At 44.2% G+C, this 72,089-nt stretch overlaps 1 protein-coding gene and 1 long non-coding RNA gene across 2 annotated transcripts; one reads left to right on the top strand and one right to left on the bottom strand.

Annotated features, from left to right (window-relative positions):
* Window positions 1-36,289: 36,289 nt before the first annotated feature.
* Window positions 36,290-39,584, bottom strand: LOC143186465 (uncharacterized). The gene is made up of 12 exons (XM_076390141.1): window positions 39,221-39,584; window positions 38,783-39,124; window positions 38,351-38,432; window positions 38,230-38,315; window positions 37,823-37,903; window positions 37,444-37,480; window positions 37,228-37,390; window positions 36,874-37,153; window positions 36,693-36,833; window positions 36,538-36,641; window positions 36,407-36,490; window positions 36,290-36,361 (listed from the first exon to the last, which is right to left on the bottom strand). The coding sequence occupies exons 1-12, from the start codon at window positions 39,582-39,584 to the stop codon at window positions 36,290-36,292; spliced, it is 1,836 nt and encodes a 611-aa protein (XP_076246256.1).
* A 19,708-nt stretch (window positions 39,585-59,292) lies between these two features.
* On the top strand, window positions 59,293-64,007 carry LOC143186531 (uncharacterized). Its single transcript, XR_013003069.1, has 2 exons — window positions 59,293-59,379; window positions 63,176-64,007. It is a non-coding gene; the product is annotated as an uncharacterized LOC143186531 (long non-coding RNA).
* Window positions 64,008-72,089: the final 8,082 nt, after the last annotated feature.

The raw sequence follows: 72,089 nt of genomic DNA, 5'->3' as shown, positions 1-72,089 counted from the left end.
TTCCATTTTCCTTTCTTCGACTATTTCTACTATTTCTACGTATCTCTCCAATTTGTCGTTCTTGGATTCCTTCTCATTTGCACTTCCTGTTGCTCCTTTAGCTCCACCTAGTATCTAATGTATTTATAATCAGAGAAAGGTATTTCTCCACTGACTTATGACTTATCCACTGAGTTATGAGCCTATTCGCTGCAACAAGCTCCATTAGTTCCTCACCTTTTATATCTGTCAGAGTACTACCCCATCTTTTGTACTTTGCGTTCATGTCTCCTCCAATTATTTCCATTCCCTTGTCCTATGTATGATCCACCAATCTCTGCATCACTGCTCCAGGCCTCTTTTCCCTCGCGTTCCATGGAACGTATAGAGAAGCTATGAGTACTCCTCTTCGCTTCCCGTTTTCCTTATCCGTCTGAATGCTAACTACCGCTAAATCCCTAGTGCTGAACTCTTGCAAAAACGCTATTTCCAACTCTTTTCTCGTTAATACGCATGCTCCCGTTTCCTTATTATTTCTTGTTCACACTATTCCCACAAATCCCAATCCCGTGCCCCCCCCCCCCCCCCCCCCCCCCCGCCTCATGTACCACCCATGGCTCTTGTACCAACGCCACATCAATCCCATCCCTTGCCATAATCCTAGCGAGGTCTGCCAACGCTGTCTCGCTATGGTGCAAGCTTGTCTACATGACTTTAACACGTTGAGCGCCATGTCAGCCATCGGTGGCTGACACTAGACTTTCCGTTTAGGCCGCGTCACCCATCGGTGGCTGACAGCGTGTAACATGAGAACTATAAAATTTTACACTATTTTACGGAATTACAGAAAATTTATTTAAAATTTACTTAATTTGGTATCATTACAGGATTAATGGGATTCATTGTAACATGGCAAACATAAAAATGGTTTTCCTTCACAAGTATCACAAAATGTTACAACACGCTTGGTCTTTCTCCTTGCCATCACTCTACCATCTTTTCTTACATTTTTGTCATAACATAATTTACAGTACTTTCGAACTTGTTGAATCAATGACTATAGGTATCACGTTCCAAACGTACACTATGTTCTACTGCGATCGGAAACACCGGTCCTTCAATACCAGCTCTTCAATCGAAGCGGCGCGCGTGGCCTGAACGGGATTGTCTTAGAAATACGCGTAGCGCTCAACGTGTTAAGGGACATAATTGATGGTATCTACAACAAATTAAGTAATTAATATTAATGGTTACATATGCATCCCTGATCAAAAATACGCAACCTACACGATTAACTTATTATTTAATTCGACCATAATTTCATTTTAATTTTACAATTTTTTAATTTTATAATCCCGCCCTCCCGCTGTTCCCTCTTCTATACCTACCCTTCCTCCTCATTTTCCTTCCCACTACTTACTCAACTTCCTTCACTTGACATCCCAATCCACCTTCTTTCTCCTAGTCCTATTCCCTCCTATCTTCCTATGCTTAACTACATGTGCCCCCTATTCATGGTTACTTCCTGTTGCTCTCATTTTGTTCTTTATTTTTGTTTTATGCTTATTAGTTTTATCCTTTATCTTCTCTCTTTCATTTGTCTCTTTCCCCTTCTTCCCCTTTCCATTTTTCCCTTCTCTTCCCTTTTCCTTTATACTTTTTCATTGTTTCATAACTATTACTATTATTATTTATTATTTTTTATTCATTTATTTATTATTATCATATTCTTCTGCATTTTCTTTCCTTTTTTCCGTTTTTCCTTCTGTTTTTTCTATCATACGTAATGTTTAAGTTTCCGAAATGACAACTATCAGCATGTTTTCACCCAGGCTTTTATTGTGACATTTAATTCCCCCGTTTCTATTGCCGCTTAGACTTACATTGTTTTGTTATCGCTTATTAATTAATTCCCTTTCTTACCCCTATTCTCCTTACTTACTTCAGTAGAGTAAACGTAACTTTCGACCCCCCCCCCCCCCCCCCCCCCCCCCCTCCTTCTTCAGTCTCATCTCATGTTGCAGCGTTCTATATGTTCTCGGTCCCACCTCAAAGCAGCTGTCCCTCCCCCTGCGTAGAGGTGGGCCTTCTTTTATTAAAACCCCCTTCGTTAAGTTCCATACATTTCAATGATAGAATTCATAAGATGGAATTCATCTCATTCCTCGTCATTTTCCTCCCCGGATAGTCCTTTTGAACGACACAAAACTTTATTCCTCTATCCTTCCCTGTTTTTTGTCTCCCCTGCTGTGTTCCTCTGGTCCGCTCCTTTTTCTTCCTCCTGTCTTCTACTTTCCCCTCTTCTTTCTTAATTTTTGTTTTAGTTTATTTCTTCTCCATTTCCCCTGAACCATCTCCCTTCTTCAGTATTATTTTCACCTTCTCCCTATCTTCCCTTTCCTTTCTTCTAGTTGATTCTGTCTGTCCTTCTTTTTCTTTCCCCATGATCCCACTCCTTTCTTCTTCTGTAACTTTCCTTGTTTCCCCATCTTAGTGTTCCGTTCTGTTTCACTTTCCTTTTGAATTCCTCTTATCCGTCATGTTGCTTATCCTACTTCACCTCTTTTAGAGCTCGATGCGCCTTCATTCACCTTCTTCTTTTTGTTTTCAATCTTTTCTTCTATAATTTTTGCCTCCTTGCCCATTTTCTCCTAACCTACAAAGTCTAATATTTCGATCATCCTCATCGATCATCGATCATCCACATCCTCCTTTCTTGGTTTCCTTTTGCCTTTCCTCTATCGAATTTTGCCCTGACAAAAGCATCTCCTTTCCGTCCATGTTCATCCCTCCCTCGAAGATTTCCTCCTCTACAACCTGCAGTATACAGTCATTCATTTCATAGTCCATCCTTAAATAAGATAAAATAAAAGATAAAAATAAATGATAAAATAATATGATACAATAAGATAAAATAAGATAAAGTAAGATAAAATACGACAAAATAGGAATAAAATAGTCAGCATATAATAATGTTGGATTAACAAATTACAAAATTATCTGCTGAACAGTGGTTCACTTAACCAACTCAAAACTAGCTTGAAATATATTATAAACTGCGCACTACGACAATCGACCTGATAATAATCTAAAATCGGCACGATCTTGACGGCTCACAGGTACTATTCCCACCCAAGGTCCGATTTGTACCATATCCCCGCTAAGCACGACATCGTGCTTTGACCCATCTCCATTTAAGAAAGGATAAGTGAGCTTATACATGTACTAGACTTAATAACAGGTTAAGATTCACTCGCTCCTCATTTCATCCTGCTTTTACGTTATTCTATATTATTCGTTCACCCCATTTTCCTTTATTTTTGTTGTTGTTGTTGTCGTTGTTTTGGTCTTTTTCTCTTTTTTTCCCTTGTCCCTGCTCCTTTTCCTTTTCCCCTCTACTGCCCCCGTTCAAACCTAGTCCTGACCTATTTTATCCTCCCAATTTCACCTACATTTTACCTTTCCTAATCCCTTCAGATGTTCTTCCTTTCCTCCCTCCCTCCTCTTTTTTTCCTTTTTCCTCCTCCTTCTTCTTTCAGACTACTTCAGTGAACAACACAGAGTTACGTACTACTTACTACTAGTATTACAAATAGAAAGATTTTTCTTAATGCTGTTCTTATTTTCTATATTCCTATTTCCTAATCTAATTTCCCGCCCCTCATTATCCTTCTCTCTTCTCTTTTTCTCGTCTAAAAGCGAGGGAGACGAGTGAGATTCTTTCTCCTTTTCCTCCTTCCCCTCCTTCTCCTCTGGTTTCCTCCTCTTCATCCGTCGATATGACCCCGAACAGTTCCTCTTCTAGTTTCTTCCTCTTATCTTTCCTGCTTTTCTCCCTTCTTTTTGCATATCTTGTATTCCTCTCCTTAGCCTCATTCCTTGTCCTTTCACTTCCGTTTTCTTTCATTTCTTCAGCTTTCCTCTTCTTACTCTCATCACTTGTTTTCCTCTCCCTCTTTCCTGTTTCCTTCTTTGCCCCTTTTCCTTCTTTTCCTTCTACCATCTTGTTCCCTCCTAACTTCGCACTACCGCATCTCGTCGCTAAAATTTTAACCTCTCTGATTTTTGGTTCCACCTTTCTGTACAACGTTCCTTCCTCCTTCTTCCTCTCCTGTTTACCCCATTCAAAATATATGTTGGGGTATAGCTTCCTCAATCTCTCTAAAGTATTCTTCTTTTCCTTGTCCGCTCCGCTTCCTGCTATCATATCCTTCTCCTTCCTTCTTTCCCAACCATTCTTTTACTTTTTCTTCCCTTTCTCCCTTTGTAGTTCCTACCTGTATAATTTCATTCTTGCCTTTCTTTTATCGGTACTTACGATACTGTCCATTTCCCTTCATACCCTGTCCTCAACCGATCCAATTGAGGCTGCTTCCTCTTCTGAGAACGTAAGGTCAATTATTTCACGAACCGTTGCCCAGTTCTCCTTTTCAGGGCTCCGTTTGTCTCCAATTTGCTTTCATCCATCTTTTCCATAGATTTTTCCATTTTTTGCTGAAAAGAACAAGATATATTCCCATTTTCCTCTATCAATCCTATCCTATATTTAACTATATGTTAATATCATGCTTCAACTGCTGTTTAAATTGTGGCGTTCGTCTGCATGAACAAATGAAACATTTGGCGTGCAGATGGTGACAAGGTTTATGACGCTGGCAAAGTCGGAAAAGCCAATTTTTGTAAATGGTAGGTTTGGTTTTTTTTGTAAGTCTAGGCTAGTTTAGTATAAATCTCGTTTGCACTGGCGAGGGGGTAATGTGGCGTTCGTCTGCATGAACAAATGAAACATTTGGCGTGCAGATGGTGACAAGGTTTATGACGCTGGCAAAGTCGGAAAAGCTATTTTTGAGAAAGCCAAGTAAATTTTTATTAACTTCTCTTTTGTATCCATGTTTTCGTCGAGTTTTGTTTCGGGCCTCAATAGCAATGCAGGCATCATAAACCCGGAATTTCTAAAGGGCCTCACGGCGATGGGTCCGCACGTGCGCGACCATCGGTGGACCTCGCGGTCAACTTCGTCGGCAAGCGTGGGCCCGGCGGAAATTCCGATGAGTCACCAAAGTTTCCACGAGGAACTTACCCCCACCAGTCGGGCGCGTTTTCTTAGTTTTAAGCTTAGCGTGTAAGAAAATAGAGGGTGCAAATGTCGGAATCAAAGCAAGCCGATTGGCCAGCACCCACGCGCGAAAAAGAAAAAGAGGGCGCACGTTTTCGGCGTGCGGGTTAGCTCGAGGCTTGTTGTCCGATGGAGAGAGTTGGGACATGACTCTCGAGTTTAATACTTTTGCTGAATAAAAAGTGAATTCCGGTGAAAACGCTTGTAATCACTACCATCCCCTTCAAAATCTATTAATCTTGGACTTCCTTCTTTCGTCTTATGATGTCTTCCATTATCCTATATTACCCTCATTTCCATCTCTATCTTCTTTCTATATTTTGTTTTTATCCTCTATACCTCTATTCCCTTGCTTCTCCTGATCCTTCAGCTGCTTTTCCTTCCCTTTGATCATTCTCCAACGTATCTTATACAACGATATCAAAATATCGCTTTTCTAGAGTTACTACCATTTTCTTAACTTTTCCCTCCCATTACTCTACTTCTTCATCTCGCCTTCCTTTCCCAATTCCTATTCCCTCTCTCCTATGCTTTCTCATCCCTTGACCTCTTCTTTTAATTAACTTCCCCTCCCTCACATACTCTTTCATGCCTTTCCCTTTCCTTCCGTTATTCATTTCTTCATTATTAGTTTCTACTCCCTCTCCCATTAACCTATCAGTTGAGATGTGCCATTCCCACCCCCCTTCCTTCGTATTGGTTATTCTTACACTTATCGGATTTTCGCTTATTTTTCAGCCTTCCCCGCCCTAACTTCCCTATCCACGTCTTTAATACAGTTTACCACCACATGCCCTTTCTCATCTCTCAAAACTTGTTACCTCCCATTCTCTCAACTACTTTATTCATATTATGTACAAATCTATATGTCTTTTCTCTTTCTTCGTATATACTTATATTCTAGATTGTTTAGTAAATTGCCCCCCAATCTAAGCTTATCCCCTGAAGCTATCATCCCTAAGTGTCTTATGTCTAAACTTCAAGAAGGTAAAAAAATCACGCTAAGTACATTAAAAGGTCGGTACTGTGTCATAAAAAGATGTGCAATCGAAATGAGCTACAAGTACGTAAAGGTGCTTTCCAGCAATGTGCAAAGGCGACACTATGTAATGTAATGTAAGATTTGGTGCTTTCCAACTACGCTTAAGATGACACAACTATGCACAGTTAAAATGCTGTGTTCATCTTGGCGTGGCTAGGTAAGGTATTCCCAGATCATCAATACCATACCTTCTCTCGCAGGCTTTCAGATAATTTGTGCATTTAAAACTCTGACAATGTTACATTCCGGGTAAATCATTTCGAAACAAAAACGCGCTGAAGTCGAATGCCCCGGTAACCTGGTATTTTGACAACCTCAGCAGTGCAATAACCCGGGAAGGTGTCAAATGTGAGCCGGCGACTGACCTAGTATAATTCGCGTTAGAATAAGATAGGAAATAGACAGCGAGAAGATTAGAAACTGTGACCTCGTTAGTATACATTACTTGAGGAATATCGTAGTCCAAAATTAATAAAAATTATAGATGGTAACCTCGCGACTACAGATCACGTGCTGTAGATTTCGCTGAGGTAAGCATCAATTGCGACAGGACTTTCGGCCCCCTCCATTTGAACAAATTCCAGTCAACCCTTTAAAACCTGTCGGAATTTTCAACTCTTGCTTTTTCCGTCCACTAAACTCAAGTAAGGAATACGTCCGGAGGTCACAGTTTGTAATCTGTGTAGTGTAACGCGACAATAAACCGGGAAGCGAAACTTGTAAGTCTCCTGGAAGCCAAGCCATTGGTTCCTCCCGACTTCGTATCTCCGAAATTAAGGTAATAAGACATTGTAATTTATATTCAAATTATAATAACGTTTCAGTCTCCGAAACGAGAACTCTAAATAAACTAATTCTACATGCATACGTGAGAAGTTAAGTAAACCCAATCCTAAATTTCCGAACGATCCCGAGGAAGGCAATCGAAGCCTAAACCTCACAAATACTGTACTATCCCCGGTAGCGCACCCGGGACGTAACAGACAATATGAGTAGACTTTCATTAAGTTGCATTTTAAAATGTTTCTAAGGTCATTTATTGACATGAATACCTTACCTTTCACAGACGTGCAACTGACTCATCAATTTAAATAAAGTTTTAACACATTGCATACACTTCCATTAGTTTCCAATTTCTAAATAGTTCTTATTCATCGACACCTTAACCTTACCTGGCCACGCCAAGTTGAACACAGCATTTTAGCTGTGCATAGTTGTGTCATCTTAAGAATAGTTGGAAAACACCGAATCTTACATTACCTTACATAGTGTAGCTTTTGTACATTGCTGGAAATCACCTTTATGTACTTGCCGTTCATTCCGATTTCACATCCTTTTGTGACACAGTACCGAGTAATTTTTTTATTTTTTCGAAGTTTTCTGTTAGGATCTCACTTCTTTTTACAAAAATAATTTGCATAGGGAATGACCTCAGATAATTTTTAATATTTTACTTTATACAGTAAAATATACAAAATGCTATTTGTATATTTATCGTGCATAAACATCCACAGTTTAATAATAAGAACCACAATTAATACCTTTCGAAGTAAAATATGTATGCATTTTTAGCATTTCATGGCCAAGCTTGCTTTTCTACTCGTAAAGAATCAACAGATACCCACGTTGTGCGTTTACCCCTTACCATATTCGTGTAATGGCCATTGGCAATACTTTTATCATGGTGGAAAATCGCTGCCTTAAGTTTATAACAGTGATTTCCCATTTGTAATGTAGTAGTAGGTAAAACTTTGATGTAGAAATTTTCCACTTTTGTTGTTTCACTTGTAACGAGTAAGAGGGAGACCGCGAACTCCCCACTCGAGACCGCCTCAGGCGGACAGAGTTCAGACTGCAGCCGCGAGGCAACCACCGCGGAATCTCGCGATTCCGCGAGTAAAATCGTAACACCGCGGAAATATAAAGCGGGCAAACCGTACCGGGAGACAGAGCGTTCCAGTCACCGAGCGTGTACACAGCGAGCGATCCCGTGATAGCGCACAAGCTGGTTCTCTCTTTTTGTAACCGATTTTTCCTCAGTCCTCCAACGGACCCTTGGAGGTGTTGTGTCTTAACCGCTCCTTGTGGTAATAAGGCCAAGCTCATCGCGTGGCGTAGCCGCCGTGACCTGTAACACCACTCACAGACTCCGATGCCGATGACGCTACTCCCCTGCGTAATGTAGATACCGAGTGGAGCAGCGGTTCCCGACACCGCCGTTGGGGACACACGATTCCCCTACCGCGTACCGAGGGGAGCAGCGGCTCCCAACCGACAGCGACCGTCTAGCCGGGGATCCTGTGAAATTATGTTTTATTATGTCTTCAAATTCAAATGATTTTTCTAACATCTTGGGGCCAGTGCAAGGTGTACCACACAATTTATACTGATAGTAGTACTTGTATAATTATATTTGTTGCAATAAACATACATTTCTATCGTAATTTTTCTTCGAATATTTATTATATCAATATTTGAAATTTCTGTTCCATTAGAGAAGAGAGATTTATGAACTAGTTAATTACAATCTGAAAGAAGTTAAAACAATGAAGTGATGTTTTAAATGAGAATTCTGGCTACAATTTGTTAGAACATATTTCGTACAAGAATGGCACAAATTTTGAGGAACGTCTGCGAATGAAGATGCTTCTCCGTTCTATAACTTTCTATTACAGATAACCTCCCTGCCGGTGCGTCCGAAATGTCATTCCACACTTGGCAGGTTCTCTTGCCAATGACGGCCGCCGAGCCCTGCCGAATGATCCAGAGAGTCGACGAACGAAACATGTGTTACTTCCTTTTGGCTGAATGTGAGCGTGTAACGCATATATGTATTAGGTTGACGAAAATTTGCCTGAAGAATAAAAATCATAAGAAGAATCAGAAGAAAAATCATACAATTTTCGAGTGATCCATGACATGATATTACGATATCACTGTCAGAGGTTGACCGATTTTATTGAATTTGGTCTTATTGGAAAGCTCAGTTGCGGTTTATATAAGAAAAATGCTTTTAAATTTAAAAAATATTGTCCGTGCGATGAGATATTAATGAAATAAGTTTCAGGTAAGGTTGGAATAGCCGATTCTCGAGTAAAGATACATAGCAGCGACAGTCGACATATATAGATCGTATCGTTGCAGAAGTGCCAACCACAAAGCCGAACTCTTCCCGGTGCAAGAGAGACCTTTCGTGCGCACTATCGGGAATCTAACGCGTTACTAACACCTCTTTTACACTCGAGATACAATGGTTATCTCGGCGGCCTAGATGCGAGCATTAGCAGGAAACAGGTGCAAGACAACAAAGGAGCCACCGACACGGTCTCTTGCGGCGGATTATCGGAATCGGTGAGCGGCCAGGTTACGCCTAATTTGGGAGGCTGTCGTAACCCATCGTGTCACTTAGGAAGGACACACGATGGGAGGGCTGCCCGACGGTTGTACGAGGACGCACCGGTGCATGGGGACCAGCCGACGCAAGCGAGGTTGGTCACCTCGCTCCGTGGTTCGAGGAGAAGTCCTTATCGGAGAGGCGCAGGGACGTTGCCACGGGAGCAATCTCGCGGGCAGATGATGGCAGCGGACGCCAGAAGTGCGATATCTAACACTGCGTCTCGGATCCTCGCCGCAAGAAGAGTTCCAGGCGGACTCAGGGAGTCCCTGCCAATCAACAAGCGTCATTCCAACAGCGCCAATAATTATTGGTCGCGAGGTCGCGCGACATGAGGGAGCCAATCGGGGTACGATGGGGGAAACGTCGCGTGCCGAGGTTCTGCTGCACGCAGCGATCTCGGTCTTTTTCTTGTACGGGACGCTGACCAGGTCGCAGGTGGTAAGTCTTCCCCCATTGTTCTGCCTGCTTAACTCGGAATAGCTTGGTTCGAACGCGAAATCTTGAGAGGGCCGACCCCTGGTGGTCGTGTAGGCTGTGTAACGGGAAGCAAGCCTTCGCATGCGGGTTTCTCGAAGCCTGCAGGCTCGATCGAACAGCGAGCTCGCAGCTTAGCGGCGCAATAGCGAACAGTTGTCGCGTGCAGGTACATCGTCGGCTTGCTGGTGTAACCTCGTTGTAACAGCAGCCACGCGGACTGGTTTCTTACGCGTGCGAACGTCCGTTTCAGCCTCGTCGCCACCCGAAAACCATTGTAACCTGATCGCTGTAGCGGGAAACGGGTAACAGCCCGCGACCACGTGTCGCGGAACTACGCGTGTAAGTATCTCGACTAACGTTTGTACGTTTCTCGCTAAAATACATCTTTTATTACCTCAGAAAACCGTGTTTTGACTGGCGTTCTTGCCGTAAAAACCCGAGATCCCAGATACGTTCGTCACACTACGGCTGAAAGAATCTCGCCTCTCTCCGCGTAAAGAGCTAGCCTGGGTCGCGATTCGGAAAACGGGAGGCGCGTTCCACGCCGGTATCGCAAGATACGTGGCGCCCACGGAAAAAGCAAGGCGTGGGACGCGTAGTGGCCTGCACGCCCGTCCTAGCCCGAATCCGGCTCGGCGGGACGGTTACGTCGCAGGATGTACAGGGTGATATTTCATGTAATTGGCGTCTAGACGCTACCGCGTCTCTAGATATGTTTGTTTTCTCTTTTATAATTATCAGCTGTATGTTCCTTCGACCGGTCGACCCTTCGTCTTTAGCAGGAGAATGCTTATCCTTTCGTCCCTCATTGCCAATGTTAGGCCGTCAAGCGATGTTACATATCTCTATCCCTTTCTCTCATTTCTATCTCTAATTTCCCTTTACCTTTATTCGTTTTCAAGTTGCTACTGCCCCATAATTATTTATCATTTACCTTTTCTGCTCTATAAGTTTTCTTACTGCAATCCAATCTTTAAAACAGCAGCAACAACATTTATACTTTTCCCCCTTATTAAAATTTTCTTTGTGCTTTCCTCTCCCCCCGTTTTTTCCCTCACTTTCCGCCCCCACTCCCTGACCCCCTCCCCATCCTATCCCCCTCATTCCATTATTGTTCATTGTATTTCACAAATTTTTCTGTTAAATTTAAATTGTATTTATTGTCACCAAAAACTAGTAGCAGTACAAGTTCCAGTAAAATGGAAACAATGTCAGACACTAGTGGAACATTGACAGCCCCCATAACCCTTATAAGAAACAAGAAGGAACAAAGAATACTTACCCCTCAGATTTATGAACCAGTGCAGGAAAAGAAGCCAACAAGGGAAACGCACAAGAAACCAAAAATTGTTAGTAATGTGACTATAGGAGTTAACATTCAGGAATCCAATGATCACCTTGTAACGAGTGAGAGGAAGGCCGCGAGCTCCCCACTCGAGGCCACCCTGGTTCGCGCCGCGGCCGCCAGGCGGCGACCGCGGAATCCCGCGATCTCGCGAGTGAAGTCCAGCAAAGGCAACACAGCACTGCTGGTAATGCAAGACAAATTCTCGAAATGGGTCGAAATACAGCCGTTACGACAAGCAACCGCACCCGCCGTCACAAGAGCCTTCCGAGAACGAACTGTACTCAGGCACGGATGCCCTCGGAGAATCATAACCGACAACGGAAAACAATTCGAAAGCCGCGAATTCACCAAGCTGTTGCGAGGGTTCAACATAGATCACCGGAAAACACCTCCATACACACCGCAATGCAACCCGGTAGAACGCACAAACCGAGTAATCAAAACAATGATCGCACAGTTCACCGAAACCAACCACCGAACCTGGGACGCACTACTACCGAAACTAGCATTCGCATACAACACCGCGCAACACGAAACAACAGGAATGACACCAGCATTCCTAAACTACGGACGGGAACTTACAGCCTCAGGTACGACACATCAACCTCCGGAAAGCGACAACCCAAACCGCCTGGAGGACATAAACCATTTACAAGACGCCATCGAACTAGCCCGACACGCGACAGGACTGGCGTTCGGAAAACAAAGTAAATACTACAACCTAAGACGGCGAAAATGGCGGCCAAAAATAGGCGAAGAAGTCATGCTACGGGAACACCACCTATCGTCAGCCTCACAGTACTTCAACGCAAAACTCGCGCCGAAATTCGCGGGACCATACGTCATCAAAGACATATTAGGAACAAACGTGGCGCTTCTCCATGGTCCGCGCGGGAAAATACGGGCACACATACAGGACCTCAAACCAATAGGAGCGGCGCAAAACCCCGGAAACGGTATAAAAGACCGAGCAAACCGAAGATCGGGAATCAGTAGCCAACGAGCAACCGAACAAGCAAGCAATGAAGAGAACCAGGGAAGTAAGGATGGAAGCGATACCGCTGGGACGGTCAACCACACATCGGCCACCAGAGAGTCAGCCAAGACAGGCAGAAACCCCCCGCACGACGAGGACCACCGCCGAGGATGAGGCCGCCACCTCGGAAGGAACCAGCAAGCCAGGCAGTCGACGCGGTGGCCCCAGCGGAGAAAGACGCCGAGGAGTCCCTGGAGGAGCTTATAAAGTTCCTGGAAGAGCAGGCACTGGGGATCCCGGCGGAGCCGATCGCTCCGCCACCACTGCCAGTACAGCGGCCACCAGATCACCATCCGCCACAGCTAGGCCAGCAGCAGAAGCCGTGGGAAGCCACTCCACCACCACCGCCAGTACAGCGGCCACCAGGCCACCATCCGCCACAGCCAGGCCAGCTGCAGCAGCCGCAGGACGCCACTCCACCACCACCAACCCAGCGGCCACAAGGCCACCCTCCGGGCCAGCAACCACAGGACAGACCCACACCGGCCAGCCGGCCACCAGCCGACCAAACCGAAGCCAGCCGCCCTCGACCAACCGGGCGAGCGCAAACCGGCCGCCCACGAATCAGTCGGATACCAGCCGACCGGACGTCGACCATCCGCCCCAGACCAGCCGGCCACCAGCCAGACAACCACCGACCCGCCGTCTGCCGTTAAGCCGTCCACCAACCATCAACCCCCCACCGACCAACCACCCACCTACCAACCCCCCACCGACCAGCCGCCCACGTACCAACCCCCCACCGACCAGCCGCCCACCTACCGGCCCCCCACCGACCAGCCGCCCACCTACCAACCGCCCACCAACCAGCCGCCCCCCGACCAGCCACCCACCGACCATCCGCACACCAGACCGGCCCCCACGGACAGCCACCACGGCCGCACAAACGGACATGAGGGCCACCAAGGAGACGGGGACCCAGACTCTCGAGGAGGTGACACCAGAGGCACCGGATAGACACACCCGGGGAGCAGCCCAGGTACATGGGGAAAGGGAAATACGCCTGGACCTCAACAAACTCGGAAGAAGCCACATTGAGACAGTCTCCCTCGCCGGGTCCAGAGTATCAATGAAAAGACTGAGAAATAATTTTTTACGGATTAGGAAAATAAGTTAGAAAATAAGGCAAAATATGTACACAAAATAAAAAGAGAAAGGTAACGAAAAATAGTATACGACTAAAACCCCCCGGAGTTCGCGGCCCCCAAAGGAAGGGGGAGATGTAACGAGTGAGAGGAAGGCCGCGAACTCCCCACTCGAGGCCACCCTGGTTCGCGCCGCGGCCGCCAGGCCACGCCAGGCCAGAAGGCCGCGATCTCGCGAGTGAAACCGCGACACCGCGAGAATAAAAGGCGGGCAAGCCGAACCAAGAGGCAGAGCGTTCCAGCCACCGAGCGTGCACACAGCGAGCGATCCCGTGACAACGCACAAGTTGGTTCTCTCTTTTTGTAAGCAACTGTCCTCAGTCCTCCAGCGAACCCCTGGAGGTGGTGTTCAACCGCTCCTTGTGGTAATAACCGTGATCCTCGACGGGAGAGTTACCTCTCCGCGTCAACAACCTCGGGTCTCCGTGCATCACTCGTGGCGTAGCCCGGTGGACACAGGCGACGGGCCCTTCGGCCAAGGTCAACGAGTGGCGTAGCCGCCGTGGCCTGTAGCGCCAACCTTCGACTCCGATCCCGATGATCCTACTCCCCTGCGTACTGTAGGCACAGCGTGGAGCAGCGGCTCCCAACACTCACCGACACCGCCGTTGAGGATACCCGATCCTCTACCACACACCGTAGGGAACAGCGGTTCCCAACCGACCGACGCCGACTAACCGGGGAGCTACCACTCCCAACGCGAGCGACTGGGTGGGACTCCCCACTCCCCGCGAAGGAGCAGCGGCTCCCACTCCGAATCGTACACGAGGGGCATCCGGCCTCTCCCGCCGCGCGTCACTAGAAAGAGAGCAATAAAGGACTGTTTAGAAACCGAGATATAGCTGACTCCCTTCATTCGCTACACGAACCCGGCGCCCGACTGAGGCGGCACCTTCTTCCTCGCTCCCCCCGGCGACCACGCACAGCGTGGTCACAACCTATGGATAAGGAAGGAAACAATAATAATATTTATTATTGAGGATGATAAACCATTAGGAACATTAGGAGAAGAATTAATAAAACAGAAAAAATCTGTTGCGGATTGGCTGTGTGGGTCGGCGGCGGATGCGCACAAAATTACTGCGCAACCACGCGACCGGCAGCATTCGATGGCTAGTGAGCTCCCGAGTCGGCTGGCCGATCGCTGAGTCAGATGTCAGTACCGTCCGGCGGCGATTTGGGTATCGATAATCGATTCTGGGATTAACCAATCAAGTTCGAATAACGAAGCATCCAGGTCGATCCCCATCTCGCTCGCCCGACCGGCAGACGAAGAGGCCAGACGACTCGTGTGTGTTGTGTGCGCTCTCACTCTGCCGTACTGAATCCTTTTCGCGACGTCGTGCGTCTTTTGACCGGTCGTAAGAAAACGGTAACCGCGGCTGCGAAACCAGTGACCTCACTTACGCGAGAAACTATAATTAAGGGCTGTTCAAGTCAGGTTATTGATTTAATCAACTTCTCTGTTTAAGACCTTGTTTTGCTTACATGTTTAAGTTTTTTTGTACAGTGACTTTTAATAACGAACCCGTTGGGTGAAAATAAACACTCTTAATTTCCAAACTAATTTTCCCAAATTATTCGTGCTGAACAAAATCAAACCATGCAAACCACTGCAAGCAGGACAAATAGTAGAATTAAGAAAAGGTAGAAACACTGTCTTTGGTATAGTCACTACCAGCAATCCTTCAGAAGAAGCCCTCCATAAAGTGTTGAAGTCACTAAGAATTAAGCTGCAACAAGAAAATACAATGCAAGCATGCATATCAGGAGAGAAAGGGAAAATTCCATGGAATAAATTACTAAATTTATTCCGGTTAAATTTTTTACAAACAAATATGAAGTTTATTCTCTGTAAGGGCACTATCCAGATTCCACCACAGCAAGATCGTCTACAAATCATGAAAGAAAACCATGAATCACCAATAGGAGGTCATAAAGGCATTAGGAAGACTTACCATCGCATCAGAAGTCGATACTACTGGAAAAATATGAAATACGATGTCACAAATTTCATCAAAACTTGCCTACAATGTCAAAGAATCAAATTAGTTAGGGTAAAAAACAGGAAACCAATGATAATAACAGATACACCTATGGATGCTTTTGACAAAATTTCCATGGATATCTTAGGACCACTCCCCTACACTGAAAAGAATCATAGTCACATTCTGACAATCCAAGATCACCTCACAAAATACTCCCTTGCAGTCCCATTAGTGGCGACTACATCTGAAGATGTTGCCAAAGCGTTTACTGAACACTTCATATGCAGATTCGGTAGTCTAAAGGCAATATTAACCCCTTTCCTTCCGATCAAATTTCCAAGTGTGCGAGCCAAAAGCGACACTAAGGTCGGTCGCGTGCAGGGACATAAACAAGCTTGGCTCAGCGTTCGAAACTGTACAAATCGCAAACTTCCTATGATTTATATATACAGGTGCGCGGTACGATTAACTTTGCAAGATGTTTGATAAATAATTACGGTTAGTTGATTATAAAACAAAAAAAGGTGTATTGTTGCAAATTGAAATCCATTAATAATAACATTTTTAGTTTAATAAAAAAATTTAGTCATCGTTGATAGTATGATATATCTCAAAACATGTTGGTACATGTAATGTAATTTTACACTTTTTGCATTCCCACGTTGTCTCACTGTGTTTTTTTATGCTTTGTGCAAACTACGCATCTTCGTTTTGGGCGTTGGTTCGACGGCGTTGGATCTATATGTTTGGGAAAATGACTCCACTGTTGAGCCTGCAATCTTAGTGTTAAATCTCCACTTGACAACTGTCCTTTACGGTTGTAGTTCGGTAATGGTGTATTTTCCAATAATAATTCGGCCATTCTAATCTTATATTCTGCATATCCCTGTCTTTTTTCAATATTTATCTTGTTATGCACAATGAAAGAGTTAAATAAAGCCATGTCAAACAGGTAAAAGAAAATTTTCCGATACCTCTTCATACACTTTCTCATCAGAGGGAAGCACGCTAACATTTGATATTGTCGATCAACTCCTATCATCCCTTTGTTGTATTCGACAATACACTTTGGTTTCCAAGTAGGATTGTGTTGCTTTTTGATTTGCTCAGTCATTGCTACTGTTGTATGTTTTGTAGATAGAATAAAAACGTCTCTTTTATCTTTCCATTTTATTGCCAGTAATCCATTGCAGCTTCTCATTTCATATTCCCCTTTTTTTAATTTTGTTTTCAACAAATCTTTGGGCATATTTTTTCTGTTTGCGCGCACTGTTCCAATGACATTAGTTTGACTGTTGTGTAGAGTTACAAAAAGATTTGGTGAGGAATACCAATTGTCCAGATATAATGTGTATCCTTTGTGTAAAATTGGCCTTGATAGTTCTTCGACCACGGTTTCAGATGCATTTTCTGTAGTATGTATTTTGTCACGGCCAGTGTATATTTTGAAATTATAGCAGTAACCTGAACTGGACTCACATAAATTATAAACTTTTATACCAAATCTCGCTCTTTTTGACAGATTGTATTGTGTATAGGATAAGCGTCCTTTAAATTTTATTAATTGTTAGAATCGCTGAAAGTTCAGGGATCTAACGGGGTCCGGATTGGGTGGTTGAGAGGAGGGTGTCAAGAAAAAAATTGTACTAATAATCAAATTTGAGTCGGCCCTGAAAAGGACTTAGATACGACGTTTATTTTTGATTTAGTTAGTGGTCTTTAACAAGAACTCTGGGGATGGGTCCCTGGTTGTGACGCCGGCCTGTGTCCCTTAGCGACGCTGGCGTCTGGAAAAGAAAAGAGCGGCAAAACCGCACTGGTCAGCTAGCGTATTGCTTTCAAGCTAAACCGTGTCTTCCCGACTCCAGGCTTCGAAAACGAGCCTATGTGGAGGGGGGAGCAGTACCTTGACGTATCGTTAAGGTAGTGCAGTGGACTGTAATACCGACGTTTCTTCGCTCTGAAGAAAGCGTCGGCAGACGAGTGTGCAGAGAGAAGGGATCCTCCTTTTCTCTGCTCAACCTGCCTTCCAAGAAGGCTTGCCTCGTGCGAATCACGGTTGTAAGCCGAGATTTGCGAGCGTTCTACCCTCGGTACTAGCACTAGCTAGACTTGGCGGCTGATAAAGGCCAGAGGTTGTAGCACTCACCGTTCACCGCGACGTACGCATCTATTCGTCGTACGCGGGCTGCTGCTAAACGGGTGATACAACACGGGCAACGCAGAGGTGATACACTTACGTTTACCCTCTCTGTTGGTGCCAATATCGTGGCTCAACCAAGAAGAGATCTCGATTGCTCCTCCGACGAATAGCAAGCTCAGGGAATCGAGGTAACCACCGATTCCAAGAGCGCAGTTACTCGTCTTTTAAATTATCGCGACTAAACAATCGCTTTTCCTTCGCACGTGTAATACGTGATTCTCGAAGGGAGCTATGGCGAGCTGTAGTACGATATTACAGCGTAGAAGGCGTCACGAGCTAAGGAACTTGGTGCCCAAATTTCCCAACTCAGCAGACTCTTCTGTAAATGCTGTTCCTTGCTACCGTGCGAGCGATCGGTGCAAGACTGACTTCGACATGCGAGCGCGAGACGCTCCGCGAAAATCGCGGAGTCCCCGAAAATCCGCTACGCGGCGCTCGCTTATCATTGTCTCTCTTTGTCTAATGTACCGATCTTGCTCTCTCTCTTTGTCAGGCTCCGATACCCCCACTCGGTATCGGGCCTGAGATTCAAACAGCTGATCGTAATCGCTCACCTGTTCGAACTTCAACCGCATCGGATGAAAAACGAGTCGCAATTCGAATGTACCGAGTTTATCGTCAACGCAACTGAATTCCCTACCGAAGGCGACCTTCGGTCGGTCACAGTACTGTGATTCTCGCGGACGAAACAAAGCTTCGAAATTTAACTGTATTTTAAACATTAATGATTCATCAATTGCAATGTCCTCTTGCATAGTATATATTTCTTGGAATTGATGATTAAAATAATTTGTTACGGGATTTATTTTGCTTAATTTATCACATCTATTGGCCACCTCATTATTTGCAAAATGCAAAAATCTACTTATTTGTAAAAATCTTCTGTACGGCATCGTTTGTCTAAATATTGGAGTTTCAATAATGGCCCTCTTAGACCAATACATTTGAAGTGCAGGTTTCTTCACTTCAGCCGCAATTATACATAGGGCAATATATATTTTTAGTTCATCACAGTCAACGGGAAACCAAGCTTCATCAATTCTTCTTCTCCTATTTTCATTGTTCATTACTTGTTTCGCGTATAGATTTGTCTCCGTCACAAGATTGTCCCAAAATATACTATTAAACATTATATTAAAAACGCCCATTTCCTTTTTGCTTGTACTCAACTGATCGAATGTTGCCTCTTTTATTCTGGGAATTTCCATACATTGCCATATTTTTGGTTGGTTCCTGGTTTTTTCCCAGACCCACAACTCAGGTGGTTGATAATATTCTTCATTATCGGATTCTTCGCTAATCACCAGTTGCTTAGTAGCTTTTCGTACGGAACGTACAATGTCACTACCACTGTCACTACTACTGGTAGCAATGTCATCACTATTCCCAATTCTAATTTCTCTTTTTGAAGACATCATAATGGGTGATTTTATCATACTTCTTACATACGATGTAACGTAGAATGCGAATGAGAAGTAACTGAACGTCGCGCCTCTGGAATGTCTCTGTGACCTATTATATTTATATTTGGGACGGCCGCCCCATCAAGTTTCTGAAATGTTTTGTTTATGTTTCGCCCGGTAGACTTATGACGACACTGAGGCGTCTTATTCGTGTTTGATCCGATAACCTTGCGACGACTCTGAGGCGTCTTATTCATGTTCGGTCCGATAACCTTGCGACGCCTCTGAGGCGTCATTGTAAGCTAAGGGGTTAACGGATTAGGACACTAATTTTACAGGATCCCTTATGAGAAAATTCGCACAAGCGTTTCACATCAAACAATATCGAACTTCCGCTTTCCACCCTCAATCAAATGGATCCATTGAAAGAAATCATCATGTTCTCATCGAGTATTTGAAACATTACGTATCCAAGGAGAAACAATGGGATCTATGGTTACCTCAAGCAATGTTCTCCTATAACACAAGCACACACGAAGGAACAAGATTCACGCCGCACGAACTTGTTTTCGGTAAAAAAGCGCGCTTACCCTCAAACATTCTTTCAAATGACAGTCTAGGCACTTATACAGACTATGTAGACAATTTAATCTCCAAACTACATTCACTCCGAGAACCAGCACGAGCTAATCTTGAACAATCAAAGCACAGACGAAAGTATTATTACGATAAGAAAATTCACCCTAAAAATTATAAGATTGGAGATTATGTAAGGCTCCTTAATCCACGACGCGACAAACTAAGCAGTGAATACGGAGGGCCTTACCGCATTATTGAAATCCTAGAGAATAATAATGCAAAAATCTCTGTAGCACCAAGAAAACTTAAGGTTGTCCATATGGACAGAATTAAAGAAGTCCATCTATCATAAAATACATACATTAAAATAAACTCAGCAGCCATTATCGACGCCAAGGTGCAACAGGCAAAAACAATAGAACGAAAAAACAGAAAAACAAAAGAACGGCAAGACCGTAAGTAAAATATACAATGAATAAGAAAATTTTTTTTAAAGAAGATATAGAATACATTATTTTCTAGAAAATGGAACAATATACATGTTTAAAGAAAACAGCCCCGGTGGAGGTATGTTTCATAAAGGAGTTTTCCAAAATGGCATGCGACCCATGCACAAGTCAAGAAATGGGAGAGATCGCGGACTGCCCCGACGCGCATCTAATCGTGGCAACCTCGGCAAGGAGAAATATCGCCATCTGCCACATCTGCCGGCGGATCTTATTTGGGCACTATCCAACAAAGGACTATAAAAAGTGTCAAGAGACACTCGAAAAGCTCACGGATAAGGACCTTTACATCCTCGAGCAAAATCGACCTATTCCGGTCAGAAAACTAGAATAGAAGAATTTTGCTTATTTATTATTTATCATATTTTTATTGTATTTCACACACACATATATAAAAAAAATACACACAAACAAAACAAAAAGAAGCAAAATTATTCATTTATCTCTATCATAACCTTCCTACCAATTCGAAGTAGCGCGACCGAAGAGCGCTCTGAAGCAAATGCGCAGAAGGAAAAGTTATCTGCTATAAAAGAATCTGTGCAAAGCTGCAAGCGCACCAATAAGGAAACAAGGAAAACAAGAGGACCAATCAGAAATCTCGGAAATTTTCAGTAGCTTCAAAAAAGGGTATAAAAGAAAGCGAAAAATCACAATCGCCACAGAAGCGTCCATCATGCCGAAGCGAGCAGGCAAGCGAAGAACTTACAGAGCTAAACTGGAAAGGATCATGAACGATTTAATCCAGATACCAGCTCCCATTTTCCCTATCCCAGAATCCGTCCTAGAACCTGTAACCACCAACTAAAATTTTTTTTTATTCCTTCATTCTTAAATTACTAATAGGCTTTAATCTAACGAAGCAGCACCGGGAAACACAATCAAAATCGACCGTCCAAAGCAATGTGCCAGTCGTACCGGCGACCAGAATAGCAGTGGCAAGGGCTGTTCCAGGCCTTCATCCGGAGGGCGCTCCAGCCGCTCCAACAATTGCAGCTGCCTTCAGGCCCTCTAACAGAGAACGCTTCAGCCAACCAACCTCCGGAGGAAACCTGGTCCCTCCCAGTCATCCCGACCCGACCGATAACCCCGAACCCTGGACCCCTCCCACAAGCCGAGATCCCTTTTCGTCTCACACCGATAACCATTCCGGAACCACACTGGGAGGTCTACAGAAACCTACTTCAAACCAACCCCCGGAAAAAATTGTGGCAAATCGAGAGGCTTTTTGGGACCGGCGCCGCCGATCCCCCAAACTCACGGGAAAACTGCAGGTGCACCAGATGTACAAGGCCACCAAAAGAAGAACCATTCCAGCCTAGAAAGAAGTCGGGAATGCCAAAAAAACTAAAGGCCCAATGGATAAGGTCAAAATTAAGACTCGATCTGTCGAGGACGAGAGATTCCGCAGGGGGGGAGGGGGCGAGTAACTTTCGTTACTCTCTCACGGAAACTCTCACTCCATTCATTTCTATCTCTCCCTATCTATTGCTATCTCTCTCTCTATCTATCACCATCTCTCTCTCTCTGTATTTGTATCTTTCTAATACTTTATTATTATATTACTGCGTATTCTATTATCCTAACACTAATTAATATTTTTGTACCTTATTTTTATACCATATATTATAAGTTTCAATTATATGTTAACATAAAAACAACGCATATCGTCCAATTTCATTTACGATTAGAATAAGACCGCCATTAAAAAGTAAGACATTACGCAGGCGCGAACTCCGACTAGCGGGTATGTAAGGAGCTGCGAATTGGGTTCCGAACAGACGAACATCTTGAAGGCAGCTGATATACTCGTCCAGTGAGATCGAGACTGCTCCTCTAGAGGTAGCGACCGTTTTACAGCGATCAAGAGTATTTGATACTCCTTTACAGGTTCAGTCTGAAGTAACCTTATGACAGGTGCACTACAACGATTCCTCTGAAGTACAGTACGGGCGACATTTTGGAGGAAGCTGATATATTAAAAGATCGAGACCGCTGCTTTAGAGGTAGCGACCGTTCTAGCAAATAGTAGTTGATGCTCCTTTAACATAGAGTTCGTGCTCGCCAGAACAAGCGCTAGAAGCCATTCCTAGTCGGACACATTTCTAAGACCGCTCCTGAAGAGTCTTTTCGCGGTAGCGACTGATGTAGAAAAGACAACGAAGGGCTTACGGATGCTTAGGCAATTAAGGCAAAGATTATATGTTTCATGTGTGGGATATTCGTGTCGGGAAAAATAATGCACGGACTTAAAAATCAACAAAGTGGATTTATTTAAGTCGCGTAAAAATGTGGGACTTGCAAGACGTGTTGCTCAAGTCAATCCTCAAGTTCAACTCCTCGACAACCCGATTCGCTTTTCTCTTCACCCTGGATGACCAGGTCAAATTTCTAAAAAGGACGTACTGGTGGGAGTAATGGTACCCCTTAGCGACAACGCGAAGTTGGAAAAAGCCAACGCTTCGCAGGCTGTCGGAAATTCCGTTCGAAGGTCGATCGCGAAAAGTCATAAAACATCTGTTTGGCAAATGTGACCATTGCCTGCGACGATGGACAAATTTTTCCGCTATGCTGTCCACAGGTACCCCCACACATGGAATCTTGAGACCGCTCTGAGGTTATAGCCACCTATAACTTTGGCAGCGACCAGGGCATACGAGACAAGATCTATTGCAGACACACACATACAATACACTTCACCGTGTATAGAGGATCCTCTACCGCGAATAATATAAATAATCACATAACCTAACTCTCGTTCCACGATGTATATATCATATTTGCATAACTCTTGCGTTCTCGAGATAATTGATAGATAATTATAATCACGTTCAATATAACCTCACATATAGATAATCACACATAATAAACCTCATATCATCTTATGATTTTATCTAACCAAATTAGAATAGTTATGAATGTTGTATTAATGTTAGGATTAGAATAAGTATTATTGAATAAATTATTGTTAAGAAAGATATAAGCCTTGGATTTTAACTCCTTAACCGCACGCCACACGAACCTCCACCTTTTCGTCCATTGGAAAGCTGCTCTTCCATGGACAACGTAGCAGCAGTTTAGGGACGTTACACTCTTTCCACCTAGCAGCTTGTAAAAGTTTCTGCTTATGTTTCTATTGAATCCGGAAAATATTTCCCTCTACGTTCATGGCGAGATTCTATCACTACCAGAGATCATTTATTAACTGAGAAATACCTGAGACTTTTCGTTCCTTTAAATTTTCTCGACAATTATACTTCTACCCTTCGTATTCCAATGTATTCTTGTTAGTTTCCATTTCCTCTTCCAACGTATACGTTACTACACGGTTGAGTTTAGACAAAACTTTCTTGTTTCCCTCGGCTAGCAAATTTTAATTTTCGCTATCAATTGTTCTTGCAATAACTTCAGGTACGCAGACTAGTCGAGCCCCGACCACTGCCCGCCAGATGTTTCATGACCTTTTTTACTTACTTACTACCGTTTTTCACTCCGAGTCAAAATACAATTTCCTTTCGACTTTCTACTTATATTCTAACTGTATGTTGTACTAACTTGTTTCTATAATTCTTCGAATATCCGACGCGTTCTCCCCGAAAGCCGTTCCGTCAGCATTATTTCCTTCGCTGTTTTTATTACTTCATGAAATTTGTTAATTACATTTCACTCGTATGCCTGCTGCCTTATTTGTTCATCGATCCCTTTCATCGTTTTTATCACTTGTCTCATTCCCTTTAGTCTTAATTCCCCTTTTGCCCGCACCCTTCGTACCGATGTTTACGCGAATCCTCCGTGACTTTGCACGTACATACTTTGATTTACAATTCCGTCAGCCTATAAACATCCCCTTCACCCCTCCTGTAGCATTTCCTATCGTTTTTCTGACATTCTACCACATTTGTTTATTTTTCTGCATGAAGATTATTTTATACTAGCCTTCGATCGTCCCAAATAACGACATTTGATTATACTGCCGCGCCTATAAACAAACCTCAATTACCCGCATGCCTGTTAGATTGCCTACCCAATGGGGCGCGTATCTTTCGCTTTACTCCGCGACAATCTTATCGTTTTTCTCGTTTCAAATCTATTCCGATCTCTTTCCATTGCTCGCCCCTCTTGGTATTCCCTGACAATAATATTTTCGATTGTTATACAAAACATCCTCCCGCCAGATCGTTCATTTCTCACCCCCGTCACAAAATTTTTCTCTCTTTTTCGAGCCTCTCGTTGCCCCCCTTAGCGAACCTGTTCGCGATTCAAATTTCCAATTTCTTCCACCTAATTCTCAATCAGTCCCTCTCGTCGGTTTTTCCACGCGAAATCGGGCACGTTTTGGAGTAAGTTTTTGTAGATTGCTCAAATTTGAGTAGGTTGTAGTCTTTAACGATATTTAAACGTATCGCGAAGGATTTTTAAAAATTTTGAAAATTGTCGATTTTACAGCTGTTTGAAGTTAAGTGCTTTTTTTAAAAAAAAATTATAGCTATTGAACTAGTAAGCAGATGGACATGAGCTTTACGGTGCTTATAGAGAGAACATTGAAGTTCGTAAAAAAAATTATTTCAATTAAGAAAAATTGTCTTTTAACCATTTTTTTGCAATTATTTCAAACAAATGCAGGTTTTTAAGATAGTGTGCGATTTTAAAAGTCTGAAAAAAAGGAGATTATAGTTTGATCCTTCTCCTTGATAGAAAGTTGACGCTGCGTCGAGTCGCGGCGGGCATGTTACGTGCCTCTTCCCTCTCAGATAGCACACTATCGATTGGATACCTTGTGCTCGAATGACATCTTCCCACCGAACTATTAGATACTTTCGCACATGAAACGTGCGTCGGATGACATCTCACTCGGACAATAGGATCCCTTTGCATACGTTCCCACCTGAACTATTAGACACGTTTGCACACGGTCCTACTGAAATCACAATCCCCTGAGTATAAATATCTCCCGGAGGCGCACTCCTGAGTCAGTGATTGTTTAACTGTCAATATATTAAGAACATAAGTTCTTATTAATAAATCAAAGTTATTCATATTCCGGTGTTACGATTATTACGGCCTCCAAGCACTCTCTTTAAAAAGACGTTTCGACCAAAACTTTCCACATCGTGTTTTACGTAACATTAGCACCTTCAGCGCCTCAATGGATACAGTCCGGTAAGCCCTAACAATTCTTGCTAATCCTATCTTCTGTATATTTTTCAACTTTTTTCTGTTTCCTTCCAGATGTATCGCCTTGTACCAGATGGAAGCTTCATAGATGACCACGGACTCCATGACTATATAGTAAGCTTTTCTGTATTTTTGTATTGGCCTATATTTGACACTAACCTTGCCAGTCCCGACGCTATTCTAATACCCGTATTAGTTGTTCTTTCAATATGTTCATTAAAATATCCGCTCCTTTCAAAATTCACACATAAATACTTTAAATTTATCTTGGGCTTCACTTCCTTTCCTAAAATGTTTTGCTTAAAGTTGTTTTCAACTCTTTTATTATTCAGAAATATATATTTAGTCTTATCTTTCGCTATTTCTAATGCTACACTCTTCATCCATTCATCTGTCTTTTGTTTTAGCACTTCAATCTTCCTGCCTGTCACTACAATAGCAGCATCGTCGGCAAAAATCAGCATGTGCGTCCCTTCTGGCATCTTTATCTTACTCAGTCCGTCATAGGTAATGTTCCACAGTATCGGTCCTACGACCGATCCCTGTGGAACCCTTCTCGTCGTTCTTTTAGTTATGTATCCCTCAGTAGTCATATATTTCATAGTTCCTTCCTTAAAATAATCACTAAATATCCTTCTTAGATAAGGGGAAATTTTTCTTGCTTGTAATCCTTTTTGAATACTGGACCATTTAATTGAATTGAATGCGTTTTTCACATCAACTGCTGTTAACATAATATATTTTTCTTTCAGGTTGGCTGTTTGTACATTGTTAGAATCGCTTATAATAAGGGATCTAACCACGTTCCAGAAAAGGTGAGAATTAGGGGTTTAATGCTGGCGTCTGAAAAAGAAGATAGCGGCGGAACCGCACCGGTAAGCGAGAGTGTAAATCAAGCTGTACCGAAGATTCCCGACTCCCGAATACCTTGCCTGTAACGCGAAGGTACTGCAGTGGACTGTATAATCGACTTTCCTTCACAATTGAAGGAACCGTCGACAGGCGAATGCACAGAGAGGAGGAAACTTCTTCTGTAGGTCTGATGCACCTTATATAAAGGCTTGCTTCGTGCTAATCAGTGCCTGAGCAGGGATTCGCGAGGTGGGAGATGCAGCCGTAGCTGGTGGTAGGCTCTGAGACTGGTGACGGTTAGAGCCTCTACGACGCCGTTCATGTCACCGTGTGCATGTATCCGTTACAGGTGGGTTGCGACTGGCGGTAGAGCGCGAGTAACGTGGAGGTAATAAGCACTTGCGTTTACTCTGTCCGGATGTACCCGGACTGGCTGTCAACCAGTGCACCAAAGCAGTGGTCTCGCTGCTCTTGTGACGATTAGCAAAGTCAGAGAATGGTGACAATCACCGATTCCAAGAGTGCATGAATTCGCGAAGAAATCTGTTTTCTGCAAGCTGATCCGTCTGTCGTGCGTATAATACCTGATAGCCGAAGAGACGAATAGATCAAGGCGCAAGAAAAATTGATGAGACAGATAGAATTCTAAAGCTTGGAGGACTTCGAGCGTTTTGGAGAAACCAAGTTGCTGTTATTGAAGTAGGGTCGAAATGGCTATCCTGCTGCTGATTTAATTGCTACCTGTCGTAGGAATCCGGTACTTAGCCGCTTCACGGCGTAATATCTAAAAACGAGTCATACTTCAAATTCACCGTGTTTGTTATTGCCGAATATATCATCGCTTTCTTAAACATACGTGCTCCATCAGTTTTTCCGTCGCATCTACACTGGAGCTATTTTTTGTGTATCCGTATTGATGCTCCGAGAAAGGTGTGTGGGAAAGGAGGTGTAAATGAAGTCGCTTTCACACATATAGGTTTTTGTCGATCGAGGATTTTATTGATGCGCGTCTTTACTCGCTGGCGTTCTGGAACCGACTCCTCGAACCTTTTTGATTTTCCATAGCCCCTGCCGCGTATCCTCTCTTTCTAACACTCGAGGACTACGCGACAGTTAGGCGGCGACTTATCGCGCTGGGGCAGAACGGCGCCGCGAAATATATACAATCTTAATCTAATTACCGTTCTGCCCGGGCGTGAAAGGCAGCGATTGATATGTCGCCGAATTCCGAAAATGTGACGCCATGCGCGTGCATGGGTCGCCACAGGTGAGTCTCATAATTCTTCCATTAATTTCATTTTTATTAGATATTCCATGACCTTAGCCTAGGCATCCGCAATGCATAGTCGCCGATATGCATCGTTTCTACTTGGGTATTCAGTTGCTTTTTTTATTAAAACATCTCTTTGTGTCTTCCATGCTATCTGCATTTTACCCTTTACCAACCAACTATTTATTAGTCTTTTTATTCTTGTTGTGTCTTTTCCTATCAACCATTTAATTAAATCCGGGGGAATACTACCTAACCCAGCCGCTTTATTCGATTTTAACATTTTAACCGCGTATTTAATGTCCTCGTTTTTAATCAATTGTTTTTCTAAATGTCTTTTATTTATATCATCATTCATCTCAGTTTCAATTTTATCTTCATACTCTTTTAGATCTTCTAATTTTTCTCCTAGAAATAAGGTTTTTAATATTTATGTCGCTTTTTCTTTGCCTATACTGGGCGGAGGTATCTTATTTTTTATCATTTTCATTATTGCTTTATACGGCCGTCCCCATATATCATAGTTTAGGTTTTCGCACATCTGTTTTCACTCCGCTATCTTGCTATCCCAGATTTTATATTTCAACTATTTCTTTGTGTTTTTATATTTTTTTTCCAGTTCTTCTTTATTAGGTATATTTTTCTTTCTTTCTCTCTGAAACAGTCTTCGTTTTCTGTTCATTTAATTTCTCAAATCATTTACTTCCTCATTTCACCAGGAGTACGGTTTTCTTTTAACATTACCTATTGCTTCTCTTCATTGATTCATTGCATGCTATAAATACGGCTCTTAGATATTCACCCACTTCTTCATACGGCATAGCTACTTCATCTTTATCTTCATTTTTGTTTATTACGTAGGTATTCAGTGTATTTTTAAATTTATCCTCAACAAGCGTTTTAAAATTCCACACTCTGTACTCTTTCGGTATATATTTTTGATCTTTCTCCTTTTTTATTGTATGTTTTACGTATTTATGGTCAGAACCACTATCCGCATGTAACACTTTGCTCTCAATAATCTCTTCATATGTTATACTATCAGTGTTATACTATCGTTTTTTTTTTCAAAAGTACATCCTCCTTCTGTTATAACTGGTTGTAATCTCATCTCCATGTATGCTTCGTACAGTAGGTTTCCCCATTGGTTATTCACACTGGATTCCCAGGCCACCGATCCCGCATTGAAATCCCCCGCTATAAAGACATATTCGCATTTTTTGACTTCATAAATTATTTGTTCTAAAATCTCAGTATATTTGCTTATTTCAATTTTCGGAGATATGTAGGTACTTATAAAAGCGATTCCTTCTACTACTGTGCCGACATAACCATTTTCTATAATTTTATATTCATCATTAGTTCTAATTCCATTTGCACATGTTAGCCACATAGCCGCTTTTTCAGTTTTATCTATTATCCAATTACTATCTGCTTTTAAATATTCAGAAATAATCACTATATCTATTTTTAGCGTTTATATTTTTCGTCTTTCGTATATTTTGTTGTTTATTTTTATTCTTAGTATTAGTTTTTATCATCCTTTGATCCTTTTTATTCTCACTTATCATTATATTTCTAGTCGCCATTTCTATTTATTTCTCTATTTATTCCTAGTCTGTATATTGGGCATCTTAATGTACCAGCTACAGGGTATCCTTCTAGTATACCTCTCCTTTGGCACAGTATGCAATTTAATTTATCATTTTTACAATCCTTTATATTATGGCTAGCTTCTCCACATTTTCGGCAGTAATTTTCTTCTTCCGTACAATTATAGCTTGTATACCAAAATTCTTGACACACAAAACATCTTATCAGTTTCGGGACAATCTTTATACCTGTCATTATATATCCTATTTTTATTCTTTTATTTTCTTTTATTTCAGCTACATATTTCTTAGGGACATCAATCACCACTATTTTTGTACCATCCATTGTAGTTCTCAGAGCTTTTATTCTCATACCATTTTTATTAAAATTTTTATATCTTTTTATTATATCGTCAATAATCTCTTGTTCTCCTATTATAAGATCTAGGTTTCTTAGCTCTAAATCTATTCTTTCCTGTAGCATAATTGTATTTGTTTTTTCGCCAAGTGCTTCTTTTACAGCTTCTGTAATTTGCTCCGCTTTCCCATCTCTATTAAATACTAATAGTAAAGCTCCGTTTCGTGACTTTCTAACTTTCTTTGGATTATCCAATTTATCCTTTGCACTTCCCGCTATTTCTTGAAAAAGATCAGCGTAAGTACGTCCTTCATGTACCTTAACTAGTACCGCGTCCGTTCTTATTGGCGTAGTCCTATATCTATTATCACTTCTATTCGTTACATCGTTGTATGTCCCTCTTTGTAATGTTTGATAACTTACTTGTCCCTTCCTTAACCCTGTTTCACTCCTTTTCTTACTTCTTTCACTATCACTCCCTTCCATTTCTTGTTCCAGTCTCTTTTGATTCTTTTTTCTATCAACCGTTATCCATTCTTATCTCTCTCTTTCCTTAAGTCCCATTCTATCCGAATTTTCTTCTTCATATTCATTCCGTTCTCTTTCCGTTATTCCTCTTCTATCCTCATTCCTATCATATCCGCCTTTCCTTACCATATTATATCGTTCCACTCTATTTCTTCTTCCAGCATTATTTATCCCTCTTTCTGTTTCTGTTACACTCTCCTCACTCCAGTCCAGCTCTATATTTCTCACTTCTCTATCCTTCTCTTTTTGTCTTTTCTTTGTACTTCCGGTGGGCGGGGTGATCTGTTTCCTTTTATTTCTCCTCACCTCTATGTTTATTTTAGGAGAAATCCTCTTATCACTTAAAATTGTAGGACCTTTCTTTTCACCTATTTTTCGATCTTCATTATTCCACATTTCTACGTTTGCTTCATATCCTTTCTGAGTTCTAGTTTCTTCTTCGAATCTTTTCTTAGTGTTAGGAGATATTTATGTACCTTTGTCCATTACTATCGGTAATATTAGTTGATTTTCCTCAAGGTATTTTTTAGTGTGTTCTAGTTTTCTCCTATCAATGACTACTCTTGTTATCTGCTTTGCCTCCGATATTCTATCAAATACCTTTTTTATATTCACTTTCTCTTTTATATCCGACTGTGCGTACATTTTTCTCATTACTTCTTTGCTCGTTGCTTTTATCTCTTTTACAATTAGTAGTAGCGTCGTGGCTTCTTTCACAATCCCATCGTTTCTGTTGACCGCTCTGTCCAGTGGGTCATTTGTAGAACCACCTATTCCCACAAGTGTTTTGATATTTATCTTGGTTTGATATCTATCTTTCCTCTAGGAGGAAATACAAACACATTTTCTACTTTGTTTGCACGTTATTTTCTGATTCCACCTTCAATTTCTCTAGTTACTCCTGGTGTGGGTGTTCCTATCGCCGACCTCGGGTCGAGGTTTAATACAGGTGCCTTTAAATATATCGACTTCTTTCTCATCTGATCCATGATCCTTGCGAGTCCTATTTTAAGTGTCTCATCAGCCGTGTCCACAGACAAGACGTCACTTATCTCGCCCATATCCAGTTTCTTCTCCGATCTCTTCTCTACGTACTCGCTCCCCAGATCAGGTAGTGTCTTATCAAGATCCACCTGGTCGGTTGACCAGATAGTGCTTTACAGCACTAACTTTCTCATCACTTTATTAGGCTGTCACATTACTTAAGACAGTGCCCCGCCTGGTCAAGCAACTGCCCCCAGCTACCCCTCTGTCGCGTACGCCACTGGGAACGTGCGGGCCCGGGCGATCCCTCGGCAGCGGCTCATTTACTTTTTCTCTACGGTCGTCTTCCATGCTTGCATTCCATTGCGGGTGGAAGCAGACCTAAGAAAAACTCTTACTTACAGTGGGAGTTCGCAGCCGCTGGCGGCTGCGATTTACCTAGGCGAGGACCGTTGTATGTATGTGTGTGATTGTAGTGTGTGTGTGGATGTGTGTGTATGCGTGCATGTATAATAGTGAGTTCGTGACCGGGCTCTTTAACGCCACCCTGGCCATGCAGCCATCGGCACCCTTTAAGAACCTTGGCTTTAGGCGTTTACCCGTCACTCCGTTCGCTTCCTGTTGCAGGTACCACCGACCAGAGGACTCAGAGGACCTAGGACCAGAAACAGGACCCGAAGCACCCAGCCCAGGATCAGGACCCAAAGGACCGAGGACCAGAACCGCCAGCCGGATGACCCACAACAGGAACCCAGAGGCACCACGAGGAGGTGAAGCGACAGGATTTAGACCAGTTGGACCCCCAACCTCACCGAAGTTCTCCGCACCAGGTAAATGTCACAGGTAAGTACACACAGGAACGCACCATCGGTCCATCACCATCCAGCACAGACCAGATGGATACCCGCCGTGGGCGGCTCACCCCTGGGCTCACCGGGCGGAGGAGGCTTTTACGGGTCCTGTCCACCCGGTGGCCCCCCAGGAGAACGCCCAAGACCAGCATCCATTCAGCCAAAGCCAGAATGTGGAATCCTCAGGTGAGTATCCTATAGAGAACATCCTAACCAACCGGATGTAGGAGAACATCAGTTCCATCAGGGTACTGGATCCGGTTCTCAGTTCGCCGAAGCACCGTGGTGAGTACAACGAACAACCAGGCACCAGAAACACCCTTCCGGCCTTTATGCCCCCCGACCGAACCCAGAAATAACCCAGACCTAAACCAGAACTTTTTTTTTTGTTCACCCAGTGAACAATTTTCGATATCAGATCCGCCCCACGTGGTAGTGGTAGACAGGCCATATTTTTACTGACTAAAAACCACTGCGGCACTTCCACATGGCAGTTGCCTCGCCGGGCGACACACCAGCGGAACGGTTCTTCCACATCGCTGGTTTGTGGCACTGTGGCGAGGCCCACTGCCACGTGGCAGCGATTTCCGTCTCCCCTTGCGTGGTTCCGAGCGCGCGGCAACGCCTCCCCGCCTCCTCCCCTCCACTTCCTCTTTCAAGGAAGGGTACGGTAGGAGTCCCCCCTGCCGAAGCATGGCCGGTGTCGCACCTCCTCTCCTCCACTCCCTCTTTACAAGGGAGGGTACGAGAGGAGTCCCCCTGTCGGATCATAGCCGACCTCACCCACCCTTTTCTCCGCGGCCGTGACCCAGCCCAACCCCAAGGGTCCCATCTCCTTACGTAACCTGGGAGCATACATCCTTACGACCCACACCCGCTACGTTGTGGTCCTATCTGCGATGGGAACAGGCCCCATCGGAGAGTACACCCCACCGATTCATCTCATTCTACCTCCCTTCCGCCCTGGCATGAGATTTGAGCCCCGCCCCCAAGAAGGTTTTTAGGCCTCTTTGGGGTGTTCGCCCAATCAGCGCCTCCCACTCTTCCCCTACGGTGACTCCAATGGCAACTCCACCTCCTTCTTCAGCCGACGCTCCTGTTCCGCCTTGGCGCCGAGAGTGTCCGCGCAGAATGCAGTGAAACTGCAGCAACACTCCCGGCTGGCCAGGGCCGCCCGAACGATGGACTCGGGTGTTACCTGGTCCTCGACCGCCAGTTCGTTCTGGAGGCGAAAGCGTGCTCCCTCCCATCTTCCACACCGCACAAGGTGGTAATCCGGGGTGTCCTCCTCCCCGCATCCGAACCAACAGTCCTCCATAGGGGATTTACGGATCCGATGCCGGAAGGAGTTGAAACACCCGTGACCGGTAAGCACCTGCGCGGTGTGAATATCCAAATCCCCCGCGAACCCCGTCCCCAGCCAGGCAGTCAGGTCAGCGAGTAGCTGATGGGACCATCAACCGCTTTTCTCCTCGTCCCATCACCGCTGCCAGGTCTCGCTGGTCTGCCGGCTAGCTTCTTCCTTTCTGGCGGAAATCCACCCCCGCAGTTTATCGGCGTCGGTGGGCCAAGCAGATGCGCTTGTAGCGCGGTGACCTTGGATCTTACGGATGACCCCATAGACCACCCACCTCTCCCTAGCCTGAAGGGATATGGGAGGCACCCCTGCTAAAAGGCACCCCTGCTAAAAGGCAACCCTGCTAAAAGGCACAACGCGTCATACCCGTGTTACGTCCTGAGGCGTACAGGACGTATGTTAACTCGACTATTGGCTGCTGTCACCAGTGCAGGTAGTTTGGGAGCCTGTACTCTTCAGAAAAGGATATGATTTTACCTAATAGGGCCGCTTTGAGCAAGCCTATGCGACTTATAGCTCGGGATAATTGAAGGTTTTTAAAATAAATCTCGCAATTTCGCGATACTGAATCCCTTTTTAATCTTGATTTGTAACGAGTAAGAGGAAGGCCGCGAACTCCCCACTCGAGGCCGCCCTGGTTCGCGCCGCGGTCACCAGGCGGCAACCACGGAGTCTCGCGATCTCGCGAGTGAAATCGCGACACCGCGAGAATAAAAGGCGGACAGGCCGGACCAGGCGGCAGAGCGTTCCAGTTACCGAGCGTGCCTACAGCGAGCGATACCGCAACGAGCACACAAGCTGGTTCTCTCTTTTGTAATAGACTGTCCGCAGTCCTCCAAAGGACCCTTGGAGGTGGTGTTCCAACCGCTCCTTGTGGTAATAACCGTGATCCTCGACGGGAGAGTTACCTCTCCGCGTCACCAACATCGGGTCTGTGCATCACCCGTGGCGTAGCCCGGTGGACACAGGCGAAGGACTCTTCGGCCCATGGTCAACGGGTGGCGTAGCCGCCGTGGCCTGTAACGCCTACCTCAGATTCCAATCCCGATGATCCTACTCCCCTGCGTACTGTAAGGACAGCGTGGAGCAGCGACTCCCAACATTCACCGACACCGCCGTTGGGGACACCAGATCCCCTCTACCGCATGCCGTAGGGAACAGCGGTTCCCAACATACCGACTCCGACTAACCGGGGAGCTACGACTCCCAACCCGAGCGACTAGGTGGGACTCCCCACTCGCCGAGAAGCAGCAGCGGCTCCCACTCCGAATCGTACACGAGGGGCACCCGGCCTCTCCCGCCGCGCGTAACTAGAAAGCAATAAAGGACTGTTTAAAAACCGAGATATAGCTGACTCCCTTCATTCGCTGCACGAACGCGGCGGCCGACTAAGGCGGCACCTTCTTCCTCGCTCCCCCCGGCGACCACGCACAGCGTGGTCACAGATTAAAATCGAAGTACAAGATTGGGAACATTTTTACCGAAGGGGAATCTGGGCGTGTATCTTTTTTGTCAGAATCCAGTTCTGCTAGTTTGCAAAGTTTATCTTCTAAATAGGTCGCCGGAGGCGCAGGGGGTGCCGTTGGCGGGAAAAGTTGTTTTACGGCAGGGAATTTGAGTTCACATTCCATGAACCACTGATCAGGTATCGCTGCATCATTGACGAAATCGTTTGTTTCTTTTCCCTCTCTTTTCTGTTGCCTGATCAGGGCCCGTCGTATTCAGCGATTCTCTGCTCTCAGTTTCCTCTGTACTCCTCCCCCTAATTTTCCCTTCACTCATATATGATGCGTATATCATAGTAATTGTTTAAAAAGCGGTTATATAACGGGCATTTGGCTCGTCCGCGAGATTCGTGATCTGTTGGTATACGTGACCGACCGAAGGTTGCCTTCGGTTGGAGAATCCGTTGTCCTAGGAGCAAAACACGATCAGTTGTCGTATGACTCGTTTTTATCGTTAGAATTGAAGTTCAAACAAAGCAAACATTGTCGAGCAACGGTTTTGAACTCTAGGCCCGATGTAGAGTGGGGACATCGGAGCCTGAAGGAGAGACAGAGTACATCGTACTACATTAAAACGAAATAAAACATAATTGGTGAGCGCCTCGTAGTGGTAAAATTTAGCACGTTTCCCGCTTTGCGGAGACACACGCGGCTCTCGCCCCAGTCGTCTTACGACAGCCTAGCTTGCGACAGTCAGTGCGACCGATCGTCAAGCATCTCTCCGCTTAGCCAGTCTCAAGGTTTCAAGTAGTTTGGCTACCAGACACTTTAAGTCTCACTCGCTTTCACAGCTGAAACGTTGTCTCCTGCGACAAGAAAGCTACTCTGCTCGATTTATACGTAGAATACGTACGACAGAGCACCTAGTCCGTCAAAGGTGACAATTTAGCGAGATTTGCGCTCTTGGAATCGGGGGCTGCCCTGATTTTCTGAGTTTCGTCTTCGTCTAGGAGCAACAAAGGCCGCTGCCTGTTGGATCCCTGAAAGACGGGTTACAACAGAGAGAGATAACGTACGTGCCTATCACCTCTGCGTTACTCGTGCTCTGCCACCCCGTTTAGAAGCAACCCCCGTGTGACGAATAGAAGCACATGGTGAGGTGAACGGAGTCGCGGAGCCTCTGGCCGTCCTCAGCCTCCAGGACTAGCAATTCGCTGGTTATAGCGTGTCCCTCTGCTCACGAATCCCTAAGTTATTTGGATTCGGACGAAACGAACCTTGCTAAAAGGTGCAAGGCGAAGAGAAGAGGTTCCCCCCTTCTCTCAAGCCACTCGCTCATCGACTTCTTCTTCGCACCAGAAGAAGAGTCGATAATACAGTCCACTGCATTACCTTTGCGTTACAGGCAAGGTATTGCTATCCCCTCCACATAGGCTCGTGACCGAAGCCTGGAGTCGGGAATCTTCGGTATAGCTAGACTTCCACTCTCGCTTACCGCCGCGGTTCCGCCGCTATCTCTCTTTTTCAGACGCCAACGTCGCTAAACGGAGCACCGGCGTCACCACCAAGGGCCCTCCGATCCACCGCCGACCCCAGGAGCCGCCGAAGTCCGGAGCAGCACCCAGCCCCCAAAACGAGAAAGTTTCAATAAACGTCGTTTAAAAGCCCTTTTCAGGGCCGACAAAGATTAAACTTGTGTATTCGCTTCTTTCGTATACCCTCAAGCTCACCTTATCCGGACCTCCGTTGGAGCTCTTATTTTAAGCGATTCCAACAATGCGTATGTGTCCGCCGTAATCAGAAATCAGGCGACAGAGAAGAAAATATTTCGAGAGTTGCGAAGAAACGGTTACATTATTCTTTTAATAAACCTACATTGATATTTCGAGAAGGGTGAGTCTCCCACTTCCTCCATTAGCTTCATTTTAATTAAATATTCGATAATCTTTTCCCAAGCATCCACGATGCATAGTAGCCGATATGTATCGCTTCTGCTTGGTTCTTTATCCTCTTTCTTTATTAAAATTACTCTCTGCGTCTTCTACGATATCGGCATTTTACCTTTTATCAAACAGCTATTTATTAATCTTTTTATTCTCGTGGTGTCTTTTTCTGTCAGCCATTTTATCAATTCCGGAGGGATGCCATCTAGCCCAGCCGCTTTATTGGATTTTAACTTTTTAGCGGCGTATTTAACGTCATCTTTTTTTATCAGCTGTTTTTCTAAATGTTTTTTATTTACTTCTTCGTTCATCTGTTTCAATTTTATCCTCGTATTCTTTTAGGTCTTCTACTTCTTCTCCTGGGAATAAGGTTTTTAATATCTGTGTAGCTTTATCTTTTCCTATACTGGGCGGAGGTGTCTTATTTTTAATCATTTTCATTATAATTTTATAGGGTCTTCCCCATATATCATTGTTTAAATTCTCACACATCTGTTTCCATTCCGCTATCTTGCTATCCCAGATTTTGTATTTCAGCTTTTTTCTAGTATGTTTGCATATGTTTGTTTCTGAAACAGTCTTCGTTTTTTGTTCATTTCGTTTCCCAATTCATTTATTTCCTCATTCCACCAAGAATTAGGTCTTCTTTTTACATTTCCTACTGATTTTCTCTTTATAGACTCATTACATGCAATAGATACAGCTCTTAGGTATTCTCCTACTTCTTCATACAACATGGTTAATTCATCCTCATCTTCATTACTATTTATTACATAGGTGTCCAGTGCATTTTTAAATTTACCTTTGTTGGAATCGCTTAAAATAAGAGATCCAACGGGGGTCCGGATAAGGTGAGATGGAGGGAATACGAAAGAAACGAATACACAAGTTTAATCTTTGTCGGCCCTTAAAAGGGCTTTTAAACGACGTTTATTGAATCTCTCTCGTTTTGGGGGCTGGGTGCTGCTCCGGTCCTCGGCGGCTCCTAGGGTCGGCGGTGGATCAGAGGGCCCCTGGTGGTGACGCCGGTGCTCCCTTTAGCGACGTTGGCGTCTGAAAAAGAGAGATAGCGGCGGAACCGCGGTGGTAAGCGAGAGTGGAAGTCTAGCTATACCGAAGATTCCCGACTCCAGGCTTCGGTCACGAGCCTATGTGGAGGGGATAGCAATACCTTGCCTGTAACGCAAAGGTAATGCAGTGGACTGTATTATCGACTCTTCTTCTGGTGCGAAGAAGAAGTCGATGAGCGAGTGGCTTGAGAGAAGGGGGGAACCTCTTCTCTTCGCTTTGCACCTTTTAGCAAGGTTCGTTTCGTCCGAATCCAAATAACTTAGGGATTCGTGAGCGGAGGGACACGCTATAACCAGCGAATTGCTGGTCCTGGAGGCTGAGGACGGCCAGAGGCTCCGCGACTCCGTTCACCTTACCGTGTGCTTCTATTCGTCACACGGGGGTTGCTTCTAAACGGGGTGGCAGAGGACGAGTAACGCAGAGGTGATAGGCACGTACGTTATCTCTCTCTGTTGTAACCCGTCTCTCAGGGATCCAACAGGCAGCGGTCTTTGTTGCTCCGAGACGAAAACGAGACACAGAGAATCAGGGCAGGCCCCGATTCCAAGAGTGCAAATCTCGATCAATTGTCCCCTAAGACAAACCAGGTGCTCTTTCGTACGTAGTATACGTACGAATTGAGCGGAGCAGAATCCTAGTTGGTCGGCGACAGTGGTTCAGCTCTTGAGAGCTAGTGAGATTTCAAGTGTCTGGTAACCAAACTACTTGAAATCTGAAGACTTGCTAGCTGAGGTACGCTTGACGAACGGTCGCACTGACTGTTTCAAGCTTGGTTGTCGTAAGACGACTGGGGCGATAGCCGCGCGTGTCTCCGCGAAGCGGAAGACGTGCTAAATTTTACCACTACGCGGCGCTCACAAATTATCTTTTATTTCGTGCTAATGTAGTACGATGTACTCTCTCTCTCCTTCAGGCTCCGATGTCCCCACTCGACATCGAGCCTGGAGTTCAAAACCGTTGCTCGACAACGCTTACTTTGTTTGAACTTCAATTTTGACGATAAAAACAAGTCATACGACAGCTGATTGTGTTTTGCTGCTAGGACAACGGATGCTCCAACCGAAGGCAACCTTCGGTCGGTCACGTATATCAACAAATTACGAATCTCGCGGACGAGCCAAATGCCCGTTATATAACCGCTTTTTAAACAACCTTCATCCAGCGTTTTAACGTTCCATACTCTATGCTCTCTCTGTATATATTTTTTATCTTTCTCCTTTCTTATTCTATGTGCTACATATTTATGGTCTGAACCGCTATCCGTCTGTATTACTTTGCTATCAATAATTTCTTCATACGTTACATTATCAGTGCATGCTATATCTATTTTAGAAGTTCTTCCATTTCTCTCGAACGTACATCCTCCTTCAGTTATCACTGGTTGTAGCTTCATCTCCATGCACGCTTCATATAATAAATTTCCTCTTGGATTATTTACACTGGATCCACAGGCCACTGATCGCGCGTTAAAGTGCCCCGCTAGAAAGACTCATTCATACTTTTTAACTTCGTAAATTATCTGTTCTAACACCTCAGTATATTTATTTGTATCAATATTTGGGGATATATAGGTACTTATAAACGTAATTCCTTCTACACTTGTCCCAGAGTAATAATTTCCTATAATTGCATGTTCCTCATTAGTTTTAATTCCATTTATACCACTTAACCACATAGCTGCTTTTTCAGTTTTATCAGTTATCCAGTTTTTATCAGCTTTTAGAAATTCAGAAATGATCACTATATCAATCTTTTGCTCGTAGACGAATTGGTTCAGTAAGTCGTGTGCGAGCCTGCATCGATTCAAGTTTATTTGTAATATATTAATTTTTAGCTCTTCTTGTCGCGTATTTATTCGTTTGTTTTTATTCTTACCATTAGTTTTTATCCTCATTTTATCTTTTTTAATCTCACTTCTATTGTTATTTTTAGTCGCCATTTCTATTTATTTCTCTATTTATTCCTAGTCTATATATTGGGCATCTTATTGCACCAGCTACGTGGTCTCTTTTCTGTATGCCTCTCCTTTGACACAGTATGCAATTTAATATTTGTCATTTTTGTAGTCCTTTATATTATGACCTGTTTCTCCAGACTTTCGACAATAATTTACTTTTTCTATACAATTATAGCTTGTATGCCCAAATTCTTGGCACACAAAACATCTTGTCAGTTTCGGCACAATCTTTATAGCAGTCATTATATATCCGATTTTTAATCTTTCATTCTCTTTTATTTCCGCTATATATTTTTTAGGGACGTCGATCACAGCTATTTTAGTACCATCTATTGTGGTTCTTAATGCTTTCATTCTCATATCCTCTTGTGTTAAAATTACTATATCTTTTTATTATGTCATCAATAATTTCTTGCTCACCTATTATCGGATCTAAATTTCTTAACTCTATATCAATTCTTTCTTGCAACATTATTGTATTAATTTTCTCATCTAATGCTTCTTTTAGCGCTTCCCTAATTTGCTCAGCCTTTCCTTCTCTATTTAATACTAAGAGTAAATCTCCGTTTCGCGACCTTCTAACTTTCTTCAAGTTATCTAATTTGTCTTTAGCGCTTCCCGCTATTTCTTTAAATAGATCCGCATAAGTGCGCCCTTCGTGTACTTTAATCAGGACCGCATCCGTTCTTATTGGCCTAATCCTATACCTGTTATCGCTCCTATTAGTTGCATCGGTGTCTGTTCCTCTTTGTAGTACTTGATAGTTCACTCGTTCTCTTCTTTTTCCTACTTCATACTCGTTCTTACCCCTTTCATTATCATACTCTTCCTGTTCTTGATCTCGTCTCTTTTGATCCCTTCTCCTAGCTACCGTTATCCATTGTCTTATCTCATTTTCCTTAACACCCACTCTATCCGAGCTCTCTTCATCGTAATCCTTCCATTCCCTCTCCGTTATTCCTCTCCTTGCCATAGTGTATTCTTCCTGTCTATTCCTTCTTTCCACGTTATATATTCCTTCCTTCCTCGCCATAGTATATCTTCCCAGATCTCTCTTACTGTTTGTAACTCTTGTTTCAGTTTCACTTTCCTCATTTCATTTCAACTCTATATTTCTCACTTCTCTATCTTCCTCTTTGTGTCTTTTGTTTGTAACTACCTGTAGGCGGGGTGATTTCTTTCCTTTTATTTTTCCTCACTTCTATATTTATTTTTGGAGACATCCTCTTGTCGCTTATTATTGAAGGACCTTTCCTTTGTCCTATTCTCAAATCCTCGTTTTTTCTCATTTCCGCATCTGCTTCATATCCCTTCTGGGTCCTATCCTCTTCTTCAAATCTTTTCTTAGCATCAGGCGATATTTCTGTACTTTTATTTGCTACTGTCGGTAGTATAGGTTGACTTTCTTTTAGATATTTTTCCGTATGGTCCAATTTTCTTTTCTCAATAACTATTCTTGTTATTTTTTTTGCCTCCGATATTTTATCAAATACCTTTTTTATGTTTTCTTTTTCCTTTATATCTGATTGTGCATACATCTTTCTCATCACTTCTTTACTAGTTGCTTTTATTTCCTTTATGATTTGCAGCAGTTTCTTAGCTTCTCTCACAATCTCATCATTTTCATATAACGCTCTGTCGAGTGGGTCATTGGTGAAACCTCCTATTCCCACAGGTCTTTTAATATTTATCTCTGGGGGGAATACAAAGACGTTATCCTGTTTAGTTTGTGCGTTATTTCTGACTCCACCTTTACTTTTTCTGGTAGTTCCTGGTGTAGGTGTTCCTATCGCAGAGATAGAGTCCGAAGACATACAATCTCTCAAGACTACTGCCGGATTTAGCGCAGGTCTTTTCAAGTCTATCGACTTCCTTCTCATTTGGTCCATAATTCTAGTGAGTCCAACTTTAAATGCCTCATCAGCCGTGTCCCTTGAGAGGACATCGCTTATCTCGCCCGTATCCAATTTCGTGTCTGATCTATCCACTATGTTGTCGCTTCTTAGATCAGGTAGTGTCTTATCAAGATCCACCTGATCTGCTTTCTCCTCAGTAGCAATTTTCTCATCACTCTTGCGTACCCGGAAAGCACCTGAGTCATACGGTAGGTGAGTCTACCAAATGCTCCGCACCGCCACCGATGGCAGTGTGGCAGGACAGACCCGACGGCCCTTTTGGAGGACAGCTTCGAGCTGCCCGGTCCACTCCACCAGCAGGGCACGCCAAGCTAGACACCTCGCCTCATGGATCGCCTCCGCCTCCGGTGGCCTTCCGCTGTCTCGGAGCCCGCGCGACCGGACGTATATCGGCCTGTCATGCCGCTCGAGAAGTTACAATGGTGGGAGGTCCGCCAGGACTGTCGCCATCTCGTACGATATGGTGCGGTATCCCTGAGTGACTCTTACGGTCAGCCGCCTCTGGAGACCTTGCAGCATAACAATGCTGCGTTTGCTGGCCATCAGGTCTGGGACCTAGACAGGGGCCCCAATGAGGATCATCGACCGTACCATTCCGACATAGAGGCGGCGAACTCCTTCCTCAGATCATTCCATATCTGGGAGGAGACGGCTCAGTGCCGCCGCCGCTCTCTCCACCCGGGGGACTAGGCGATCCAGATGATCGCTAAAGTGTCATTCGCTGTCGAGGGTTAGGCCCAGGTACATCATCCGGTACCCCACCTCGACAAACGACTCACCCACCCTGGCCCTCAAACTGCTTACATTTGTGGGGAGCCGCCTGTAAGCCCAGCTCGCTGATCGACGTGACAACGAACACCACTGCCATCTCCGCCATGCGGAAGGCCCTCCCGAAGCTCCGTTCGTAATCCCAGGCGGTGTGCTCTATCCACCTGTCAGTCAGGTAGGATCGGATAATCCTGTCAAGGTACGGGGGCACCCGCATCCGTTCAAGGGCCCCCAATACCTTCCCCCACGACAGGGTGTTAAATGCGTTGACGATGTCCAAGGACACCGCCAATACCACAGCGCACCGGGTAACAGCTTCCTCCGAGAGGGACGTAAAGCGCATGACCGCGTCAATTGTCGATCGTCCCTCCCTGAAGCCATATCGGCTAGACTCCAAACCCGGCCCCACCGTCGGCAGATGGTTTGAGAGGCGGGCAGCAATTATTCTTTCGAACAACTTGCCCGGCTCGTCAAGCATGCACACCGGCCTATAGCCCGGAGGTGCGTCCGCGGGCCGCCCTTCCTTCCTCAAGAAGACCAGCCTCGCTCGCTTTCACTCGGCGGGGAAGATCTCCACGCGGATACGTCCCTCTAGCAGCCGCCGAAACCTTCTCGTTAGGACGGCCACTGCCCGTACCAATACGTGGCCGGGGACGCCATTCAGTCCCGCCGCCACGTTGCGGGCCGTGATCCCAGGCAGGGCACCGGCCAACTCCTTGCGGATGATCCCAATCTCCTCTCCCCGTCTATACCGGGGAACAGGGCTTGCAGCACCCGCTCTAGGAGAGGAGGGTGTAGAATCTCCGTCAGTGGAGGCGCCCAAGAGCGTAATTTGCCCAATACCATTTTGTATGGGCACCCCCACGAATCCCTATTTAACCTCGCGAGGAAGTCTTTCCATGCCCGGGACTTGGCGTCCCTGATGGCGCGCTGGACCGTCCTGCGTTTTTCGCTGAAGCTCTCGTATAGGCGCGCCACTTGATCCGGCTCGGCGCGCCTGTGAAGGCGGACGTGGGTGTATTCGCGCCGCGAGCAGACATACGATTCGCGCAGCCCGTCCATCTCCGGCGATCACCAGTACCGCCGCGCTCGGACGTGAGGCAGGCCCGGCTCTGGGCATAGCGGCGCCACACACCCATGTTATTGCCCTAGTGAACCAGGCGATCTCCTCACCCACGTTGCCGAAAGGCCCAGCCGGTACATCCGCTCGGGCTGTTGCCTGCACTGCTGCCTCCAGTAGAAATCCGTCTATCTTCTTTGTGGACCATCGCAGTGGCGGGCAGGGATGCTGTCCGTCCCCCGGCCGTAGGCGACCATCTGCACGGATGGCATGGGTGGCGACATCCAACTCCATAGTGATACAGAAGTGGTTACTCGATGTCGCCACCTATATTGCCACCCTCCATCCCGAGACACGTCGCAGAGCCGAAGGAGTTGTGCATGTCAGGTCGATAATGGAGACACCCCGCGGCCCCACGAACGTGCTCTCCCGGCCCCTGTTCATCAGCTGGAGGTCCAGCCCGATAGGACCTCACCCCTACAGCTCGTCTTGGGGCTGCCTCATGCCGTTGCATGGGCATTAAAATCCGACAGGACGATTACCGGGCGGGGCATGCATCGACTTATGCATGCGGTTACAGCATCCAAATATGCTTCGTAGGAAGCGTGGTCGCAGCTGGGCCACACATAACGGCCCACCAGAGCTATATCCTTCCATTGTATGGCCACCCATCTGTCTCCCCGCTCCAAAACTGTTGCCGTGGGAGATGCAGGCGGCCAGGCTCATATCATCGCCACCAAGTCTCACCGGCTCTAGACTCAATCTGGGAGGTCGGGGATATTGTACGGCTCGGCGGCGACGGCCAACGCTATCGACTGCTCTCGCAGGTTATGTATTAGGAGGTCCTGAGCCCGGCGGAAGCGTTTCACATTGGCCTGGAGGAGGGTAGCCATTTCTATGCCATTTCCATGGCCACCACCAGACTGTTCTTCTTCCCCCTTTCTTGGGTTTGGGGCGGCGCAGAAGGCCCAGCTCCTTCTGTGGCATCTTTGTCCCTGCTTTCCCTGGTGGAGGTTTCGGAGTGCGTCTAATGGGGCACCGTAGCGGTATCCCCTCCCCGTTCCTTTCGACTCGCCGGCACCACGGCGAGGGTTTTGTTTCCCAGCCGACGGTGGCGGGGGGGGGGGGGGGGGGGGGGGGGGGGGGGGAGCACAGCCCGACGCCACCAATGGATGCCCCGATGACCTTTCCAAGTCCAAACAAAGCGGACACTTAAGGAAGTTGCACCGCTGCTGGACATGCCACGTTTACAAACAGCGGTAGCACTGCAGCGGACGAGGCGCCAGGACCTCGATCCGGACCGACAGCCGTCCGACCCGCAGTCTACCCTCAGCTGTCAGACTGCGGGCAGCCGTAAGGGGGCACCTTACCCACGCCGTGCCCAAAGCTGTGGGCGAACAGCGGATGGGGCCCATCTTTACTTTCCCTTTCGCACACCCTCCCTGCGCCGCAATAGCATCAGCGACGTCTCGCGGGATAACGGAGTCATCCAATTCCGCTGCCCGCAGCTCTGCCGACTTTTGTGGCCTTGCAACCTTCACCTGTTTCTCTTCCAGTTTCGCCCGCAGCTTCAGGGGTTCCCTCCGGGTCTGGAATCTCCAGGATTATCCCACCGGTAATCGCTCGCTTCGTCCTGATCTCGGCGATGCCCAGGTCGGTTAACTTAATGTTCGCCCTGGCTAACCTAATAACATCACCGGGATCCGCGCCGGCTCGATCCATCACGGTGAGCGCTATGGCTGCTGTTTTTGGAGACTGCCGGCGCACGTGGGGGCTTCCTCTTCCTCCCTTGGTCTTTGGTGGCGTTTACAGAGGGAGTCTTGTAGGCGCTCTCCGGCTCTATTGAGCTATCTTGTCCAGCTCGACGACAGCGTTATGGCTTGGGAGCAGGAGTGGCCTGCCCCGCCGGCCTGCGCTTCCGCCCGAGTACCTTAAAGGTACTCGGTACCTTTACAGTACCGTTACAGGTATCGAGTACCTGAAAGGTCGATTCGCCAGTTCCCGGATCGACCTTTTCCCGCCGTTGACTGATCCTTTGGCTGCACTGCCTATGCCCGCGGCAGGGTGGTGGCCTTAGGACCCGTAGTCCGCCCCTGGCCCACCTTAGGCGCCGCCGGTACTCGCCTGTCAGTAGCAGGCATGGAGAAGAGAGTATACACCCTGGGGGTCGCCGACACCGATGTCGTTAGTGTGACTATCTCGGTGGGTCGCATGCGTCCCCCATCGACTGAAACCAGAACCCTAGCCCTAGCCTCTTTCTTTCTCCTTCTCCTCCGCTGTGTTCGGGTTTCTCCCGCCGCACTGTGAGGCGGTGGTATCGTCGCTGTGGCCGCAGCTGACTTCTACACCCGTGTTGGCTCCTCCCTCTTTTCATTTGGGAGGGTATTCTTGCGGGCGAGGAGCACTATTTCCGTTCCTAGCCCCCGCAACTTCTTCTCCACCAGTGCCTCCGTTTTTTACTATAAGGCCTCCACAAGGGAGTCGTGGTCCGAAGTCGTTTTCGGTGGAGCACTGGTGGTTGTCGTTGAAGACGGCTGTGGGGGCGGAGGCATCAGCTCCTTCTCGCTTATAGTCGCCCTCCGTTGGTCCCTAGGGGATGAATTACTCTTGTTGTTAGGGGAAGACTCACTCTCCTGCTGCAATTTCTCGATCTCGGCCCTCATAGCCCACATTTCCGACTGCAGCCGAGCCTAGAGGAACAAATCCGCTCGTCACACTCTTGTAGACCCCCATCCGAGGATGAGCTGCTCCACCTGTTCTTTTGTCGCGCTATCCCACGTCACAGGGATATTTCCCAGCGACGAGCTGCGAGGTCAATTCAAGTCGCCTTGCGGTTTCGACATTGTGGGAGATATTAAATTCCTCCTGTTCGCCCATCATGGGACCTCAACCGCAGTTGGGAGTACTTCCCCGGGTAAGAAAAGCCGTAGTTGTAGTTGATGCCAAAACCGAGAAACGGCTTGTAGGGTGGTCAGCCGTATTGGCACCTGTTGACTCTACAAAAAATGTCACGGGATAGGCCCGCGCAATATATGATCCATTCACACACATCCATCCACACACTGCCACACACACTCACGCACATACGCACACGACCTCAGTACCGGGACGCGGGAGACACGACCTCTCGGTTGTGCTCACCGGTCCGGGCCCGAGACTTCCCTTATTCGCCACGTAGAGACACGCTACGTAGAGGTCCACCTTCCCTCCCATCTGGAAAACCAGACAGGTCCGTGGACCGATCTCAGACCTAACACAGACCTCCTTTTGTTTAGAATGATTTTAAAATACCCTATGATTTTAAAATACTTTTAAAATACCCTATTCTAACGCTTATACCCAGCACGCACTGTAAAAGCGAATTTTGGGACCTAGGTCCCTGAAATTTGGTCGAATTCAAAAATCAACTTCGGATCCATGATCCTGGTCAAAAATCATGCCGAAATGATGCCCCATATGTGGTAGTTGCCTGGTCCCCTCAGGTCCGATATCTAGACGGTGAACTTCACTCCTCCATAAGTGCGCGCGGGACCCTCCGCTCCAACCATATAAACCGTACGCTTGCGTACACGAAAAAATATACAGGGTGTAACAAAAATGTCGCAGTTCCTTAAAAGGGGTGATTTAGGGGGTGATTTGAAACAACTTTTTCCTTAGCGAAAATGTAAGATGAGGCTTCGTTAATGAGTTATTAACGAAAAACACCGGCCAATGAAAGCGCGAGTTTGCCGTCCGAGCGACCGCGGTAGCGTTGGGTACGCGCGCTAGATGCTACAGTTGTACTCCGAACAAGAAAGTCGTCATAAATCGAAGAAAATAGCATTAGTATGAAAACTGAAAGTGACATAATAAATAACACCGAGTCCATTTTTTGTTTATCACTTGAAGTGAATAATTACTTAAAATCGAGGAAAACTACGTGCAACGTAAAAATACGAATATGTAAATCTCTTATTCGCATAACGTATAAACGAAAAAGCAATATAACCAAAAATAAAGGAAGAGGAGAACAAACTTCACCTGTAGTTTGTAAACCTGTGTCACTGGGTCACTGTACCGATCCTGGTCATCGACTGTCGAAATGGTTTATGCTAGGGCACGCGTTTAGGTAATTTATGGCTTTATTGCTTTGGTTTCGAAGGAGACATGATCTCGGAGTGTCCGAACAAAGAAGGTCTGAGGTGCTTAAACTACGTGGGGGGTACAAGGAGCTTCTTTGGAAAAATTCTACCCTGCCATAAACCACTCCAGAGGTCGATGACCAGTATCGGTACAGTGACCCAGTGACACAGATTTACAAACTACAGATGAATTGCATTTAATTCATTAATGATTATTATTTTTTAAATCTAACGCAGACTACTTTCAACGTTTCTATCTTCAACGTTAATTCTCCAATTCTCCGTTCATTTCTTTTGTTGCATTGCTTTTTCGTTTATACGTTATGCAGATATTTTCATACTAATGCTATTTCCTTCGACGCATGTCGACTTTCTTGTTCGGAGTACAACCGTAGCGCCCAGCGCGTACCCAACGCTACCGCAGTCGCTCGGACGGCAAACTCGCGCTCTCATTGGCCGGTATTTTTCATTAATAACTCGTTAACGAAGCCTCATCTTACATTTTCGCTAAGGAAAAAGTTGTTTCAAATCACACCCTGAATCACCCGGTTTAAGGAACTGCGACATTTTTGTTACACCCTGTATATACAGTAAGCATTGGCTAAGGAGTGGTTATAGAGAGCTCTTCCGGATTTGTTTTATCTATAATTGTACCAAGAGGAGTGCTTTCCATTGAAGTCGCCCGCTATTATGTAAGGGGTGGGGGGTGGGGGGTGGGGGGGGGGGTAGGGGGGGGGGAGTCTAGTAAGGCTGTTGAGGGTCTCAAGGGAAAGCGAGAGATTTGGAGGTGAAGGAGCGTAAACCGCAGCCAATGTGATTGCTGGTGCCACTATTTCTATGCCGTTTATGGGTGGAACTGTGATTTCATTGTATCTGAGAGAGCGGTGGCAGATTATGGCTACTCCGCCTCCAGGTTGTCCATTAGATCTGTTACGTCTGATGATGTGATAGCCACGAATGGCTAAGGGAATGTGAGGAGTGAGCCAGGTTTCTGCAAGGAGGCAGATATGAACATTATGTTTGTTTAGGAAGATACTGAGTTCTCCTATTTTGTTGGATATGAAACCGGGGTTCCACAACAGGATGTTAGGTAGTTTGATCATATTGAAGGTTTAGGGTTGATCAAGAAGGATGACAGACTGAATTAGCGCTTGGAATTGATCTGCTTTTGTCCTGCAGTGTTTCAGCTTTCCAAGAAGAGATTTGGCAGCGTTTAGGAGTTGGTCCAGATCGCAAAGTTGGCCAATCTGTGAGAAAATGTCTTGGATTTCATTGAACTTGTTGAACTCTTTAAGCTCAGGTTCAGAGATCCGTGAGTTGGGTTGTGGAATAGCAGAGGAATGAGAGGGAGACGTCCTCAGGGGACGCTGGAGTGCATCTCTGTAGGAGGAGGGTCTGAATGAGTTGTTAGGTGGTGCCTGGAATTGGAGGTTAGGGTTTAGCTTGTCTATGTGTGGTGTTTTAGGTATTAGTTGAAGTTATGGAGAGGTTTTGGACCTCTTCTCGAGGTACCTGAGGAGGGAGGGACATTCAGAGTAGTTGGCAATGTATGGACCACTGCAGTTTGCACATTTAGGAGTTTCGTCTAGGGTTTTACGGCACTCATAAGTGTAATGGACTTGTCCATACTTGACACAGCGAGGAGCAATCTTACAGTTGGAAGACGAGTGGCCAAATGCTTGGTGGAGGTGGAGGTATTTTTCCCAGTAGACTCTGGTGTAGAAAATGTGGTTTATCCTCCTTACGTCAGAGAGTTTGGTACCATGAGGGAGAGTAATTTTGTATGAGCAGAAACAGCGAGAAGATGTAGATATGCTAGCTTTTTTAGTAAGTGGAATGGTAGCAGTAGGGAGGAGGCCATGGGAGGATAGTTCACTGGTCAGTTCTTGTATGTCCAGTAGTGGTAGACCTTCTAGAACTACAGAGAATATTTTTTCATCGTTTGGGGTGTAGGTGTGGAATTGTTTGTTGCCCTGAATGAGTTTAGATTTCAAGTCTTGATGGTGTACGATATTTTCCAATTAGATACGTACTCTGGTAGCAAAGAATTTTAGTTTGAAAGTTTTGCCATAAGTTTCAGTGAGGTTTTGTGTTAACCTTGGGATATTCCCATCGAAGTTGTATATGTAGATGGGCGGTGGTTTAGAAACTCGTACGGTAGGGTTGTTATCAGGATCACCTGTGTGGGAGTTAGAATTTTTGATAGAAGGTTCTGGGTGTTTAGTAGATTTGGCAGGATGGTTACTTTTAAGAGTGAGGGAGGACGAGTTCTTAAGAAAAGATTCGAGAAGCTGAAATCTGTTTTTAGTGGTGACAGAGTGATGCAGCTCAACCTCCATCGGGTCAGTAGGATCTGAGGATGGAGGGAGGGGAGAAGGTTCCGGAAGCTGAGGCTGACTAATGTTTTGAGATTCGCTGGTTATTGTTTTAGGGAACGTTTTAGAAAGCTCTTTGGGTGAGAGGGTATGGTGAGTAGGTTTGGGCAGTATAGGCCTGGAGGATTTGGTGGAAGGTTTAACTGGCTTAGAGTCCGCGCGTGAAGTTGCCGGGATTTTATCTGATCGTAAAGAAGTATCTGGAGTGGATTTGGGTGTGGGGAGGTTGCTTTTCTCTGTTGATAGGCTGGGAGATGGGTTAGTTGAACGAACAAGGTGTTTAACGTTAAGTAACGAAACTGAGATTGAGCGCATCGGAGGTTTAGTTTTCTTTGTTTGGTTGATCACCGTCTCAGACGCCATTACAGACACCATTACAGGAACGATCGTGGCGCTCGCTTCGACACGTGTCGGGGACGAGCTTTCCAACACTGAGAAGAATTTAGTATATAATTCTGCGTCACTCACCGGAAAGTAATCTGTTACATTAATGTTTGTTAATTGAGGAAACAGAATGTGGTCCTCCTTTATGATCGGAGTGGCTGACTGTGTGAGAGAGACTGAAGGAGTGTCATAGCTGATCTCGCCCTGAAGCACTTTGAGGGTCCGTGCTGCCGTTTGTGTTGTAATTTCCGGGGAAATTTCTACAGTTTAGACGTCACCAGGAACGTTTTTAGTGAGAGTATCACGATCATAAGGGGTTTCCCTCTGTGAGTTCTTGGCTGTTCAGGCGGCATGTGCCGCGTAAGGTGTAGCGAGCACGTGCACGAGAGAAATGAAGCCGAAGACAGTGATGGCAAGCGGGAGGAAAAGAGTGAGAACTTGGAATGAACAAGCACGCCGATGCAGGAATCTGGAGAAAGAAGTACTATGTACACTTAATACGCACTTTCACCGACTGGATACACCGAACTAGACGCTGTACAGAGCGCCTCTGAGAGTCTCTACCGCATTGAGTTATACACCTAACTAGAGTGCGTATTGTGGAGGAGCGGCCGTCCAGGAGAGACAAGAACTGGGGTGATGCTATCGCAGTTTAACCATGCAGGCACGTATATTGTTGTCGTTTCAGTACCCCCTCTACAGTACAGTAATTATTATGAAAGGGATAATAGAAAGAACAAGGACCGATTCACCCCAGTTCGGATCTCTCGTTTTGACCTCCCTCCCTCCTTTTTCTTACAGGGGTTCGCACTCCAGTTAGGTGTAGGAATACTGCTAGGGATTTTGTTTACTTTTGTTTACTTACTGTATATATTCTTGTGATAATAAGCAACAAAATTATTATTAAGTTTAGTTGGCAATGCCGAGTTAGTTCTTTTGTGTTATAGAATTGGCTGACGCCGGTCAGTTTAGGTTTGGTCACGTTCCCCCCTCACTCGTTGTTGAACAGAATGGTGTCTCGAACACGTGCTGTTATACGATTAGAATATAGCGTTTTAATAATTTACTTCTCGAAGTCTTTTGTATTTTCACACCAATTCTGTGCAAAGTAATTAACAATTCTCTTTTATACAAACACGTGTTAGCTGCGCGTTATCACATACTTAATTGCGGGTCTCTCGAGTTTCGAGTTTTGCTTCAAGCTTGCGCACATAGAGTGCGTTGTTTGGCTGTGTGTAGGCGCGTCTCTATGTAGCAGTCGCTACATAGGTATATAGCACAATGCTCTTACGAACTCCTGACATGTTAAGCGCTGTTGCGTGGCCTTCAGGGATTTTTATTTGAACCCGGGGAGGATTCGTGCCCGTGGAGCGCTAAAGCACTCTGCTCGTAAAGAAATGAAACAATTTTAAACTCAAACTAAACTGTTATATTTGAACCAAGAGAAAACACGTCTTATCCGTTCAAAGGACTGGGGCGAAGAGCGCGTACCAAAATGGTTTCTCGCTAAATTTTATAATGTTTGTTAATTTTTGGTATCTTAGTAACAAGGAACCAATTACATAATTATATTATAATTAATAAACTCCAATTCGTTAAAACTATCGTCAGCATTTATCGATTTCTAGCTTTCGAGTCTTTTACATCTTGGCGCTGGAGATAATTCCTTAGAGAAGGGGAAAAAGGTGAGATTTGAATGTTTAAATAAGTGTTTCTAAGGAGATATTGATTTATTCTTTACTCTGAAATATTCTGTAGAGTAATGTTTATAACTAGTTTTAAGCATATAACTTATTCCAGCTTCACTTTTGACGCCTTCTCTATTACATTCAATTTGAACTTCGCGCCTTGAAGTTAGTGTCACACATTGTCACACAACAGCGCATATTAAAATTATCGATAGTTAAGAAAAATTATCGATAATTTTCGATAGCAAAAACTATCGATAATTGTCGATAGTGCCGTTGATAGTTTTCCATCACTATTCCGAATCGCGCCAGTCAGTGATGCCAAAATCGTGGGCGCTGGGCGCTCGACGGTTCCCTCACTATGACCTACCGGCGTCCCCCACTATGCTTCCATCGATGCGCACACAAGCTACGCGTCCCCTGTACGTGTGCGGTCCGCGTTACTCGTTGCTTTCAGGCAATGTTCCATGTTTCACGTTGCCAGAGGCGAAAGCTCGAGCAGAGGCACAGAGGAAGGCAAAATGAATCGCCGATCGCCGTCGCCGTCGTCGGTCGCTAACGTGAATGGCGACTCGCGACTAGGCGACACTCTTCAAATCCCAATACTGCAGATTTTAATGAATTCATAATTTTATGTTATGACTTCACGATAAAAATAAACTGAAATCAGAATTATAAGTTGAACAAATTTACCTAAAATACTACATTTCCATTAACTTACCTTTTTTTTTTCTTAATTTTATATCATTTGATGTTCAAGTTTCGAGAGAAAATCCTGGCTTACTAAAAACTTCAACTGATTCACACACGTTGCCAAAACCACTTCTGTTACTCTACATACATATAAAGAAAAAATATACACAATTAAAATCTTGTTTGCAATAAAAATATAGAACAAAGTATTAATGTTACTATAAACTTATCTTTTTTTTTTTAATGTTCCGGAGTCCTAATTTGAGAATGAATATTAGTGTCTCCGAAAACTATACCTTGTTTAATCGCCTATAAGAAGAGAGAAATAAATAATTGAAATCATAATCAAAATTTTAATAACATAATAACAAATATTAACGTTACAATAAACTTTTTTTAAATATTCTGTAATTTACCTAAAACTCCTTTAACTGATTCGTGCACGTTGTTCAGTCCTTTCTCCGTTGTAGCACTAGAAATAAACCGCTCATTTGTCAAATCGAAAAATACAGTTTATCGATGTGATAAATGGGCGGTTCATGCATAAAAAAAACAAACACAATTAAAATTGTAATTCTGATACATTAAAACAAATTATAAATATAATTGTAATAAGTTACCTTTTTGAAATTTTTCTGATGAAAGGATAGGTGACAGATCTGTGGTACGGAGGACCATGTTTCTGGGAATTGCAACTGTTTAAAAACTTCGAATTCCGTCCATCAATGGTACACACAGAAAGATGAATTATCTATTTTCGACAGCGTTTAGAGTCAACTGTTTAAAGGTCTCTAAACGCGTCAAATTTTTGTACAAATGCTGCCCTGACATGAGCTCTAGATGTCGGTCATCGACAGACATGGTGCGACTAGTCTCATGCCTAGCTTTTAAGGATGTGCGCACCACACAGATTGAATCTAGGAGATCGGCTCCTATTTTATTTCTTTCTTTTGATTTAATATCGGGCAGCATAGAAAATATTCGTTCCGCAGTTGCATTAGAGTGGGGCAGACATCTGACTGTGTTTACTAAAGATTTGAGGTACGGAAAGAGAGATATGTTTTCGGGAGTTTCTAATTTGCAAATGTCTGCCCACATGTCGTCGAAGATCATTTTTGCCCAGTCATCTTTTTGGGCTTGCGTTGTACCGTTATACAAAAAGTTCCATTCTTTTTGTAGTTCATCGGTACTAGAAACTCCGAATTGTCGAGCAACAGCAGCAACATCAGCAAAAGTGGAAACTCTGTCGCTGCTGAACAAAGCATTGACTGGTTTAAAAACAGTCAACTGTTTAAGAAAAATATCGTCATGAGGAAGACGATTCCGAATTTCATTACTTACGGTAACGTAAAACCGTAAGCAATTTTCGCGGAAGGAGCGTACCTCAACTTCCGACATTCCATTCTGAGTTGCCTCTTCCAAAAAATCTGTGCACTCGGGACCAAGATTCACCTCATTGAGTGAGACTTGGTTGCACGGTAAAGAAAAATTGACCTGTCTAATTAAATCAGTGTGCCTTAGAAGAGCCGGCTTTAAAAATTTATTTAAAAAAAATAGGAGTAGCCTGACTGAAGAGGGCTGTAACTCCTGAACCATTGTTTCGCTTTTTTGGAACAAGGCATTAAAAGAATTTAGAATATTGAGGGTAAATTCCATAAAATAGAAATACCCTTTAATGTCATATCTGCTAAGAGAAGACAGAAATTCTGTAGCAGCTTTCGACTTTTCAGAAAATTTTTGCTCCGAGAAAAATCGGACTAAATCGTCCCAGATAAATAAAAATCTCTGAACACATTGGTGCCTTGCGAGCCAACGTGTATCAGAGAATTTGAGAACTTTTACAGGAGACTTCTCGAAGCTCTCCTGGAATTGACGGAAAATAGCAGCTCGTTTAGGGCTGCTGTTTATATAAGAAGCGACGCCTCGGAGCAATTTGTCACATTCGTCGGGAATTGTAGCATAAGCAGTACTTGCTGCCAATGCTACAGAATGGCATACACATGGCAATGTTACGGCATTTGGATGTTTTTCAAGTAACTTGGACTTGAATGAAGAATATCTACCCGTCATTACCGAAGCATTGTCACAACTAAGGGCTGCGATATTTTGCAAAGGAATTTGCATTTTCAGCAACTGATTTTCGAAAGATTTGAAAATCTTTTCTGCTGAACAATCGCTGGCATCCAGATGAATTAATTGTAACAATTCGGTTCTAATTGACAAACGACATGGTTCAACATACTTAACTGCTAGGGTGAGCCATTTATCGTTTGTCGAATCCGAGGTTTCATCCTCGTAAACTGAAAATTTAGTATGCCGTACATTGTCAATAATGCGTTCCCTTTCGCGAACGCCTAAAACATTAGCAATAACTTTGCTACATTTACTGCGACTGATTTTCATGCCTTGTAACACTTTAGGCTCCTTGCCTATGTCTTGCATGAGATGAAGAAAATCAGACGCGACCGAAAGGGGAACATTATGTTCAGCGAAAAAAGCGGCATATTTTATCTCCGCTATTTTTATTTTTTCATCGAGTGTCGATGAAGAAGAGGACGCGACGAACTCCTCGGTTTGGTTTTCTGTTGGTAACGGTTCTTCTCCGGTTGTGGTAGAACCGATACCTCCAGTATTATTATTACACATTTGCTGCATATTTTTAATATGCAGCTGTGTAAACGAGTGCCTGCGTATTTCTGAAAGCCCGCAATCGAAGACTTTGTTGCAGGCTTTGCAGAAGCATTTTGACTCGTCCGTGGAAATAGTTTGCAACCAAACCTTTAACGAGTCGTCAGCATCAAACCAATGTTGCTGGAATCTTTTTTTGTACCTTTTAGCTGGTCCAGAATCCATCGTTGAAGCAGTTGCAATTCCTCTTTAGTTGAATGTTAGTCCTCCGGAACCACTTACGCGCACTCGCACTATTCTAATATATATAAAAACTACACACGCTGTTTACGTCGGGATGCACGTGTCGCGGACGCGGGCTTTAAATGACCAATGTCAATACTGACGCGCGTAGCATCTATTCCCGCTCAAATCAACGTTCTTTTGTTTTAGGCGGTTGCGTGGAAACGTAACGCTGTTGACACCGCGCGCTTTAAATGCGTTTTTACAATTTATCATTATCGATATTTTTCTTCCTATTTCAAAGTTGAAATTTCAAACAAAAAATTGATTCTTTCCTACAAAATAGCATAATTTTCATAATTTCTGCAAGATTCCAAATCTTGGCTCAATGGACTATTGTTAAAATACCATTTTATAACATCGTCGTCCATATTCTATTACTGTGTGCCTTTTTAGTAGGCAAATATTGTATTGATTAGGAGTCGTCGTTTTTGGTACAGAGATTACTGCAGCCACAGAAAATAGAGGTAAAATAGGGAAAATGTCTGCGAAAAAACTTTTTTTATTTAAATAAAGGTTCCAAAAATAAGACACAATAATAACATTTTCGATTTATTTCACTCCCTCTTTAAAAAATTCCCAAAAATCATCAATTTTTTGACGCCAAGAACGTAGTAACCCCTTAGCAATGAAAGTGTCAGACTATGTATAATGTGTAGTACTTTACTTTATCGTGAAGTCATAACGTAAAATTATGGGTTAATTAAAATCTGCAGTATTGGGATTTGAAGAGTGTCGCCTAGTCGCGAGTCGCCGTTCACGTTAGCGACCGACGACGGCGACGGCGATCGGCGATTCATTTTGCCTTCCTCTGTGCCTCTGCTCGAGCTTTCGCCTCTGGCAACGTGAAACATGGAACATTGCCTGAAAGCAACGAGTAACGCGGACCGCACACGTACAGGGGACGCGTAGCTTGTGTGCGCATCGATGGAAGCATAGTGGGGGACGCCGGTAGTTCATAGTGAGGGAACCGTCGAGCGCCCAGCGCCCACGATTCTGGCATCACTGGCGCCAGTTCGTGTCTCTCATTAACGAAGCTTCTCGGCACTGGTCGCTAGCGCCACTTGTACCCTATGATCTCGTATCCTGTGCTGCCAGACTGAGGACGCAAATCTTGAGAATTACCCCCTCCACTACGCATACTAACGCACGGGCCGCGTATCCGTGAGCTCGGCACTTCGGGCAGCTTCGAACAGCTTCGGACAACTTCGGGCAGCTTCGAGAGGTCGAGAGAGAAGGTGGATCGTGATGCGCACTCTCTCATTCTTTGAAATCTTTAAATCCCAATCGCTAGCAAGCGGCAAGCGGCACGCACCCTGCGCGAGCTTTCCGATTGCCTGGATATTTTCAGTTTCCAACTTAGAAAAGTATTCTAATGAAAAAAAATTTCGAAAATTTTTTTCTGTAGAAAAACTCATTTTAAGACCCCCTGATTACGTTTTAACTAATAAAAAAAGAGCTTTTTTTTAAAAACCGCATATGTTTCTTAACCCAATTGCATTCAAACGACTGAATGAATTTCAATGAAACTTTATATCTAAATTTTATATTCACATCTCAAGATCTTATTAGATTTAGAGCAAAATCGATGCATGGATTATGATACTTACCTCTTATAATTATATTTATATTACACATATATTTTTTACTATTAGGTGGGAAGATAAAGATTTTCATTTGTAAAGTTAACGTAACGCGATTTAGTCTGGAACACACTGCTTGTTTAGAGCTAGGTTGGTTACAGCTAGGACCGGGCAAAGAAATACTTTGAGTTGGGTTAGAGCTAGGGCCACGAAAGAATTCGAATTCGGTCACGCGAGAATGTTTCCGTTAAGACCTTTTGGAACCGAACCGGAAATAAAATTGTATATATATATATATATATAGGCTCTAGTAACTACTGTCAAAAGTTACGGGGACGTAACACAACTCAAAGTATCTCTTTTCCCGATCCTAGCTCTAACCAACTCCAAATATCTCTTTTCCCGGTCCTAGCTCTAACCAACTCGAAACATATCTTTCACTGGCCCTAGCTCTAACCCAACTCAAACTCCCTTTTTGCTACCTACCCTCGGCCTGCCACCATAATTTTCAAGCATATAAAAATTTTTATCTCGAAAACGAGAAGAGAGCGACAATTATTTCATTTAGAAAAATTAATCCACGTATCAAGATACATGATATAAAAAAGATTCAAAGAAATCGGTGAGGAGGCTCTTATTTTAAATAATTACCAATATAAATATTTTATATTGAAGGTTGTGACAACGTGCACGTTACTGGTCAAGAGTGGACTCTTAGTCTATTACATTTGACGAATTTTCAGTATCAGAGTATTTATTTTGTGATAATCTTGAATTTTGAAGTGCAATTAATTCTGAACTAGAAAGGGTTAATACGATAAGAGCAGTGTTTTCCAGACTAAATCGCGTTACGTTAACTTTACAAATGAAAATCTTTATCTTCTCACCTAATAGTAAAAAATATATGTGTAATATAAATATAATTATAAGAGGTAAGTATCATAATTGTTAGAAATTTCTTTCTTAAAGGTTAAGAAAATAAAACACACACGTATAACACACTGTTTATTATGTGATTATTCCTTCTTAATCTATACACGCAGTGTATTCGTGGATCAGTATAATTAGTAATCGTTATGTTTAAAAAGAATATTGTATGAGAAGGAGAATGCTGGAAGCTTTGCGATCCGCACTGGTTGTCTAATTCTCTCGGACTGACTACGGTTGTCGCTTTCGGTCCCTGCCAGGATCTCCGCCCCTTTTACTGCTTCAAGAAAACAATCCCTTTACCCATTCCAACAATAATCCATGCATCGATTTTGCTCTAAATCTAATAAGATCTTGAGATGTGAATATAAAATTTAGATATAAAGTTTCATTGAAATTCATTCAGTCCTTTGAATGCAATTCGGTTAATAAACATATGCGGTTTTTAAAAAAAAGCTCTCTTTTTATTAGTTAAAACGTAATCAGGGGGTCTTAAAATGAGTTTTCCTGCAGAAAAAATTTTTGAAATTTTTTTTCATTAGAATACTTTTCTAAGTTGGACACTGAAAATATCCAGGCAATCGGAAAGCTCGCGCAAGGTGCGTGCCGCTTGCCGCTTGCTAGCGATTGGGATGTTAACATTTCAAAGAATGAGAGAGTGCGTATCACGATCCACCTTCTCTCTCGACCTCCCGAAGCTGCCCGAAACTGTCCGAAGCGCCGAGCTCACGGATACGCGCCCCGTGCGTTAGTATGCGTAGTGGAGGGGGTAATTCTCAAGATTTGCGTCCTCAGTCTGGCAGCACAGCTCGTATCTATTATGTCATTACTGTTTCATGCCTTTTCGTCATATACGTTTGCTTTCTATTGATATTATTTGAACACGTTGCTCAGTTTTATTATTATTAATAATCATTCCTTTTCCTTAGATTAATTACCCTATCCTCAACTTGTTACCCTAGTATTTCTGGTGTTAGTACATATCGAAACTTTACGTCATTTACAAACGCCCGTACCGTTATTCTCGCCGATACTGCACCTTGCAGGTTATGTTCATGAATATTCCTAACATTCCTAGTCATTACCTTACCCTCATTTCAGAGAGGAGAGAACATATTTAATTAGTTTATTATGTATTTCAGATTCTATCATTTAACTTTCATCATTACAGAAACTCTATTCTCATGATAAGTATTTCTTTTATTCTTTTATTCTTTTTCCACTATCGTATCGTTAAACACTTCCCTTCTATTAATGTCAATATCTATATTTTCAGATCCAATGCACTTGCAACTCTCTATAGGTTATGCTCGCTATCACTCGTAGTTATTTACCTTTTTGTCAACTCAGAGGTAAGAGAAGAAAAATATTTCTAATTATATGTTATAATTTTCAAATTCTACCACACACAGAGATTCCTATAAAATATCCTTCCAAATCACTCACAAGTGATATCCTTCGAGATTTAACTGTAATTTATGTTTGACTTTTTACTATCGTTAAAACTCTACTCTAAATGTAAATATTTCATTTATTCTTTTGCTCTTCCTTCTTCATTATTCTCATAATTGTTTCACTTCTACAAATATTAATATTTTTTCTGATACAAATCCAATATTTTTACAGCACTCTACAGATTATGTTCATTATCAATTATGTGTATTATTTCCCTAGATCGGAGGTAAGAGCAAAAGAAAATATTCGATTATATATTTCCTTATATTCTTATATTCTTCTGACCCCATCTCTAACATAGATTCTATTTTCAAGATAAGAATTTTATTTATTTTATTGCTCCTCTTTAAATTTTTCATAATCATTTCACAATCATTTCATTTTCTTTTACAGAACCTACGTCCTTACAACTTCTACAAGTTACAATCATCATTTATACATACTACTTCCTACATCAAAGATAAGAAAAGAGGAATATGTTTTGACTATACAACTTCTTATATACGTCAAGTTCTATTGTCAGCAAGCATTGTGTTTTCAAAATAAGTATTTCATTTATTCTACTATTCTTTCTCCCTTATCGTTTCTTTAAACATTTCACTACTATTAATATTAATATTCCTTTTACGAATTTAACATTCTTACAACTCTACAGTTGTAACTTACGAAACATAACTCTACAGATTATGTTTATTACCAGTTATACGTATTACCCTTTCTAAATCAGAGGCAGAAAAGAAGAAAATATTCGATTACATATTCCTTGTATTCTTATATTCTTCAAATTCTATTTCTAGCATAGATTCTATTTTGAAGTTAAATATTTCATTTATTCTACTGCTCCTTCTTCTATAGTTTTTGTGCTAAGTAAAGTAAAATAAAAGAACGGAATTTCCCAATGCAACACAAATATAAATACATTAAACAAAAACTATGTAACCTCGCATGGTTCGATTTCACACGCTTGCCTACGCGGGCCAGTATATCACTCGTGCGTCGCGTCGTAGGGAGCGCGATTCGCCATTTTTCGCGCAAATGTACGCACTCATAGTTTTTATAATCATTTCATTAATATTAATATCAATATTGTTTCTCTTACAAATCCCACATCCTTACGACATTCTACAGATTATAATCATCATCAATTCTACATAATTATTTACCTAATTCAGAGATAAGAAATGAAGAGTACACTTAATTATTCTATTAGATGTGCGCATTTCAGGTTCCGACAGCCATAAACATTTTACTCATGTATACAGAATAATAAGAAAATAGAAACATAGTAAAACATTCCACACTACTTCGCTCTTTCCTTGTTCCTTCTTATCTTCCCTCCTTCTCAATTCCCTATGTCACTATGTAAATAATTTCAATTATAATTTTAATACAAATCTTATAAATTCTCTTTCTATTTACAAGTAACTTTCTTGACTTATTTCTTAGCTTTCTATTAGGATCAATGTTTTCCCTGGTCAAAGGTATAAAATTTTAATGTTAACTTCTTGCAACTTTTTATTGCTACTTTGCCATTTTACCGATTCTGTTTATTACCCTTCCATATAACGTATTATTGTCAAGCTTTCTCCTAACTACCCTTGAGGGACCCTTGACTGTAGTTAAACATTTGGCGCGAAACTTGACGACTGCACACCGGATGCACATACTGTGTATTTCCTTTTTAGGAATTTTCATTGTCTACTTGGATAATGTCCAGACACCCTCTCTCTTGTATCCCCCATTCTTATGCATCCCTGTTGGAATATGGGATAACGATTTTAAATAAAAAGAAATTTGATTTTTAACTCAACGCACGGAAGAAGTCTGTACGATATCAAATCTCACATGAATATATCCAAAAGTAAATAAAATACCATATAAACAAGACAGAACACTTTCTGTATCCTTCGATACTTGTTTTTGTTCCTTGATTATATAATCTAACAATCCTTTGCATAATCAAGTCCCGCTGAAAGTAAGAGGTTGTTTCCTACTTCCAATCATTTCTGAGTTTAACATAATTCTTTCTCTCTGGATTTTTAATAGTATCACTGGTTTCTCTTCCTTTTTTTCGATCCTTTCTTTTATTAGTTTTCCTCCCCTTTGTGTTTTAAGAACTCCTAGTCATGTATGTTGGTATCAAATTTAAATTCAAATAACTTTTCTTCCCAAATAACTTTTTATTCTCTTCCTGTCTCCTCCTCTTGTCTTTTCCTAAATTTTGCTCACTACCCCTGCTTTCTCTCTTCCTTTTCTCTTCATCATCATCCCCTTTTATTATTAGTCCTAGGTTTAAGTATTTCATCATCGATTTTCCTTGTTACTACTCTTACTTCTCTTATCATTAGTTTCATTTTTGTTAAGGTTCTTATTCTATTATTAGTATCTGCATCCTTTTCTCCCATCTTTTTATCATCATTAATATTATGGTTATTGCTCTTGTTGATAGTATTTATTATTTGTTCTGGTATCTAATCCTAATCTTATGTTCCATTGCGATCCTGTATAATGCTTATAGTCGCCTCCCTATACATGATTAATTGTCCATTTAATATTTTTACAAATCTTTGCCTCATTCTTCGTTTAAGAGGTCCGTTAATTTCAACATGGCCTTCTTCATATTCCTCTTGGAAATCCATTATTTCTGTTGATGGTAAAACAAAGCAGAATAAGAATAAAATTTGCTACGAAAATTTCCCTATATTCATAAATCTGTAGGTTCTGTCCTACGTGACGCGATTCACGGGCACGGAAAATGACCTCACACGTGGTTTTTAGTGGAGTTCTCTTTTATTGCGTCTGCGCGTTACATTCGCTTGAACTAGACTCTCGTCAAGTGAGGACGCCGAGAGTACCTCGGGACAAAATTCCCTAGTGCAACCCGGCTTTTATCCATCAATTGGCAGTGGCGCCGCTACGCTCCCTGTGGGCGTAACTAGAGAGTTACCTTATGCTCCCTACAAATAAATGAAATAATAGCATTAGGTTTTCTAATTCTATAATCATTCTCTTTTTATACTTCCCTCTGCTTCCAATAACTTATTTATTTCTTCGAAATCTTCTTCCTTTCTCCTGAGAGGTTCTTGTCCTCGTATATACAAAGTGTCCCAAATAAAGTGTAGGATCCGTTAAGGGGAGATTCCTGGAGTGTTTCTAACCAACTTTTTTCCTTTGCAAGAATGTTCTCTAAAACTTCGTTAACGAGTTATTAACGAAAAGCATCGACTAATCAAAGAGCGCGGGCAGCGAGCACTCGACCGAGCAGTGAGTGTGCAGAAGCTACAGAATATTAATCATATTAATTCAGCAGATAAATATCACTAATACTATTGTTCTCAATTTTTTCACACTTTTCAGTTTGATGATATACCACAGTAAAAAAACAAAAAGCAATTTTTCTGTAGTTTCTACGCATTCTACACTATTGTTATGCGTATTAAAACATTGGAAATTGTGTCAAAATGTTTGTTTCCTAAGAAATATAAAACTAATCCGTAAATGCTATGTTGCAAAATGTAATCCGTAAACACTACGTAAGCAGCGATTTTTATATCTTTAACTATGTCGCACTAAACCAAAAAATGGCTAAAAAGTTCTAAATAAGAGAATAAGTACACATGTATCTAACTGTTATCGTTGAAACTTACCCATTCGGAGAAGAATTTACCTGCTGTTTGAACACTTGCTCCACAGGGTCACGCTGCCGATCCCGGCGTTGAACCCGCTGTTGACAAGTCGCGAGGTCGCGGCACGGCGAAGGCGAGATGAAAGACAGGCGTAGGAGAGTCGGGTCGCAACCGTCGTACCGAAAAGGCGAAACGAAAGCAAAAACGGGCGTAACGTGGCGTAGGTGTAAGACTTAGTTTAAATAAATATAGTTTCGAGTAATAAGACGGCTGTCCCATTGCTTCACATCGTGAAACCTCAATCCTCGATCCTCCATAATTTTGGGGGCTCGTCCGGGATCAAGAGTAACACGGATCGGTTAGTGAGGCCACGGTACGAATCGAAGGTGAAGTGTCAGTGACTGTATAAAGGCATATAAGTATAAAAATGCCCAAAGACGCGAACAGCTATACAGTGACCGATGTAAAGGAACTCTTAAGAGTCCGCGGTTTAAGCACGACAGGCACAAAAACCGAGCTGTTGGCGCGATTACAGGAATCCGATGCTACAGGATTTTGGCCGAATGTGGAAGTTGAAGGTGAAAAACCGGGAAGGGATAGTGTTTTTGATGAGGCGGAAGTAGGTGCGTACGGAGGGACAAGCGGTGCAGTTCTGATCTCGAACGAAGAGGTCACACGACAGCGGCGAGAAATGGAGCTTCTGTAGCGGGAAAAGGCTTTGCTCGAGCGGGAGCTTGAAGTAACACGGCGTGAACTGGCCCTGACGCGAAGTATGCAACAACAAGGGACATACGAGACAGGACAGCCCGCGGTGTAAAACTCACGGGTGGGTGTCAAGACGATTGCCGAGTTACTCGGCTACTTCGACGGAACGTCGGAAGATTTTCCGGGCTGGGCGAGGCAAGTACGAGTACTACGGGCGACGTACCGCTTAAACGATGACGAGACGAAAATCCTGATCGACGTGAGACTGCAAGGAAAAGAGAACTCCATTCGGATGCACTCTCGGTCACAATTCATCGAAATGAACGTCGACGCACTATTGGTAGAATTCGAGAATATGTTTCACCACAGACCCAGCACGGTTGTCGCGCGTCAGCGGTTCCAAGAACGCCTCTGGAAACGGGGAGAGCCTTCCGAAGACTATTACCACGATAAGGTAATAAAGGCGAACCGAATCCCGATTGAAAATCAAGTCGAACTTGTCGATTATTTGATCGAGGGGATACCAGATCAGATGCTACGGAACCAGGCGAGGATGCGCTGTTTCAATACACCGGAAGAGTTGCTGCGAGCATTTGAACGGTTGACATTGCCATCGGGTGGCCTGGGAAGCAGTATCAGAGGGATCCAGTCAAAACCATCGGTGGGGGCACGGTCGGAAAGGACTCATCGAGACGATGCAGCGGTGCCCAGAGGAAACGCGATGAAGTGCTACAACTGCGGAGCGATGGGACATCTCAGCAGGGTATGCCCGACCAAGGAGCGTGGTATGAGATGTTATAATTGCGGTGAGCATGGTCACATTTCGACGGCGTGTCCGAAACGTAATAGTTCGTCGACGAAAAGTGCGAATCTGGTGGAGCGACCCTCGATAGAAAAAACGTACGAAGCGGTAAGATTGAATGAGTCAGATACAGTAGCGCTTATTGATACGGGTAGTGACATAACACTTATGAGGGCGGAATATTACATTCAAATTGGTGCACCGCGATTGCAAACTGGCGAAATAACGTTTCGTGGTGTCGGATCGAACATAAATAAAACGTTGGGCAAATTCGTAGCCAATCTCCACGTCGACGGAAACTCGTATCCCATCGGAGTTAACGTAGTATCGGACGCGCTGTTAAAATACGATTTATTCATAGGAACGGACTTTCTAAATTCGGTAAATCTCTCGGTAAAGCAAGGCGCGGTTACAATCGGGAAGGCGAAGGAGGATTGCGGCGACAACGACGATGATGTACCGGAGATGTAACGAAAGTCAGCACGGTGTAGATTTATCGCATATCAAAGACGACGCGATCAAGCGAGAAGTTCGAGCGATGATCGACGGCTATGTCCCCGAAAAAAGGCGCGAGGTAGATGTAAAAATGCATCTTATATTGAAAGACGATGAGCCTGTTTACCAGAGAGCGCGGCGTTTAGCTCCGATCGAGAAAGAGAAGGTCAATGCGCAAATTAATGAGTGGCTACGCGACGGTATCATCCAGCCTTCGCTTTCTGAGTACGCAAGCCCTATCGTCTTAGTGAAGAAAAACGACGGCTCTGCACGCCTGTGCGTCGATTACCGAAAAATAAACCAAAAGATCGTAAGGGATCGATACCCTTTACCGCTTATAGAGGATCAGTTAGATGCCTTACAGGGTGCTAAGGTGTACAGCACACTTGATCTGCGAAACAGATTTTTCCATGTAATGGTAGGCGAAAGCAGTCGCAAGTTCACGTCGTTCATTGTACCCGAGGGACAATACGAGTTTTTGCGCGTACCGTTCGGATTGTGCAATTCGCCCGCCGTTTTCATGAAATTTATTCACGCGGTTTTCAGAGACCTTATTAACAAAAAGATTGTATTGGCATATGTAGATGATTTAATCGTACCGTCGAACGATATTGCGAGCGGATTGCGGAATTTGAGAACGGTGCTATCCGTAGCGAAGGATGCGGGATTAGAAATCAATTGGAAGAAATGCAAAATACTGCAATACAAAGTCGAATTCCTCGGTCATATTGTAGAAAACAGTAGTGTCCGACCGTCCGAAGATAAAACAAATGCCGTCCTGAGATTCCCAAAGCCGTCGAACGTTAAGCAGGTGCAAAGTTTTTTAGGTTTTACTGGGTTCTTCCGCAAGTTCGTGCGGGGGTACTCACTAATAGCAAGACCGTTAACGAATTTGTTACGTGCGAATGTAGAATTTAAATTCGGGCACGAGGAGACGAAGGCATTCGAGGAACTGAAGGCCAGTTTATGTAGGCAGCCGGTGCTTAAGTTGTATAAAGCGGGAGTAGAAACTGAATTGCACACAGATGCGTCGATGTTTGGGTTCGGGGCAGTCTTATTGCAGCGGAACGAGGGCGATGAGAAAATGCACCCGGTGCATTTCGCGAGTGGAAAAACAACACCGGCGGAAGCGAAATATACCAGTTATGAACTTGAAGTACTGGCAATAATTCGAGCACTTAGGAAATTCAGGATCTATCTGTTGGGAATGTGTTTTAAAATCGTAACAGATTGTAAAGCCTTTTCGCTAACGATGAGCAAGCGCGGTTTGTGTATGCGTGTGGCAAGATGGGCGTTATTATTAGAAGAATTCGAGTACGTTATCGAACACCGGTCCGGAAGTCAAATGACACACGTAGATGCACTGAGTAGGAATCCCTTGCCGACGTGTTTAATTATCAGCGAAGACGAGACCACCATGACGGCGAGAATACGAAGAGCGCAACGGGAGGATGAAAGGGTAGGAAGAATTTTGGAGTTGGCCGAGGAAGGGAAAATAGACGGATATCTGGTGCGGGGAGGTGTACTTTTTAAAGTAGTCGACGATAACATTCGTTTGGTCCTACCCAAGAGCCTACAGTCGCAATTTATACGTCGAGCGCACGAGAAAGAGCATTTTTCAGTCACCAAAACGGAATTAGCTCTAAAAAGGGACTACTGGTTCCAAGACATGAGGTCGAAGATCGCAAAGGTGATAAAAAATTGCGTTGATTGCATACTGGCGGAAAGAAAGGCGGGAAAGCAGGACGGCTTTCTAACACCGATCGACAAAGGCGAGACTCCACTGGATACATACCACATTGACCATCTAGGACCTCTGACATCAACGAAAAAAAGCTACCGATATATCCTAGTAGTCGTCGACGCTTTCACCAAATTTGTATGGCTTTATACAACGAAGACAACGAACACTGGCGAAGTGGTTCGTCACCTGGAAAAACAGGCGGTCACATTCGGAAATCCGCGGCGTATCATCTCCGACAGAGGTACTGCATTCACCTCCGCAGAATTTAGAGAGTACTGTTCAAGAGAAGGAATTGAACACTCGCTCATCGCAACTGGAGTTCCGCGAGGGAATGGTCAAGTTGAAAGGGTTAACCGGACACTCATCCCGCTGCTAACGAAGCTGGCGATACCGAAACCAGAAGAATGGTACAAGAATTTGGAGGCGGTGCAAAAATACCTCAACGCGACGAACCATCGGAGCATAAATACCACGCCATTCCAGTTGTTTTTCGGAACGCGGATGCGGATGAGGGACGACGCTCCAGTACGAGAGATGCTCGAGCAAGAGTGGGCGGTGGTGTCCCAGGAGAAACCAGACGAAGAAAGGGCGGAAGCCAAGGAACAAATTATGAAAATCCAAAGGGAGAATCGGAAAACGTATGACAAGACGAGGAAGGAAGCACGGGCATATCGTGATGGCGAGCTAGTGACGATTAAACGGACGCAATTAGGGCCAGGCATGAAATTGGCGACCAAATATCTAGGTCCTTACGGAATCACAAAAGTCCTGAGAAATAATCGGTATGTGGTAGAGAGGGTGGGAGGTCAGGAAGGGCCGAAGCAGACGACCACGGTAGCCGATCACATGAAACCATGGGCTGAGGCAGAGCACGATATGAGTAGCGAAGAAAGCGATCCTGAAGATGCAGCATCTGAGGGCAGATGCTAAAGCAGGATGGCCGAGTGTAGAAGTGGAAGAAAAGAGTGCGAGTGTGGATGTAGCGTGAATGTACGTGTGAGTGCGAATGCGAGTGCGAGCGGTTCAAGGCGAGGGTTCAGCGCACGCGGATAACAACAAGGTGCAAGAAATGACCAAATAGGTAAACAGTATCGAGATGGAAACAAAAAGCCGGTGCGTTGAACCCGCTGTTGACAAGTCGCGAGGTCGCGGCACGGCGAAGGCGAGATGAAAGACAGGCGTAGGAGAGTCGGGTCGCAACCGTCGTACCGAAAAGGCGAAACGAAAGCAAAAACGGGCGTAACATGGCGTAGGTGTAAGACTTAGTTTAAATAAATATAGTTTCGAGTAATAAGACGGCTGTCCCATTGCTTCACACCGTGAAACCTCAATCCTCGATCCTACAGTACAGTTTTAATAGAATATTAATAGTTAACAATCCCTTACATACGCTTATGGAATTTAAATATGCTTATGGGATATGTAGAGAGCGATATTAGGAGCTAGTGTGCGGTTTACATATAGTAATAGTAGAATACAGCGCCACGTATACACTACAGTGTATACAGGGACATGACAGGTTTTCTTATTTTTAAAATTTTTTATTGCTTTTTGAATTCCCTCTTTTCCAAATGGTTCTGCTTCCTCCATTTCCGGAGGCGTGTTAGTGTCTCGTCGCACACGTCGATGCCATGGCGTTTCCCCTATTCTATTGTCGTCTGGAATTAGTGAGTCGAGGAGGTTCTTCGCTGTGTCTTCACATGTTGCTGTTTGTGTGTTATCTGTTTTGATACTTTCACAAATTTTCTCAGCTTATATCTTATTTGTTTATAGCTTGTACTTCGAAACCCCAGGGGTCACGGTTCCCTTCTTTTGTTACAAACTTATTCCATTTTTCCGCTTTGGTTCTGTTTGTGAGGCTAGTGTACTTATTTCGACACTGTCTATATGATAATAGTTAGAGAAAATTAGTTTTGGAAGTTAATAGTATTTATTTCACCCAACGGGTTCGTTGTTAAAAGTCACTGTACAAAAAACTTAAATATGTAAGCAAAACAAGGTTTGAACAGAGAAATTGATTAAATTAATAACCTGACTTGAACAGTCCTTGATTATTATTTCTCGCGTAAGTGAAATCACTGGTTTCGCAGCTGCGGTTACCGTTTTCTTACGACCGGTCAAGAGACGCACGACGTCGCGAAAAAAGAGGATTCAGTACGGCAGCGAGAGAACACACAACACACACGAGTCGACTGGCCGTTTCGTCAGCCGGTCGGGCGAGCGAGATGGAGATCGACCTGGAAGCCTTGTTATTTAAACTTGATTGGTTAATCCCAGAATCGATTATCGATACCCAAATCGCCGCCGGACGGTGCTGACATCTGACTCAGCGATAGGCCAGCCGACTCGGGAGCTCATTCGCCACCGAATGCTGCCGGTCGCGCGGTTGCGCAGTAACTTTGTGCGCATCCGCCGCCGACCCACACAGTCAATCCGCAACATGATTGCTTATTCATTTCGGAAATATGCGGGTTCCTGATGAGCTGATTCTTGCGTTTTGCTCTTTTCACTTCTGCTCTGACCTCGGTAAGTTTCTTTGTCCATCATGGGACAGATTTAGGGAAGCGTGTTTTACGTGGAATGGAAATGTCACACGCTGATATAATGATATCTTCTATTTCTTTTGCCAGTATTTCTGCGTCCATGTTTTGTAATTGTTCCGGTCCTGTGAATCTCGTTGCAAGTTCTATTTTGAGCGATGTTTGAAATTCGTTCCATTCAGCCCTTTTGATGTTATATCTGGGCAGTTTCATGTCCAGATTCTCAGTGTTTGGTGTGTTAATAGTGAATGTTATGAGGTTATGAACGCTTGTGGTATATTGGCCGTGTATATTCCAGTGTAAAATTTGATAGAAGCAAGTGGCAGTAGCCAGGGTTAAGTTTATATTTGATTTTCCTCTGGTGTCATTGAACGTTTAGTGTGTACAGGTTGTGTTCTGCAATAAAGTTCTCCAGTGTTCCCCTTTTTCATCAGTACTGTCGTTGTACCATATAGTTGATTTTGCATTTGAGTCGATGCAGAGTATTACCTTCTTGTCTCTAAGGTCTTGCAGTATTTTATCCAAATGGTGTAGGTATGGTTCTATTTCTTCACAGTATTGGAAATATGCCGAGATGATGTAGAGTTTGTGGTTACCAGTAGTTACTTCAATGCATACACAGTGTGTGTTGCAGTATTGTTCAATCTTTAGTATATTGTAGTAATTGCTGTTTTGGGTTTCCTTGCTTCTGTAGTTTGAGCCATTGGTTTCAGGTGGATTGCAACTCGGGTGTTCATTCCCAGACTGCATATTTTATCTTGATAACTATACGGTTCCTGGAGGCAATGTATGTCTATGTGTTTTCTGTAGGCAGTGTTCCTTGCTTGATCAAGGTGTTGTAGCTCGTGTGAATACACGTGCGCTTAGCAGCAGAAACCGCGGAGTCTCAATACCTCCGCGCCGAGCTAAGCGAATTCACAAGAATCGGCAAAACGTGACGGCTTCGGCCACCCCCGTTTTGTCTCCAAAAGGAACGCGGATCGTGGAAACGATCGAGGAACACGTTGCACTTTGGTATAGCCTGTCCAGCGAACCACACGCGACAGTACCAGAGCTGTGACCACGCAGTGCGTGGTCGCCGGGGGGAGCGAGGAAGAAGGTGCCGCCTCAGTCGGGCGCCGGGTTCGTGTAGCGAATGAAGGGAGTCAGCTATATCTCGGTTTCTAAACAGTCCTTTATTGCTCTCTTTCTAGTAACGCGCGGCGGGAGAGGCCGGATGCCCCTCGTGTACGATTCGGAGTGGGAGCTGCTGCTCCTTCGCGGGGAGTGGGGAGTCCCACCCAGTCGCTCGCGTTGGGATTCGTAGCTCCCCGGTTAGTCGGCGTCGGTCGGTTGGGAACCGCTGTTCCCTACGGTATGTGGTAGAGGATCGGGTATCCTCAACGGCGGTGTCGGTGAGTGTTGGGAGTCGCTGCTCCACGCTGTGCTTACAGTACGCAGGGGAGTAGGATCATCGGGATCGGAGTCGTAGGTTGGCGCTACAGGCCACGGCGGCTACGCCACCCGTTGACCTTGGCCGAAGGGCCCGTCGCCTGTGTCCACCGGGCTACGCCACGGGTGATGCACAGAGACCCGAGGTTGTTGACGCGGAGAGGTAACTCTCCCGTCGAGGATCACGGTTATTACCACAAGGAGCGGTTGAACACCACCTCCAGGGGTCCGCTGGAGGACTGAGGACAGTTGCTTACAAAAAGAGAGAACCAGCTTGTGCGTTGTCACGGGATCGCTCGCTGTGTGCACGCTCGGTGGTTGGAACGCTCTGCCGCCTGGTCCGACCTGCCCGCCTTTTATTCTCGCGGTGTCGCGATTTCACTCGCGAGATCGCGGGATTCCGCGGTTGCCGCCTGGCGGCCGCGGCGCGAACCAGGGCGGCCTCGAGTGGGGACTTCGCGGCCTTCCTCTTACTCGTTACAGAGCTAATTAGTGTTTGAATAAAAAGTAGTCAAGTACACGGTGAGTTCCAACTCTCTAACCTGGCCAAGGACCCAATCATCCTATCTCCTTCCCACCTGACGGCGATCGGAAGTAGAGCACGCTAGCTCTCACCAACGAACGGGCGAAGAGCAACAAAGGACAGCCATTGAGTTCTTGCCATTCAGTTGTGATATCTTTATATGATGTACTTATGCGGAGTTCCTGTGGTAGCCGATGTTACGATCCATAATCGATTTTGGACCAGTAGATTCCTATTGCATGCTTGTATGCTGGGCATTCTTTTGCGTGGGTAGAATGGTGGTGCAGTTTATCCATTTTCTTACAGTTTATGCAGCAGCGTTTTTGTTTCTGTTTCGGGAATTCTTTAATGGAATGCCCATCATTGCCGCAGTGTCCACATGTGTCTTTCTTGGCTTTACAGTATTTTGCTACGTGAGCAAACGCTTGGCATTTGTAACATCTGCTCAGAGATATAAAATCCCTGATGGCACAGGAATTCCAGCCTAGAAGTATTTTATTCCTCTCTGTGCTGCCAGACTGAGGACGCAAATCTTGAGAATTACTCCCTCCACTACGCATACTAACGCACAGGCCGCGTATCCGTGAGCTCGGCACTTCGGGTAGCTTCGAACAGCTTCGGACAACTTCGGGCAGCTTCGAGAGGTCGAGAGAGAAGGTGGATCGTGATGCGCACTGTCTCATTCTATGAAATGTTTACATCCCAATCGCTAGTGTTACGTCGCGGGTCCCGGCTAATACA

Source organism: Calliopsis andreniformis, unplaced genomic scaffold, assembly GCF_051401765.1.
Source record: "Calliopsis andreniformis isolate RMS-2024a unplaced genomic scaffold, iyCalAndr_principal scaffold0001, whole genome shotgun sequence".
Lineage (NCBI taxonomy): Eukaryota > Metazoa > Arthropoda > Insecta > Hymenoptera > Andrenidae > Calliopsis > Calliopsis andreniformis.
Note: the sequence above shows the minus strand (reverse complement) of the source record. Positions and strands in the feature narration are given on the sequence as shown.

Bases quoted from the DNA above. Each gene is read 5' to 3' on its own strand.
- LOC143186465 (XM_076390141.1), bottom strand. From the start codon at position 39,584: ATGGCGACTAAAAATAACAATAGAAGTGAGATTAAAAAAGATAAAATG. The intron at 39,125-39,220 runs GTACCTATATAT...GAGTCTTTCTAG, and splicing joins AGAAGGAATTACGTTTATAA to CGGGGCACTTTAACGCGCGA. The intron at 38,433-38,782 runs GTTATATAACGG...CTATCGCCCCAG, and splicing joins TGAAGGTTGTTTAAAAAGCG to TCGTCTTACGACAACCAAGC.